Source organism: Euprymna scolopes, chromosome 30 (assembly GCF_053919585.1).
Source record: "Euprymna scolopes isolate OS-2025 chromosome 30, ASM5391958v1, whole genome shotgun sequence".
Classification (NCBI taxonomy): domain Eukaryota; kingdom Metazoa; phylum Mollusca; class Cephalopoda; order Sepiida; family Sepiolidae; genus Euprymna; species Euprymna scolopes.
Window position 1 is genome coordinate 53826335 of NC_136511.1, and position 72089 is coordinate 53898423.

A 72089-nucleotide genomic window follows, 5' to 3' on the forward strand; every position below is an offset into this window, starting at 1 on the left:
TGATACTAGACTTTGAGCCCGTTAAAAATGGACAAAAGTTATAGTCTTAGAATGAGTGCTTTATGCCAAATAAAAGGTCTACTATAGTTAATTTTGTGCTAATTTTTGCATTAAATACTAATCCCCATTGATCCTTATTATTCCCTTCTTCCGCGGTGAACAGATACCATAATACTTAGTTCGCTGCACTTTCTCATAACAAAAGTCTATACAACATTTCAGTCAGATCAGCTCAATAGTTTCCACGAAAACTTATAGAGTAAATGTGGTATTGTGGTGACTAGTCCTTATTAATCTCTACCAGTCACTAACTGTGCATCGAACGGATACCATAATACTTAGTTCGCTGAACTTTATTCTAAAAAAAAAGGTCTATATAGAATTTTAGCCAGATCGGCTTAGTAGTTTCCAAGAAAAAGTGGAACGGACAGACGGATAGACAAACAGGCAAACTAAGAGAAATATAAATAGTTATTATTATTATTATTATTATTATTATTATTATTATTATTGTTATTGTTATTATTATTTGGACTAATATTCTCATCTTTGTCGTTAGATTCACAGTTTCCCCAGATGTAACCTCCGACTTTCGATTTAGAATTGTTTACGTGGATACATGTCCTTATGGTTACAACGTTGGTTAGTGACAGTTATCTGAAGGTTTGTGGTAAAAGTTTCATTATAGGCGATAATAATAAAAAAAACTCTATGAATTAACACTAATACACTGTTGTGGACGATAGGGAAGAGAAAAATCTACCTCTGAGGATTCAGTTCGAAATTCGTTTCGGGTTCCTGTGTTCGATATAAACATTTCCAAGTTTGACTAGATGCACCAGAAGAAGATTGGAGGTTATATCGGCCGAGACGTTAGAAATATAATAACAAAGCTGGAAATATATATTATTTAATTGCAATTCATTATTGAGATGAGTATTAATTTATTTATTGTGCACTATTATCGTCATCTTTTTTAGTTGTTGCCTCACGAGGTTTCGGCCAACTATTCCTCTGGCCTTCGTCAAGTGGTAATCACGACGGGATATAGGAACTATGTGTCAGATGGTATCCTGTCGCGGTTACCACCTGACGAAGGCCAGAGGAATAGTTGACCGAAACCTCGTGAGGCAACAACTAAAAAAGATGAGGATAATAGTCCGCAATAAATAAATTAATAAATAAATTAATAAAGCTGGAAATATTAGAATGATAAAAACACTCTCTGAGAAATTATTATATCTGACTTTTAGTGAACTCCGAAATAGAATGCGTTAACCGTTCACATTTAGAAGTGCGACGGCTTTAAAATGTAAACATCTCTACATTTTGTTACAGTAGAGGAATTTTTTGACCCAATCACAACATTGTATTATTAAATTCGCGTTTCTAAACATATCAAATCAATTATCAAAACTGAAAATATAAAATATGAAAGTTACCTGTTGAACTTTTACTAGTAAGCCCCCCCCCCCCGGCGAGGCCCGGTCGTCAATTACGCTTAAATATGGTTCTTTCATTTATGCAGATTTTGGATTTTTTTTTTTACTTGGGAGTCACTACTCATCAAGGTCCGAATGCCATCCGAGGATAAGGATTAATGATTGTAAGGTGGTAAATTAGTGTAAATTGGGGAATGGTGTAAATTGAGAAGGATTTGATTATTTTTGAGGACGGCTCAACAAGATCTTGTTTGCACTGGATTTGAAAGCTACAATGCTGTATTCATCTGGGAAGCAGGTCAGGGGAACAGTGTTCCACAGGCGGGCAATTCTGGGAAAAACTTTGTTCGTGGAATTAACGTTTAGATTTAGGCACAGATAGAAAGTGGGGGAAATCGTATATAGTGGTTGTAGCTAGTCGAGTGTTTTTATGAAAAAGGGATAAAGGACACGCTTCTGTTCAGGACCCTGTTTGTTATTCACTAAAACGGGTGGGAACCAAGCCGCTGCTCAGTTGCTTTAAACTTGATGTACTGAGCATACGAATCTCTTGCATTCTTTATTACCTTTTTTTTACAATGGTTCCTGGCAGACCTAAAGGTGGCTTTGGTTTCACAACATCTATTACGTTGGAAGCAATGGGAATAGTGATTTCTGAGAGCAATGGCAGCGGCACATTCTGGGGTGAACCGCGGCTAACTGTTGAGCTTTTGCTAGAATTTCTGGAAGGGTATGAAGCGACCTATCTATTTATTATTATAGAGCCAATATTCTATTATTATATTGTACCCAATATATATAGTAGTGATTTCAAAAGTTAAAAACTATGACTTTGGTGCAATCACTAAGAATCGAACCCAAAATATTTAGCGCTCAATCCTTAGTCGGAAGCGTTTAAGCTATTATCATGTGGATAAGAAAACATTAAAATTTACCCGATTTCAACGTATAAATGTATATTTGCGTTTGCATACAAGAGCATTTTAAGTTGACTTATGTTTGCTAAGTTTCTTTTTTTTAATTTTAACCTCTAAGCAGTTATTTTTACTGGCTAAAGACCGAATCGAATTTGTTCTACAGGTCTATATCGTTTTAAGTCTGAAGACCAGAAATTGACAGAAGTGAAATAAAATTGTAAAATCATTTTACCAAAACATATATATATAATAGGAACTTGATGAGGGGCACTGATTCGTAACCTTGTGGGTAGAGCTGCCGATTGTCAACTCGATGGTTTAGGTTCGATCCACGGCTGTTGGATGTTACATCGGACGAAACGTTGTGAGAATAACATATAAGATGAGAATACTAATCCCAATAATCCAAATATAAATGATTGTCATGGATTGGGCTTTAGTTTTTTGTAACTTTACATTAAGGTCTTTGTCGTCCAGTTATAAGTTTCAGTTTTAAATATCATTTTCCTTGGTTCGTCACGTTTGAGATAACATATTCATCAGTTCGTCACGCTTAAGTCTAAAATTACATTTTCTATAGTCCGTCAAGCAGCACTTGGAAAGAGAGCTTACGTTGGTCTGTAACGCATCGGTTTGAAATAGCATGTTTGTTAGTTCGTCACGCTTCAGTATGAAATAACATTTTGCTTGACGCATCACACTTCAGTTTGAAATAGCATTTTCGTCGGTTTGGCATGCTTCAGTTTGGAATAGCATTTTCGTCGGTTTGGCATGCTTCAGTTTTAAATAGCATTTTCGTCGGTTTGGCATGCTTCAGTTTGGAATAGCATTTTCGTCGGTTTGGCATGCTTCAGTTTGGAATAGCATTTTCGTCGGTTTGGCATGCTTCAGTTTTAAATAGCATTTTCGTCGGTTTGGCATGCTTCAGTTTGGAATAGCATTTTCGTCGGTTTGGCATGCTTCAGTTTGGAATAGCATTTTCGTCGGTTTGGCATGCTTCAGTTTGGAATAGCATTTTCGTCGGTTTGGCATGCTTCAGTTTGGAATAGCATTTTCGTCGGTTTGGCATGCTTAAGTTTTAAATAGCATTTTCGTCGGTTTGGCATGCTTCAGTTTGGAATAGCATTTTTGTCGGTTTGGCATGCTTCAGTTTGAAATAGTATTTTCGTCGATTTTGAATGCTTCAGTTTGGAATAGCATTTTCGTCGGTTTTGAATGCTTCAGTTTGAAACAGCATTTTCGTCGGTTTTGAATGCTTCAGTTTTAAATAGCATTTTCGTCGGTTTGGCATGCTTCAGTTTGAAATAGCATTTTCGTCGGTTTGGCATGCTTCAGTTTTAAATAGCATTTTCGTCGGTTTTGAATGCTTCAGTTTGGAACAGCATTTTCATCGGTTTGGCATGCTTCAGTTTGAAATAGCATTTTCGTCGGTTTGGCATGCTTCAGTTTGGAATAGCATTTTCGTCGGTTTTGAATGCTTCAGTTTGGAACAGCATTTTCATCGGTTTGGCATGCTTCAGTTTGAAATAGCATTTTCGTCGGTTTGGCATGCTTAAGTTTTAAATAGCATTTTCGTCGGTTTGGCATGCTTCAGTTTGGAATAGCATTTTCGTCGGTTTGGCATGCTTCAGTTTGAAATAGCATTTTCGTCGGTTTGGCATGCTTCAGTTTGGAATAGCATTTTCGTCGGTTTTGAATGCTTCAGTTTGGAACAGCATTTTCATCGGTTTGGCATGCTTCAGTTTGAAATAGCATTTTCGTCGGTTTGGCATGCTTCAGTTTGGAATAGCATTTTCGTCGGTTTTGAATGCTTCAGTTTGGAACAGCATTTTCATCGGTTTGGCATGCTTCAGTTTGAAATAGCATTTTCATCGGTTTGGCATGCTTCAGTTTGAAACAGCATTTTCGTCGGTTTGGCATGCTTCAGTTTGGAATAGCATTTTCGTCGGTTTTGAATGCTTCAGTTTGAAATAGCATTTTCGTCGGTTTGGCATGCTTCAGTTTGGAATAGCATTTTCGTCGGTTTGGCATGCTTCAGTTTGAAACAGCATTTTCGTCGGTTTGGCATGCTTCAGTTTTAAATAGCATTTTCGTCGGTTTGGCATGCTTCAGTTTGAAATAGCATTTCGTCCGTTTGGCATGCTTCAGTTTTAAATAGCATTTTCGTCGGTTTGGCATGCTTCAGTTTGAAACAGCATTTTCGTCGGTTTGGCATGCTTCAGTTTTAAATAGCATTTTCGTCGGTTTGGCATGCTTCAGTTTGAAATAGCATTTCGACGGTTTGGCATGCTTCAGTTTTAAATAGCATTTTCGTCGGTTTGGCATGCTTCAGTTTGAAACAGCATTTTCGTCGGTTTGGCATGCTTCAGTTTGAAATAGCATTTTCGTCGGTTTGGCATGCTTCAGTTTGAAATAGGATTTTCGTCCGTTTGGCATGCTTCAGTTTGGAGTAGCATTTTCGTCGGTTTGTCATGCTTCAGTTTGGAATAGCATTTTCGTCGGTTTTGAATGCTTCAGTTTGAAACAGCATTTTCGTCGGTTTGGCATGCTTCAGTTTTAAAAAGCATTTTCGTCGGTTTGGCATGCTTCAGTTTGAAATAGCATTTTCGTCGGTTTTGAATGCTTCAGTTTGAAATAGCATTTTCATCGGTTTGGCATGCTTCAGTTTGAAACAGCATTTTCGTCGGTTTGGCATGCTTCAGTTTGGAATAGAATTTTCGTCGGTTTGGCATGCTTCAGTTTTAAATAGCATTTTCGTCGGTTTGGCATGCTTCAGTTTGAAATATCATTTTCGTCGGTTTGGCATGCTTCAGTTTGGAATAGCATTTTCGTCGGTTTTGAATGCTTCAGTTTGGAACAGCATTTTCGTCGGTTTGGCATGCTTCAGTTTGGAATAGCATTTTCGTCGGTTTTGAATGCTTCAGTTTGAAACAGCATTTTCGTCGGTTTGGCATGCTTCAGTTTTAAATAGCATTTTCGTCGGTTTGGCATGCTTCAGTTTGAAATAGCATTTTCGTCGGTTTTGAATGCTTCAGTTTGAAATAGCCTTTTCGTCGGTTTGGCATGTTTCAGTTTGAAATAGCATTTTCGTCGGTTTTGAATGCTTCAGTTTGAAATAGCATTTTCATCGGTTTGGCATGCTTCAGTTTGAAACAGCATTTTCGTCGGTTTGGCATGCTTCAGTTTGGAATAGCATTTTCGTCGGTTTGGCATGCTTCAGTTTTAAATAGCATTTTCGTCGGTTTGGCATGCTTCAGTTTTAAATAGCATTTTCGTCGGTTTGGCATGCTTCAGTTTGGAATAGCATTTTCGTCGGTTTTGAATGCTTCAGTTTTAAATAGCATTTTCGTCGGTTTGGCATGCTTCAGTTTGGAATAGCATTTTCGTCGGTTTGGCATGCTTCAGTTTGGAATAGCATTTTCGTCGGTTTTGAATGCTTCAGTTTGAAACAGCATTTTCGTCGGTTTGGCATGCTTCAGTTTGGAATAGCATTTTCGTCGGTTTTGAATGCTTCAGTTTTAAATCGCATTTTCGTCGGTTTGGCATGCTTCAGTTTGAAATAGCATTTTCGTCGGTTTGGCATGCTTCAGTTTGGAATAGCATTTTCGTCGGTTTTGAATGCTTCAGTTTGGAACAGCATTTTCATCGGTTTGGCATGCTTCAGTTTTAAATAGCATTTTCATCGGTTTGGCATGCTTCAGTTTGAAACAGCATTTTCGTCGGTTTAGCATGCTTCAGTTTGGAATAGCATTTTCGTCGGTTTTGAATGCTTCAGTTTGAAATAGCATTTTCGTCGGTTTGGCATGCTTCAGTTTGGAATAGCATTTTCATCGGTTTGGCATGCTTCAGTTTGAAACAGCATTTTCGTCGGTTTGGCATGCTTCAGTTTGAAATAGCATTTTCGTCGGTTTGGCATGCTTCAGTTTGGAATAGCATTTCAGACGTTAAAATTTTCCAAAAAGCTAAAAAAAAAAGAAGAAAATCAAAGATGCTAAAACATTCAGAGATAAACTAAACACATGTGATTCATTAATCCATGAATAGACAATCTTACATTGCGAACATTTATTTCCCATGAGGAATTCTCGTTGAATTCAAATTGATTCAACTTAATTCATTCAATAGCAACGCATCCATGACGAAAGCCAAAGTCTAACAAGAACAAATATTTACGAGTCCATTCAATGCGCGAGTCTAATGAGAAAAATGCTATTCAAAGTAAAGCGTGGCAAACCAACGCGAATGCTTTTCAAACATAATCATGACAGACCAACGAAATTAAACATAATCTTTACAGACGAACTGAAACATAATCTTGACATTAATTTATTTATTGCGGACTATTATCCTCATCTTTTAGTTCTTGTTTCACGACGTTTCGGACAACTATTCGTCTAGCCTTCGTCAGCTGGTTACCACGACAAATAGGAACTCCGAATCTCCTAACTGCATTCTCAGCAATTATTGCCATCCATAGTTGTTTGTCGACTCACCACGTTTTTGGCCAAACTAAGCCTATGGCCGTCTTTGTGTAGGATAGAGATGTTGAATCTCGACGGTTTCAGGTGAGCATTGTCTAAAGATCGCGGTTTCAATCCTAGATGAGAATAATAGTCCGCAATAAATAAATGAATAAATAATACACATCTCAATGCGATTTCAAACATTATCTTGACAGACGAATGAAAATGCAATTTCAAACATAATCATGGCAGACCAACGAAAATGCTATTTACAACATAATCTTAACAGACAAATGAAAATGCTATTTCAAACATTATCTTGACAGACGAATGAAAATGCAATTTCAAACATTATCTTGACAGACGAATGAAATGCAATTTCAAACATTATCTTGACAGACGAATGAAAATGCAATTTCAAGCATTATCTTGACAAACGAATGAAAATCCTATTTCAAACATAATCCTGACAGACGAATGAAAATGCTATTTCAAACATAATCTTGACAGACGAATGAAAATGCTATTTCAAACATAATCTTGACAGACGAATGAAAATGCTATTTCAAACATAATCTTGGCAGACGAATGAAAATTCTATTTCAAACATAATCATGGCATACCAACGAAAATGCTATTTATAATATGGTCATGGCAGACCAAAGAAAATTCTATTTGCAGCATAATCTTGACTGAGTAATAAAAATGCTATTTCAAATATAAAAAAAATAAAAATGCTATTCCAAACTGACGAACGAAAATGCTATTTCAGACATTATTTTGACAGACCAATGAAAATGCTATTTAAAACATAATCACGACAGACCAACGAAAATTATATTGCAAACGTAGGCGTAATAGATCAAAGGAAAAACACTAGCGAAAATCTTTTCACTGATATAGCTGAAGTCACCTTTTCTAAATGTACTCGTTTGAACTTCTCTTACATTTGGTTCACCTGATATATTTACAAGGTAGTTTTTGTGTGAGGAAAAGCACGTGTTTGGAGATCGCTATAAATAGGTTGTGCGGCAGATTTCGATGCCATCTTCATTCCAAATCATGCCCAGCCGTAGTTTGAAAATTTAAACAAATAAAACATCGATTACTATATGATAGGTGGGGGGGGGAGATAAAAATTTTGCCGAAAATTGATGTCAGTAAGTTCAAGATACTTTCGAATTAAATTGTTGTTTTACATGTTATTTTATCCATTGTGAAGGGGTGGAATCTTGCTGTTGAACTTGTTCGCGATATTTACGTTGAGGAGGTACACGTACAGGAAGTTCGCTGGAACACATTCTATTTTTCTTTACATGGTAGTCACCACCTATCAAGGCTCGGAGGTCACTTGGAGATAAGGATTATTGCTTGTACAGTAATCTATGGGATATTATCGTAGTAATTGTTAGTAATGGAGATTTGATAAAGTGTCTTACTTAAGGGGGCGGTTTATCAGGAATTTGTTTATGCTGGACTTGAAGTCATCCAAGTTGTAGTCAGATGAGAAACAAGCAAACGGAAGAGAGTTCCACAGGCCTGCATTTCTAAGAAAGAGGCTTTGTCCATGGAACCTACGCTTTGATTTAGGCACGGATAAAGAGTGGAGAAAATTATTGACAGTGGTTTCAGCTAGACAAGTGTTTTTCGTGAAAGATTGGCGAGGGGGCAGAGATTGGAGCTCAGACGAGCACTTGTCATGGAAATAACGATAAAACAAAGACAGGCTCGCACCGACTATTCTGTGGGAGAGAGTTTGCAGGGAAGAGAAAAGTGGTTGTAAAATAAGCACGACGATAGAACAGAGGCTGGGGCATGGGAAATAGTGTGTGGTCTATTATCTTGGAGCTTCTTTATCGACCTTGTCTAACATGGAACGTGTTGGGATCAAACAAAAAGATAATGCAAAGGGGAGTAACTCTATACTTCTTTGAGAAAAGTCGCCTCCCTTTGTCCGGAGTCATAAACTTTAATTTCTCGCGATTTCTCGCAGATGAACGACCGGAAGTGGACAGTGGAGGGAAAACAGAGTGACTTTGAAAATGGCGAGATGAACATCATTCCCCGTTCATCCATTTATCATATTTGGACTTCTAACTTTCATCTATTATGTTTGAATTGTAGTTACGTGTGTGTGCATGTCTCTTAATAAACGTATATCGTTATGTAACAGTGAAATGTTTCCTTAATTTGTTCATAAGTGCTACGTTTCCTTCCTTGTGAGCTGCTACAAACCAACTTAAGGTAAGATATTTTATGTTATATTGATCTGACGCATCCCACGATATAACAGAGGGACTAGTGGTTGGTACATAAAACCAGGTATGGCAAAATATCCTATGCATGGACAAGTAGTAGCTTTGTAGAAATATAAGCTAATTTATTCGGCATTATATTATTTGAAAGAGCACATGCAAAGATGTGAGAGGAATATTCTAGAGCGATCTACAAAACGTTCCATTGTGTCGCTGATTCAAATGCTGGATGTTTCCAAACAGTTACACATGAACGGATGGAGCCTCGAATTCAAAACTCGTTTATTTCAGTAGGAACATTTCCGGCTGTTTAATAGTTTGCAATCGGGAGAGGAAGAGGATGGATAGAGAATTAGCAGGACCAACAGTAAGAAGGACGACGAAGAGGAGTATCTAAAACGAGGGAAATTAGATAGGAAATATGAAATGAAGAAATACAACATTGATTTTGAATGAAAGGAATGCACACACAACTCAAGTTATTGATGTTGAAATTGAAGAAAAAAGATGCATATGATGGTGAAGAAGAGAAAAATTATAAAAATTATGATGCTGATAAAAAGAAAGAAGAAAACCATGAACAAAAACCAGGAGAAGAACAAATATGTATATATATATATATATATATATATATATATATATATATATATATATATATATATATATATATGTATGTATACACATAGTGTCGTCAAAAAGAATGTCCGCAGTTGTCAGTTTTTCAAAAACCGCAAATTTAAGCTAAATTGAATCCAATTGTTTAAACAACCTATACCTCATTTAATTCGCCTTTTATTTCTCTGTAATTTTATCAGTTCATATTTGACTATTAATTGAAGTATGCTACTGTTCATGTCAAACTTCTAATCGAGAAGGAAAACGAAACTCCGCACAATGAAAAATTGTTATCTAAATGTAATTTTACCCCCCCCCCCCACAGAAACTGCATATATATATATGCAGTTTATATATATATATATATATATATATATATATATATATATACATATATATATATATATATATATATATTTAGGGGATTAGAACAAGAGTCTAAAGAGCAAGGTATATTAACTACATTTACCATCCCAATGAATGCATTGACGATGATACGTATGACTTTTAGAAAGCGAACCATTAAAAGATACATCTGCCTTACTTAAAAAATGATAGGTTTATTTTTGGTGTCTTTAGAAAAAAACCCCACCCAATAGTTTTGCTGATGAGAAGACTTTGTTTCAAAAAACTATATGTTAAAATTATTGTCCAAGACTCATTGTCTATCACAATAAAAACATCGTTTCCGAAACGATCGTACAATTTATTGATTTGTTTGTTAACGATTTTTAATTTTTAATTTTAATTATAAATTATCAATCATCTTAATATATATATATATATATATATATATATATATATATATATATATATATATATATATATATATGGTTGTCTCTAATATTATTTGCAGTAACAAGTAGTGAATTTATAGTCATCAATAGTATGATTATACACGAACAAACAATAGGTTCAGGTCATTATTTCTTACATATATTAGTTATAGCCGTGAAAGAGTTAAAAAGAAAAACAGGAGCTAAAATAAAGCAAAAACATGTATTGCAAACCATACAAGAGGTGGGTAATAATAAAATAAATATTTATTAATTTTGAACTATCAGTAAAGCTAAAATCTAAATATTCTCCCCCACATTTTATGTTTGCGATAATATATGCACATTTTACATGCGTTTCTTACGGGACAAAATAGCAACTTCATGGTTAAATATTTTGAGATTTATAAAGAATTGAAGAATTGGAATCGGTATTTGTATCGGAATCGGGAATTTTGTACGGAATCGGTAATTGTATCGGAATCCGGAAAAATATTGGAATCGTTCGATCAATAACATATATATATATATATATATATATATATATATATATATATATATATATATATATGTGTGTGTGTGTGTGTGTGTGTGTGTGTGTGTGTGTGTGTGTGTGTGTGAAAACATAATAATACTGTAATTAAAATTTTCTTGTTTTCTATTGTATTCAGCATCATATTAAATCAAATTCTTTGATGTGGTGTTTCGGCTTTGCTTTAATGGCATTTTGATATGCAATATTAATTACGAATTCTTCGTATCTAAATAACAGGAATCGCTTGATTTAATTTCTAATTATCTGTTCGATTCAAAATTTTTCAAACAATAATTCAAAATCATGATTTTGTCCCACGAAAATATTGCAATTTTCATAAATGCGCAATTCGTACTCACTATCTTATTATGCAACATCTACACACAATAGGTTCGCGAGTCCTGGGTATTTGGTTTGATTTTATGAAATGCCTATGTTGAAACTTGGTCCACCAAATTATTAAATGCACCAAACAGTGATGCTATTGTTTTTCCTTTTCCTATACAAAACCCAATCATGTTCTGCGAAGCAAACAAAAAAACAACAACAACAACAACAAGAAAACAAACAAAATAAGAAACAGTTTTATATACGAAACAACCAAACCAAACACCATTAATAAATATTTAAAGATATAAATAACTTGAAGCATAAACATTTTGACCAAAATGATTGAACCTGCAGAAAGAAATGTGGAAGGTCTCCAGTGAGATAGAGATGGAACTTTCGAGAGGGGAAATGTTCTTACTTATATTAGCCAGTTATGACAGACCGAATAATCATTAATTGTATGGACTAAACATATAAGAACTTAATAGTGTAATAAGTCCGAACAGTTACAGGAAGTGCTAGGGAGGATAAGGCGAAAACTGCCTTTCCGTTTTCAACTGTCCATAGGTCTAGAAGAAAAACTTTGGGAGTACTATAACACCTTCGGGTGTAGCGCGCTGTTAGAAAATAAGAAACTACTAGTGTTTGTTTCTATACCCTTCTGGGACCGGAAAAGCCGATACGAAGTTTATTAGGCTATCACCTTACCTGTCCCCTACCAGCTGGGCACATCCAAGTCGGGTTTAGGAGCCAGATATCAGGTAAAATCGAAATATATATCCTTCAACGTGGCTAGGGATAGATTTATGCTATTGAGCGGGCAAAAGGCTAAGAAATATCAGACCTGTTGTCTGGGGACCTGTCGATCCGAAAACCTTATATATGTGGCAAAAGATCACGATTTGTGCGTGCTGGCGCTATACCAACAGGACGAAGAAATAGTAGAAAAAGTGTGTCGAGTCGAGGTCACAAGAGGGAAGTTACTACCTCCGGCTGTAACGTGTGGTAGAAGTTACATGGATTAATGGTCCAAAGTGTGCGGTGATACTGCCGCCTGTACGATCAAAGTGACGCCACCCGTGACTATGGTAGAATAGGACAAAGGTTGCGGAGTCTACGGAACGAGTGTAGGTTTGCCCGCATATTACCAGTCTGAGGAGAGCTATCTAATGAAAGTGCCTGATTTGGAACAAGTAACCTCACCAAATTGTGGACTCAACTGTCCGACAAAATTCTCCACAAGCTAAACTCGAATTGTCAAAAATCTTAAAGAAAATAGATAGTGTAAATTCGGGGGAAGTTGCAGAATCGTATGGAAGACCTAGCTGTTAAAGAATCAAAGATCAACTCCCATACAGTAATAATGGTGGGAAGTATGATAAGCATGATAATGGTCTTGATTGTGATGTTGCTAGCGGCAATGTGGTAAGTTAGAAGCGAGTGAAAGGGCTGAACAGTAAGAAACGTCTAAAGGTTGCCTGCACCGGCGGCGAAGGTGGCCCTCGTCAAAACTCACTTGAAGCCAAGATTACCCCACCTAGAGCAGATGCAGACTTCGATGCCACCCAAGTGGAAGAAATATTCTGAACACGAAGATCCAGAAGATGAACAAATGAAACAAATAATATTGACTTTGATTTTTTTTTTATGTGGCTTCTTTTTTTTACGGGAAAATGAACCGATAGACTGCACTATATGAACTTTGACCTCACAAAAGGCAATTGTCTAAGGTGAGATAATTGAAAAAAATAAATAAAAAGCAAATGATCGTCCGTAGACTGAGTACATGCTCTTTTTGCAGGGAAATGAACTGGACGAACTGTATCGTAAAAACACTTTGACCTCAGAAAAGACAACGGGCTAAGGGGAGATAATCGAAAAAAATAATTGATAGACTGATTGCCTGTTTTTTTTTTTTTTGCATTGAGAGGTAAAGACATTTTAAAGGAGAGACAGGGTACATGTAATAAAAACGAGAGAGGGATAGATAGAAGAAGATAGATTGAGAGATAGAGAGAGGTTGACATTTATACTGTTTGACAGTTCTGGGAGTGTTTCTATAACATTGAAACATATATTTCTTAACACATATTTTTGAGATGAGAATTTTCAGTCTTTTATCATGATGAAAGAACAGTCATTACTTATAATAGCTGAGGGGGAGACGCATTCTTAAGATGATAGGGACACATTCTTAGATGAGTTTATACACAAGTTCTTATAACTACAGATGAGTGGAACACAAGTCTTATAATACAAATTCACAATACCTTTGTCTGTTAAATAACATAACAGGGTGACGACAATTACAAAAATATGATGTTCGTTTATTCCATTCGACTGGTAAATGGCTCCCATCAAGGAATTCAAAGCTCTACGTGATTTCTTTCTTCCAACCCTCGCTTCCAAGGTGGATGTCAGCTCTGTCTGTCCGACCCTGTCTGACCTCTGACGTCTGTCTTCTCTCCTGACTTACTGACTTCTTTCTCTCTGCCAAGCTCAAACTATGCCGTCATTGCAACAACGGGCATATCGATCCCGTGGCCTGACATGCCTCACATGTCTAAGTATGCATTGTTCCTTACATGCTTACAAAGACAGATTTCTCTAACCTAATTTTCGATTAACCCACTTCACAAATATGTTTAACATTTTCTATTGTTCGGATTTAGATAACCTCAATTTTAATTTAATTTCATTAACAGAAAAAAATATTGCATCATCACATTCCTTTTTTCAATAACATTACTAACAATGCATTCCTTTCCAATAACATTCTGTATTATTTATTTTAACTTATGATCGGAATTCTCAATTCCAAATCTAGCTTCCCAAGTTCGAATTCTCGGCTATTCTATCTCATATTTACTCACTTACAAGAACAGGCGACTGTTCCTTAACACAATTCCGGGCAATTCTCGATTGCCTTGCTGATTCCATTTGTTTGATTTATGTCTCAAACCAAAATAAGGAAAAATAGCTTCTACTTAACGGATTTGGGGATTGATTATAATATTTGATAATAATATTTTTTTGTGAAAGAACTCATTGAATTGGGGAAGACAGAATTAACGTTGTTTTGTCTAAACTTGGAAACCAGTATTGACCCGAAGGTCAATCTCCAAGGGTTGCACAGCATGAGAAGCTTTCGATGGAAAGTTACTTAATTAATATTTACAAATTGTTTGACCAAATTGGCCAATCAGGGTAAATTCAATTTTGATAATGCAGAGGCTGATTGGAGACTTCAGACCCTGTCAGGCCTTCCCCGCTTCTTCACGATAAGAATACAAGTGAGAGTGAATTTTGGCAGTTGAACGGTCGACTTGAGTTGAATTGGGGTGTAAACAGAGTTTGAATTAGCTCCTCCATCCACGCCGCCCGCTACTCCTCACTCTCACTAATCACAGGCGACAGAAGAGAGAGAAAGAGAGAGAGAGAGAGAGAGAGAGAATTGCTCTTGACATATCAAAGGACTTTGATAGAGTATGGCCTAAAGGTTTATTTCACAAGATCTCCAGCTACGGTATAGCTGGAAGTGTCTTCCCAATTACTAAATCATTTCTCTCTGATAGGTTCATAAGAATATTGGTTGATGGGCAGAAATCAGAATCTCTTAGTATTAATGCTGGAGTCCCTCAGGGGTCCATCCTAGGCCCAAATCTCTTCCTGATCTACATTAATGATCTTCCAAATCACATCCTTACATCATTTGTAGACATTTATGCTGATAACACTACTATCTATGGTATCACATCTAAGACCGTAAACGACCAAGTTCTCTCTGATTATCTCTCTGATCTTGAGCAAGTGGTACAATGGGGAAAGAGGTGACTTGTTACTTTCAATGCATCTAAAACCAAGCTTTTATCTTTACATAATAAATGCTCTGATCTCCATCTGGCATCAATTGAAATAAATGGCTCTCGTCTTGGGGAGACGTCATTTTTTGAAAAGTTTCTGGGTTTGACCTTTACTCCTGATCTTAAATGGAACACATATATTAAATCCGTTGTCAAGGCCGCTGGATAAATCGTGGGATCTTTCTATCGATCCAGTAGATATCTCACTGATGATGCAATTCTCTATCTATATAAAAGCCAGGCATGTTCAAGAATGGAGTACTGTTGCCACATCTGGGCGGGAGCTGATAGAAAGGACTTATTCTGCCTTGATAGAGTTAAAAAAACACTTCGTAGCCTCGTAGGAGATGTCCTTTTCTCTTCCCTGCAAACTCTATGTCACAGAAAAGATGTTGCGAGTTTGTCTCTGCGGTATCGTTATTTGCATGGAAAGTGTTCGACTGGGCTTCAGTCTATGGCCCCCCTCGCCAAACTTTCACAAGAAATACTCGTTTAGCTGAAAACACTATTAATAATTCTCCTCACTCTTTATCTGTGCCTAAACCTAAACGTAGATTCCATGAACGAAGATTCTTTCTTAGAACTGCACGCCTGTGGAATTGTCTTCCGTTTTCCTGCTTTCCGGCTGACTACAATATGGTTGTCTTCAAGTCTAACCGTAAACAACTTTTTGACAAACCGTTCAAACAAGTTTTTGGTGAACCGTTTCATATAAGTTAACAAATTTACCAAATTTCCATTATTAACGATTACTATATTGTCCAATTTCTACTGTACACTCTTTAACCTTTATCATCGAGTGGTCTCTGGCCTTGATAAGTGGTGATGCCTACGCAAAAAAAGAAAAATAAGAAACAATCGTGCATCGCAATAGATTATTTTGTTTTCTGAACGAACTTTTACTCGCGACTGTAAATATGTTGCGTTGTACAAAAATGCGTAATTTTTCCATTTAATTTCACTGTATAATCAACAAAACATTATACTCCTGAGTTTTTTTTTTTTAATAATTAATACTTGTAAAAACAAGAACTGTCTACGGAATTTGTGACTTAACTACCAAACGAAACTGTCTACTTGAATTAATTTTTTTCAGGAGACATCAAGCGGAAAGGGGGCTCACCTAAATCAATGCCGGATACAGACTGCAGCACACGTCACAGCTTTTTCCCCGAAAAAGATATAAAGAAGTTTACGATTAAAAAGCTTTTTTTCCATAATTTATAGGATTCGGCACTAAATAACCTGAAAAAAGTTAATATGCCGTAAAATAAAATAACCAACATCCAAGTCATAAAAGCAATATTACTCCGATAAATCACATTTTGCTCTAACTGAAACATACTGTGATTACTATACGGTATAATCACGTCTACACAATGGTTCAGGTTAGATTACCAAATTAAGTAAATAGGAACGTGGTCAGTATTAGATGGATGAAGATTTAGGAATACAAGACGCTGTATGTGGGAGGACGGTGACATTTCTGCGAAAAAACGTTGTCAAACAGATGGGCAAACACTTTACACAACATGCAGTGCATAGCGTTGTGATAATGACCCAAACCCTAGATGACAGACATCAATTCGAAGGAAGGATACCAGAGAGGTGTTCCTTTCCCACGGGTCATGAAATACCCTAATAATGATAAAAATAATTTTATTATCCCCGGAAAGACTTACTGCCGGATTTTATGATTTTCTCCAAAAAAGAGAATTTTGTTAAATAACTAATATTAACATATTTAACGCTTGGTGCAATACATAAATTTTAACGCTCCTCAACTAAGTAATCCTTTCATCCTTTAAAATATAATGCTGTAAATATTATGATGGATATATATATATATATATATATATATATATATATATATATATATATATATATATATATATATATATACTAGCCGTGACCCGTTGGGTCAGTATGTTATATTAGCTATGGAATTAATGTATGAGCGTGACACTTGTGACGTAAAGAAGAAAAGGTTTTTGTGTCATAACAGAAACATTTCTATGAAAGTATATTAAAATGAAAAAAGAATATAGATAAATTTCTCTGAGTCGTTCTGTTTATAATTGTTTATTTTTGAAAAAAAAACTTACATCCATTGAATTATAAGTGCTTTGCCATACTTACAGGTACTGAACAGATACCATAATACTTTAAGTTAAATTCAAGTTTTGATATTTCTTTTAATTTAAACGTGAAAAGAAAAAAAAATTGGGACGCTAAAAACGTACACAGTAAAACAATACGTTTTATTGTCGCGTTGTTTATTTTTAATGCAAATTAAAACAATATATTTTTGTGATTATTCATTTATGTTGGGAGTGTATAAGAAAATGTATGAAAGTGTTTTTAAGAAATGTTATTAAAAAATGGAGAATAAATTTAACAAAAAATTAAGAAGGTGGGTAAATCGCTGTTATGGTTGTCAACGGGTTAAAGCAGATTTATTTGTAAGAAAATTACGTTAAAATAATTTAAACGTAATACGGAAATGAACAATGTGAAAATAAAATGCAGAAAGTATTAACAATTATTTATTTTGCTAATTTAAACGATAAAAAATAATTGGTGCGCTGAAAAGGTACACAGTAAAACAATACCTTTTATTGTCGCGTTGATTATTTAAGTACGCATGCATAACCGGAAGTGGTAAACCGCATATTGGGTTACAACACCCGTTACAAGGTCATTTAAGTTTTATAATTATATAGATTTATGTATATATATATATATATATATATATATATATATATATGTAAAGTAAAAGATAGTCACACGTTTCGAAGACACTTTTTAAAAGTAAAATTTAATTGAGAAATTTTTGAAAACTTTGAAGTGTCGAATACAATGATAAAATCATTGTTTATTGCTTTTTTTTTTTTTTTTTTTGTAAGTCCTATATTTCGCTAATACATAGCCTCATCAGAGTCGAAAGTCCGGTTCGTGAATTTCTTTTTCATTTTCTTCGCCATAACACCAAAAGCAATAAACAATGATTTTATCATTGTACCTATTTACTACGCCTCCCCACGGGACAGAGTTAGACACCATGGTCGTTTTTTAACGTGGAGAAAAGGTACAAAAATAAAAATTGTCTCAGTCGTGAAGGATTTCTCCTCCACTGAAAGAGAACGAGAAATGGTGCTGCATCTGAAGAACAGATACTACACTTTGATCTTGGCCAAAAGGCCAAGTAATCATTGTATTCGACACTTCAAAGTTTCCAAAATTTCTCAATTAAATATATATATATATTTCGTATATACATATTATATATATTATACGTATACATATTTATATATAGATTTATGTATATATATATATATATATATATATATTTCGTATATACATATTATATATATTATACGTATATATATTTATATATGCATTTATGTATATAAATATATATTATACGTATTTATATATATTTTTATATATATGTTAATGTAGAAGAAATTTAGAAGGCTATCATAATGCGAGGAATGGAATGTAGCCAGTGTTGAGGAAGAAAGACGAAAACAAGTGACAATTTACAAATTAATAAGTGTATACATATATGGCTACATATACATATAGTCATTCAATTGTGTTAAGTCTCATTATCTTACTTGTAAGGTCTATTGTATGTGAAAAGTATTCACGTATATATTATATACGTATATTTATTATATACATATATATTATATACATGTATATATTATGTACATATTTATTATATACATGTGTATATTATATATGTATATATTATATATATTAGATATCTTATATATGTAGAAAACGCGGTTCATCTTTCGTAGAGACGTGATGTCCCTCAACAAATAGTTTGTTCCGAAATCGTGTCGGGGGAGTCGGCTAATTTCAGTTAATGTTCGTAGATGTGATATCTCTCGCCTGCATACCAGCAGTAACTATCTTAGTTGTATAGGACGCGTTACTTGTCACATAGTAGAATGTAGAATTAGATAAAAATATAAAAATTAAAATCGAGGTATAGCCAATAGATTGCACCGTGGCCCATATGATTAGGTCGTCAGTATTGCACACTTCATGCGTGCGACGACCTGGGTTCGCGCCTATGTCGGAGCATGTCACTAATGAGATGCAGTGCATCGAAACCCACTTGGGGTCTGGCGTTGTTCGTTGTCGATGCAATTGCTCGGTTCCGTCTAATTCTGGGTTCTAGCTTTATCATGAAAAAGTGTATGTGAACAGGTATTTATGTATATATTATGTACATACATATATATTATACCTATTTATATATATTTATGCATATCGACTATTATATAAAAGACACTCTATGTGTATGTATGTATATCGAAAAAATCTCATCTTAAAAATAGTTTTTCTATATTATAAATAAAAACATAATTTTTACAGGTGAATATTTTAAGTTACACCGACAAAGGGTGATAATAACATCTTAGTAAATCATTTCTCCTTAAAAAAAAACAGATTTTTTTTTAAACATGGGTGTCACCACTTATCAAGGCCCAGAGGCCACTCGAGAATAAGGGTTAATAGGTATACACTAGTCATTGTGATTTTAGCATAGTAAACAGTGGGAATTTTGTAACTTGGATTAGTTAGGGGGACGATTCAATTAGAACTTGTTCACATTGGACTTTTTCTTTTTTTTTTCATAGGAATCAACACATTATCAAGGCCAAGAGGCCACTCAAGGATAAGGGTTAAAGAGTGTACAGTAGAAATTGGACAATATAATAATCATTAGTAATGAAAATTTGTTAAATTTGATAACTTATATGGAACGGCTCATCAAGAACTTATTTACGTTAGACTTGAAGACAACCATATTGTAGTCAGCCGGAAAGCAGGAAAACGGAAGACAATTCCACAGGCGTGCAGTTCTAATAAAAAAAGCTTTGTTCATGGAATCTACGTTTAGGTTTAGGCACAGATAAAGAGTGGGGGGAATTATTGATAGTGTTTACAGCTAGACGAGTGTTTCTTGTGAAAGTTTTGCGAGGAGGGGACCATAGATTGAAGCTCAGTCGAACACTTTCCATGAAAATAACGATACATCAGAGACAAAGTCGCAACATCTCTTCTGTGAGATAGAGGTTGCAAGGAAGAGAAAAGGACATCTACGAGGCTACGAAGTCTATTTTGAACTCTATCAAGGCAGGACAAGTCCTTTCTAGCAGCTCCTGCCCAGATTTATTTTTATTTGGAAATCTAGTGTAGTTGTAGAGCATTCGACTACAGATCGAATGATCCCCTGTTCATTTTTTTTATTAATGATTTCGATTTGCGATAAAAGTAGAAATACCATTTAAAATCGTCGTAAATCATTTCTCCGTTGGAATATTTTAAAACTAAATATTAATCAGAAGTGAATTTTTAGGGCATTCATCGTCAAGCCCAAATATCAGCTGACGTGATATTGTAAACAAACACAGATGGAATTTGACGAACGAAATTATCATTATCATTTTTTTAAATATTTTTGCGAATTAGTCCATCGGGTAACTTATTACTCGTAATATATAATAATCAACAGAGTATTGATTCGATAATAATTTATACACAATCAGCATAAATTAGAAGATCATGTTTAAAGGTACTGGACGATCAAACAACGCCGGGCTGCCAGCTACTATATATATATATATATATATATATATATATATATATATATATATATATATATATATGTATATATATAGTAATGTGATAGATAATTTAAAATTCAAATTAGAATTAAACATTAAAAATCTGTTTCATAATAAGGAACAGCAACAAAGTCAATAACTTGTACGATCGTTTCGGAAACGATGTTTTTATTGTGATAGACATTAAGCCACGAACAACAATTTTGACATATAGTTTTTTTTTAAAACAAAGTCTCCTCATCAGCAAAAGTATATGGTGTTTTTTTTATATGTATACGTATGTATATTATATACATACATATATATTATATACATACATTTATATGCATACATATATATATTATATATACATGTATATATACATATATATATATATATATATATATATATATATATATATATATATATATATATATATTATGTAAATATGTGTATTAGGTTGGTGTAAAAAATGTGTTTTTTTGATATGAAATTTAACGTCAAAAAACTATATTATTCTAGCACCAACTTAATATATTATTAACACATATATCACGTATATATATATATATATATATATATATATATATATATATATATTATTTGCACACACATAAACACATACCCATATATATATATATATATATATATATATATATATATATATATATATATATACAATATAATAATCAAGAAAATAAGCTCCAATCGCTAAATACGAAATTTGCATACATTAAAATATCATATTCAATCGTATTTTACGATCGGGTAACGCCGGGTGGCGTGCTAGTATTTGAAAAAGTATGAGGTGTGGATATTAATAAACAATTTAAAGAAGTTTTCTTAGCTTCACATAACTTTCTATTGATACAAATAATGTGGAAAGAATTCAGGAAGGGGATCTCTTCCAGAAACCAAAAACCGTTTTGAACGTTACTCTTCAAAGGCACGTTTTTTAAATACTAGCACGCCACCCGGCGTTACCCGATCGTAAAATACGATTGAATATGATATTTTAATGTATGCAAATTTCGTATTTATCAATTGGAGCTTATTTTCTATTGATGATTATATTGTACCTAATATATATAATAGTGATTTCAAAAGTTAACAAAAAATATGATTTGGGTTCTATCCACCGGAATCTACACCAACACACTCAGCCCTCGAATGGTATTTAATACTATATGACCTAAAGTAACATGAATATCAAAACTTTTAAAAAAATACGCAGTTAAACGTATAAATGTATATTTGCGCATGCATGTGGGAATACACATAAAAGCAACGTACGCCTGCTAAGTTTTAATGTTTCTAATTTTGTTACCTTAGCAGCTACTTTTTCCGGATAAAAACTAAATCAACTTAAAGTCCTCTAAAACAACCCATATACATTGATCCACCCACTTTAAAAACCAACGATATTTTACGGATATTTTTTTTTATAATTAAATCAGTCTTTTATATTCCATCTCGGCAACGTCGGAGATTACTTCTGCTAGTATATATTTATAAAAAGAGAAAGAGAGAGAGAGACAGACAGACAGAAAGAAAAAGGGAGGGAAGGAGGAAGGAAAGAGGAGATTGACGTACCAAGAGTTGCATGATGAACAAGTGTATTCTTCGATTTGGAAACCTTTTTCATCTTTTGCAGTCATTGAATCTATCTTATTTCAGGTTACCAAAATACTTAAGACTCTTCCAATCTTTTAATGCCTAAATCGCACGCAGAACAGCGTCCAACCGAAGACGACGCTTCCAAGGCGTATGTCACTGCAAAGCGTTCGGAAGATTTGGAGAAAATAGCCACGATTTGATAAATGTATTTCATGGCTTACTCGTGAAAGGGGATAAAAAGGGGAAGACATTCAAGCGATACATCATACGTTTACTAACCGATCGATAGGGAATACACTACCAGTAAAGAAATATCCGTTTCCTTAGATTATAATCTTTTTGATATATTTCCGAGGGGGGGGGGCACCCGGCTTTGCCCGGTCGTAAAATACGCTTAAATATGGTATTTTAATTTGTCCAGATTTCGTAAATATTGCTATAGCGTCGTGATTTCAAAATAAAAAAAAATATTTGGGTGCCATCAGCTAGAATCGAAACTGAAAGCAAAACTGTAGCATTCAAAGCTGGTGACGTTACCACTGTATCAAGGTAACGCGTATATGAACGGATTTAAAATAAACTAAGGTGAATATACAAAATGTATAACAATTTTTTTTTTTCCAATTTTGACTCCCTTTTGACCCCCTAAAAACTATTTTAACCGGCTAAAAACCTATAAAAGAACAGCCCATAAAAATCTAATTATTTGAGGGCCCTAGCGCCGCTCTATGACTTTTAATTTCGGAAGAGATAGAGTTTGAAAATATGGAGACAGACAGATGGAGTGAGTTTCATAAATTAGATTTTTCTATATCAGCTGAGCTTAATTTTGAGTAAAAAAAAAAGTGCTGATGTCTTTGGATTAAAAACACTCTTTACAAGTATTTTAATGGTAAATGTTCTGATGAACTCAAAGTACTAGTATCCCCTCGTCGTAAATACTCCCGACAAACCCGAAAAACAACAAAATCGCACCCCTACACGGGAGAGATCCCTAAATGTCGTAAAGCTTTCTACTCAAACATCTTCCCTCGAACGGCTAGACTTTGGAATTTCCCCCTGGATCCCTTCTTCCCTGACTGTACTGACATGCAGAAGTTCAACTGTAATATGAACATACATCTTGCTGCCCAATTCCCAACATAGTATCCCTGTAAATATGGTCCCAAATATTAGCTCGTACGACATAGTGGCACTGTACTTTGTTTCGGGGAAAATAACAGTAAAAAATCTACTTATATATCAAAGGCAACTTTTCTGTGTGTGTGTGTGTGTGTGTGTGTCTGTGTGTGTGTGTGTGCGTGCGCGCGCGTGTGTGAGCGTTCGTTCCCCATGTACTCCACAATGGCTTTTTATTTTAAATTTCATACAAATGTACTTGGAAGTGTTCTTATATAAGTGTAGTATCGTAAATCAATAATCGAAAATCGAAAATCCCATTAAAGAAGCTACAGTCCGATTTTGATCAAAGTTAACATTTTTATACAGTCTAACATCACAAATGCATTTCAGAAGTTTTATCACTCCACAAGCGGTATAAAATCAAAAATAGGTTCTTTATTATGACAGGGACGCATTCGAAATGGTTGTTTTTGTTTAGAACACAATTAATACTTGAGTTTTGCATTTTAAACTGTAATTCAAGTTATTACATGAAATAATTTTATAAAATAAACAGTAAGTTCTTTACAGTGCAATGTAGACAACAGTGTATTGTAGACTAAGTCATTGTAGAAAGGTATATAGATTTTCTCTCGATGCACCGCAATGGGTTTCTGATTAAAGCATGCAATCAATCGATTTGATTGGCGAATTGGAGATTTCACCGATTTCGATGACACTAAAAGTATTGGAAGTGTGAAACAATCGTTGATCCTCATTAAATTCCGAGCAACGTTGGGTCTCCCTGCTAGTAAATGTGTAAAGGTCGCCATCGAATTACAATCGCAATCGATTACGACTAATTACGATGTGCTCATAAAACAAAGATAGGGATGCAACTCTGAAGCTAAGAGATAGGTACTGGAGTTTGATGCTCAGTGCGGTACCTATTACGTTAGAGGCTCTTTTTTTAGCAGCCCAGATGTGGAAAACATACTCCATGCATAGGCGAATGGAGGATCTATCTATCTATCTATCTATCTATCTATCTATCTATACATCATTATATTAAAGAAACTTAGTTTTTGTTTTTGTATGTGTGCGTGAGTTCGTTCTCCATGGACCCCGAAACGGCTGGGCCGATTTAAAAAGAAATTTACGTAAATGTACTTTTTGTGCCTGGCAGTGTTCTTAAATAGGATTTGTATCGGAAAAACTCCGATAGATATCGATAATCGATAATCGAAAAAATCACATGAAAGAAAGAACAAGCTATTTGACCAAAAGTCAACACCTTATACAGCCTAAGTGCGTTTGAGAAGTTTTATTACCGCAGAAGCAAAAAGGCTAGGCATACAAAATCAACAGTAGGTTCTTTGATAGAACACGGGCGTGTTCGATATAATTGTTTCTACTTAGAGCATAACTGAACCATGATAATTGACTTTTGCATTTTAAACTTTAATTCAAACCATTATATAAAATTTTTTTTATAAAATCAACAGTAGGTTCTGTACAGTGCAATATAGACTACAATGTATCGTGGAATAAGTCACTGCGGGGAGGCATGTGAAGCTTCCTTCCGGTGCACCGTGGTGGGTCCCCAATTAGAGTAGGCAATTAATCGATTTGATTAAAAAATGGGTGATTTAACCGATGTCGATGATAATAAAATATGGGATGTGAAACATACTCTGATCTTCATTCGATCCCGGGCAACGTAGGGCCTCCTTGCTAATATAATTCTAAGATATTAACATTTTTATAATAAGATTTTATTAATATGTTATTACTATTTCTTCCGTATAACTTTTAAACCATTGCATAATGTTGTTTTATGTTAGCTCATACGACAATTAGGACTCATACGACAATTAGGACTCAAACGAAATGAGTGATTATGAGCAAATCTAAACGAACGAATGCAAACGTTTTTCTTCTCACCTATCCTAACTATATTAACATCAAAACGACATGCTCATTTAAATTTGGCAATGAGGGAAGAATTTTTTCTGGACCGGAATTTATCTATCATCTGGCACTTATAGTTGTTTTTGACCTTGCAGTAGTATTTTCTAATTTCCTTACATCAATTGGCTTCATACTTTGTCTAGAGTGACTTATATATACCATTTGCCAGGAGGTTAAAACACAACAATGTTATTATCAGCATTTTTTCTCTCTCATAATTCTATGACATTTTATTTACCTCCTTGTTAGGAGATTAGACACAAGATTAGGTGTAGTATTGAAAAGTCGGCATACTAAGAAAAGTGCCTTTTTGCCTCCCAAAAAAAGGCCTGAGCAATCCGGTCGGCATACTCCGGTAGGAACACTTCAGATAGTTAGCTTACGGGAAGGAACAGAACTATACCTCAGGTTTGTATCATCATAATATACAGCATAGCTGTTATGGGGTTAAATTGTAATAAACGAAGGAACACAGGATTTGTAGGAAACGAAACATGTATTGAAGGTTACGTTTAATACCAGGCAACGCCGGGTACATCTTCTAGTTAATATCTATTCCTATTTTATTAGATTTTTGAAACGAAGAAAACATCCGGGGTCACAGAAGGGGTGTATTTATGTGGCCAAGATGAAAATAATCGCGTGAGTAAGTGTGTTAGACTCATTGATTTGACGTTTATTGACGGTGGGAAAAGCTGAAGCCATCCATCACACTTGACAATAAAATGAGGCAGCTTTTGTTTTTGCTGTTTTGCTTTTTCTTTCGTATCTGTAGACGTAACGCCGTTGGAAATTAATTTTCTCTATATTTTTAGAAATCTAATTAAATCTTACTGGATTTAATTTCGCATGAAGAGAGCGGGGAAAATAAGAAAGTTAAGTGGAGTAAATGAAGAAAGAAAGAAAGAAAGAAAGAAAAAAGAGACGGAAAGAGAAAGGCAAACTGTAGGAAGAAAAAAAGAAAGAAAGAAGAAAAAAAAGAGAAACTTTGATTTGGCTGTTTTGTTTTATGGCAAATCGACCATTTTTTGTTGTTGTTGTTGTTGTTGTTGTTGTTGTTGTTGTTATTTAATGCCGAATCCAGTAATTTTGGAAAAGATTTTAGGCTTCAAGTTCTTTATATCGTGAAATATATATCTAGTGTTTGTAGTTTGCCTGTAATGTTTAACGGCACATCAACCATTTGCCCGTTATTTAATGCAAACTCCAGTAATCTTGGAAAAAAAATCAAGATTCAAGCAAGGGCGCACGGTCTACAGAGCTTTTTTTTTTTACACAGGCATCACCACTTATCAAGACCAAGAGGTCACTCGCGGATAAGGGTTAAAGAGTGTAAAGTAGAAATTGGACAATATAGTAATCGTTAATAATGGAAATTCGGTAAATTTGATAACTTATATGGAACGGTTCATCAAAAACTTATTTACGTTAGACTTGAAGACAACCATATTGTAGTCAGCTGGAAAGCAGGAAAACGGAAGATAATTCCACAGGCGTGCAGTTCTGAGAAAAAAGCTTTGTTCATGGAATCTACGTTTAGGTTTAGGCACAGATAAAGAGTGGGGGAAATTAGTAATAATATTTTCTGCTAGACGGGTATTTCTTGTGAAAGTCTGGCAAGGGGGAACCATAGATTGATGCTCAGCCGAGCACTTTCCATGAAAATAACGATACATCAGAGACAAACTCGCAACATCTCTTCTGTGAAAAAAGTTTGCAGGGAAGAGAAAAGGACATCCCCTACGAGGCTATGAAATCTATTTTGAACTCTATTAAGGCAGGATAAGTCCTTTCTAGCAGCTCCTGCCCAGATGTGACAACAGTACTCCATCCTTGGACGTACCTGGCTCTTATATAGATAGAGAATTGCATCAGCAGTGAGATATCTACTGGATCGATAGAAGGATCCCACCATTTTTCCAGCGGCCTTGGCAACGGATTTTATGTATATGTTCCATTTAAGATTAGATAACATAGAGTAACTATTTTAGCTCCAATCACACGCCCAATGTCTGTTAAACTAAATAACTTAATTTGTTCTTATATATGTATCTGAGACACGAATCGTGCATTCCAATTCCACAGCCTGTGTGAAACGAAGGGGCAGACCTATGATTGCCAGAATAAACCCATCAATAGAAGAGTCGTATGTCGTCGACGCGGAGGAAATTATCCGAAGTAGAATAGAAGAGTAAATTGGTTCGGCCATGCGCCAAGCATGTCTTCAGAGGATCCAAGTAGATTTATTATAACGGAGATAGATGGTCCACAAAATGTGGGTAGATCTAGAAGGAATTTTAAACAGTTGGTGGTCGAACACATTAGACAATTAGAGGAAACAAATGGAGACACTAAAATTATGGAAACAAATGATGAAGTAGTCGGACTTGTCTAAAGAAAATGAAAGTATAAACAAAAAGAAAAAAGAAAGAAGTATTAGTATGTTATTTTTAATGGGATCCATAACTTTGGGATGGACCATGCAGATTAAGTATCGGGTTATGGGCAGGTTATTTGAAGATGCCGAAAACTCTGGCCACTTTATAAGATGTCTAATGAAAACTTTTTGTTTACTGTAAACAATTGCATATGTTTCTAAACAGTTTACTTCTTCTAAAAAAAATCTCGAGCTGTGATCGAAACTAAAACCTAAAGACAGTGAGTCAAGTACGATAACCATTAGACCAGCTTGCCACCATCTTTAAAAAGTGTTTTCAAACCTCGTCAAACGCTAGCAAACAACAACAACAATAATAATAATAATAACAATAATAATAATAACAATAATAAAAATAATAATAATAAAATAATAAAAATAATAAAATAAAATAATACTAATAAAATAATGATAATAAAAACAATGATAATAAAAATAAAATAATAACATTAATAATAATAAAATAGTAATAACAATAATGATAGTAATAATATTAATAATAACAATAATAATAAAATAATAATAACAATAATAATAAAATAATAATAGCAAAAATAATAATAAAATAACAATAATAATAACAATAATAATAATAACAGCAACAACAAAATAATAATAATAACAATAATAATAATAATAATAATAATAATAATAATACCAATAATAAAATAATAATAATAATAATAATAATAAAATAGAATAGTAACAACAATAACATTAATAATAATAATAACAATAATAATAATGATAAAATAATAATAATAATAATAATAATAATAACAATAACAACAACAACAATAATAATAACAACAACAACAATAATAATAATAATAATAATGATGATAATAATAAAATAACAATATTAATATTATGAAAAAGTAGACTGCGATTTCATTGACTAAGCGCTTCGGCACTTTTCGCCGGTTTACATAACCTTTCCGGACTTTACCGACGGTGACAACGTTAGGAGACGTGTGCTTTTGATGATGACGTAACGTAACTGACAGGTCAAGAGGTCAGTCAACAGTTTGAGTTTGGTCACGAAAGTGAGTAGACGTGCTTCAAAGCCAGGAAGCGGGGCTGGAAGTAACAAACATGTAGACACGTAATGCAGACTCTTTGTGAAGACCACTGAGACAACTGAAATAAATTTATATATTCAAAATATAAAGTGTTGTTTTTTGGTTTCACAAAAGAAGAAAATTCAGGTGTCTATAATCGGTTATGGTGTTGGTCGTTACATATTTATCATAGAACCCAGCAGTGAAGACAGAAGAACTGCTGGATAAAGGAAAGGCATGAAGCATCTATATTCTTCTTCTTCTCATAAAATATACCTTTATGTAAATCCGGACTGTAATATATGTCTAGACGTCGCTTTGATACTTGGCTTTATAACAATGGTAATGTGCAGAAGACTAAGCATTATGGTATCCAATCGATACATTGTTAGAGATTAAGATAGACAAGTCATTACAATTCTCCATTTAATCTAAAATTTTTCACAGAAACTAATGATCCGATCTAGCTGAAATTTTGTATGGATCTTTGTTCTGATAAAGTGCAGCAGACAAAGTATATTGTGTAATCTTTAGAGGCGGCGAACTTTAAATTGACAACTCTATTTTCTTTAGTTGCAGATTTGGTAACTATCGATTATTTTGAGTTCAACTTGGTTTGGCAATTCATCATGAAATATCGACCAGCGTTTGCAAATTGTGCAAATTTATTTTGAAAAGCATTTTGAAACATCCGAGGAACGAGTAATTTCACGAAATGAATCTGTTAACTAGCCACCTCGTTCGTGCGATTTAACCCCATTAGAATATTTGCTTTAAGTAATGTCCCATATCTACATGGATGGAACAGACACAATAGACCATATGGAAGACAATATTCGACGCGTTATTGCCGAAATACAGCCTAATTTAATGTGTAAAATTTGTAAAAATTGAACCTCTAGACTACACAATACATGCGCGAGACGCATTTAAATTATAAATGTCAAAAATTAATCTTTGACATAAATCACATATTTCTTCTAGCTTCTAGTAAAACCGTGACACGGGGAGATGTCGAAAAGTTAGGACTAGCTAATCACATATGGAAAGAAAAAAGAACACACTTCGCTTTGTGGAACGAGGTCAAAATAATTGACAGGGATGCAAGGTGGAGGCTTAGGAGACTAAAATAAGAAAAATTACTAATCAGACTAAGCTTAGAGATTAATAGCAATTAATTGTAGAAAGATTAATTGTAGAAAGATTAATTGTAGAAAAATTAATTGTAGAAAAATTTAATTGTAGAAAAATTAATTGTAGAAAGATTAATAGCCTCTAATTGTAAGAAAAAACAAAAATTGTACTCCCTTAAAATTTCGGCGATGGAAGGGAGATAATCCCCTGTCGATCTTTATTAGAGTTACCCCCACTCCTTTGTCAACCAATTTTTTTTCACACATACAAAACCATAGGCATAAAACAGAAACTAACTCAAAGAATACGAAAATTCTTACGGAACCAGTAACTTTTCTCTTTTCTTTTCCAAACAACAAGCAACATGCCTGAAGACGGTCGAAGGACAATCCGACTGGAGCGTTGTACAAATGACACTCAAGATGAGAACTATAGTCTGATCAATACAAGTTATATAAACAATTGCTCCTCATCTAAAAAAAAATCAGAATTTTAAACGACATACTTGTATGATAAAATATTCTTATGTGTTGGGCGCTTATAAAAACACTTTGTATTATAGAATCCGTTCGATGGTGAGTTAGAGATTAATAAGAATTAGTATTGCAACGTGGCCGTTATGCTCGAATCGTAAATTGAACTCTTAATCAGGAAAAAAATCAAATAAAATGGTAAAATACATCCGGGCTTGAGCAGGTGATTATTCGATTTGCAGTCGAATGCTCTACCACTTAGCTATATTTCCAAACGCCAATAATTCTATTTTTAAAGAAGAAATGATTTGTTAACATTTTATTATCTCCCTTACCGGTCTAACGCAAAATATTTCCCTGTAAAAAAATATTTTTTATCCATAAGAAAAAAAAATGTTTTTAGAATCGGATTTTTTCGATTGTTGATACTAATCGGATGAATTTTTGTACAAAACGTATTTAAGAACACTGCCAGACGTATAAATTAGTTTTGTGTGAAATTTGCAAACGGTAGACTTAGCCGTTTCAGAACCTATGAGGAACTCTCACAAACACACACACACACACATACACACACACAAATACACACACACAAACACACAAACACACACACACACATACACACACATACACACACACATACACACACACGCAAACACACATACAAACACCCCACACACACAAACACAAAAACACACACACACACACATACACACACACAAATACACACACACAAACACACAAACACACACACACACATACACACACATACACACACACATACACACACACGCAAACACACATACAAACACCCCACACACACAAACACAAAAACCCACCACACACACACAAACACACAAACATACACACACACACAAACACACAAACATACACACACACACACACACACAAAGAGACTTTAATATAACAGTAGAGATCTATGAACTAATACTGAAAAAGACGATATGAACAAACAATTTTGACTTTGCTATAAAATAGAATTGCAACGTGTGTTTAATTAATCGTTCACAAAAATATTGTTTTGCAATTAAAAAAGTTTTAAAAGAATAGATACACCGTTCAACGTACACACCAAACCAAACCATCATCCCTATTTACTTGCCTTCTCACGATCTCAGAATTAGACGCAAGTTTTATTTTTAATTTTTTTTTTTTTAGTGTTGGTAAAATCCCAAAAAGAGAACTCTGAACTGGTGCCCAAAATACAAAAATTGTCTCAGTCTAGAAGGATTATACTTCTTTGATCGAAAACATAAAGATATCAGAAGAAACCGTAGTCTTCCATGACCAAATGATGAAATAAACTCCCAACACAATTGTAAATCGATGCTTAGAACAATATGCCAATTAATATAAGGTATTCACACGCAGAAACGCCTATTTGTATTAATATAAGGTATTCACACTATATACGCCTATTTTATTGAGATTTATTCCCCGTTTGACCGGAGGCAAATAATCAAGCCAATCGACGAAATTAACAACAGACGTGTGTAGTGACTATTGCTACTAAATATTTTTTACTTTCCCATAGTGACTTATTGATCAGCCATTGAAACACTGGCAAGGTTCGATGTTGTTTAATTCTGCCGCCTCTTAATGGTCTTCAACTCCCAGAACGTGATTCTTCCAACTAATTCGCACTATTCTGTGTATTGACCGAGAGTTCAATTCTGCTTCATCTAAAGTCAACAAACAGGTCCCGTTGCGTCGGGCGTGATTGGCTCAGACGTTTTAAATGAAGAATCGTGAATAAGGCAATTAAAAGAAAAAAAAAAAAAAAAAGAAAATTAAACTAGAAAAGCAACGATGGAAGTGAATAAAAGGAAGTAGGAGGACGAGGGGGGAAGAAAGAGGGGGAAGAGAGATATAAAAAAATAGTAGGAGGACGGAAAAAGGAAGAATAAGAATGAGGAGAAGGGAAAGTAGGAGGAGGGTGGAGATGCACAAGGAAGCAGAAAAGAAGATTAGTAAAAAAAGGGATACGAAGAAGGAAGAAGAGGGAAAGAAGGAAGAGGAGAAGAGGAGCAAAAGAAACGGAAGAAGCAGAAGGGAGAGGAGGAGAAGAGATGAAGAAGAATGACAAGGTACAAAGAACTAGACGATGGAAATGCTGATAATGATGATGCTGATGATGATGCGGATGATGATGATAATAATAATAATAATAATAATAATAATAATAATAATAAAAATCTGTCAAATCGTAGACTTTGCTGTTCAAGCTGAACACAAGGTGAATATAAAAGAAAATGAGAAACGGAGCAAATACACAGAGCTAGCCATAGAACTGAAAGGGATATGGAAGATGAAGAAAATCAAAATAATACCTATGATAGTAGGAGCACTAGGAACAATCCCGAAAAACTTTGAAAAAAGAATGGCAGAAATTGGAATCAAAAGAAATAACTGGAAAAAATACAACGAACAACAATTATAAAAACAGCTGAAATATTAAGAAAGAACCCTTGAATGTGGAAACTAATACACAGGAGTGGGGGCTGGACAAACTGTTGCAAAGACAAAACATGAAACACTACATGGAACCAAGAACACTGAAACCGCATATCTATAAGTTCTCTAACCAAACCCTACCCCCATTGCCACATCACTGCCCCCCCAAAGAGAGAGAGACCAAATAACGAAGTGGAGTCAAGGTGGAAGGAAAGACCGATGAACTGACCAGACCTCAGCCGAATTAGTGCGAAGAGAACTGGGACCTTGGGGAGGCTTATTGCCACTCAAATCCCAGCAAAGACCAATAGCTGCTGCCAACGAGAAATCAATGGCAAGCAGCTGTTGCGATAATGCAAATTTATTTGCAAATGTTATCGAAAGAGGCGGAGAGTACTGAAAACCTGGGGAGACTTGTTGTCACTCAGCTTCCAGGGAACACCACAGGCTGGAAATAGACACGAGCAGTACACTAGGAATCGTGCAGACAACTGCACCTTGAAAACACTGGCAAATGGTACAAGCACAAACTGGCAGCAGTGCTTGAAACCGAAAATCGCAAAACATGGATATACAAACGCATAAGCCCATCCAAACAAGAAGATTGGATGTTATAAGAAGGAACAGTCCTGACAGAGTGTAGATTTTGCCCTCCTAGCTGACCACAGAGTGTATATCAAGGGGAAAGACAAGGGTAGCAAATACACAGAACTGGTCAGGGAGCTCAAAGGTGATGAAAGTTATGATAACTCTAATAATAGTAGAACTAGGAACAATACCGAAAAACTTAAAAAAAAAAAAAAACGAATAGGCGAGATTGGAATCATAGGGATGGCTGAGAAGATACAACGAATAACAATAATGAAAACAGCTGAAATATTAAGTGCAGAAACCAATACACCCTTGAGTGCGGAGACCAATACACCGTTGAGTGCGGGGACTAGTCGGGTACTAATCAACACCACTTGGGATCATGAAAACTGAAACTATATAATTGCAAGTTAGTCCTAGCCCCCACCCTTTTTGGTCACTAAACTGTTGCCGTACCAAATAAAAAAGGAAGGTCAAGAGAATGAAAAGGCCGAGCAGAGAAAGCACTAACCAGACCTCTGCTGGATGAGTGCGAGGAGGACTAGGATGTTGGGGAGGCTTATTACCACCCATATCCCAGTGAAGACCAATGGTCGCTATCAATGAGAAATCAATGGCAGACTATTGTGATAAGTCAAATGAATTTGCAAATCGTTGTCGAAAGAGGTGGAGAGTATTGGAAATCTGCCGAGACTTGTTGTCACTCAGACTCCAGGGAACACCGCAGGCTATTTTCAAAGAGAATTCTCAGATGATGACCTGTGTGAGAACTTTGAAGAGGTTCTTTCCAAAACTTGTCTTGGAAACAAGCTATGATCAAGTAAATATTATTTGTCGTCGTAAGAACGTTATTTTTCAATGCCTTTTTTTTTTTTTTTTTTTTTAAATTGACTGTTTTTGCAGATTTTTGTATGGAAAATATTTCTTAATTTCAAGGATATTCACACTGTTTTTGTTTTTCTTTTTTTTCCCCCTTTTTTAATAATATTTGCTTGTTTTTACCCTCGCCATGAATCTAAGAAATGTTCCGTATATTACCAGGCTGCACCCCCCCCAAAAAAAATGGTGCCATTTTTTTCTTATATTATTGTTTCGCGATCGCTCTGTCAACTCGAACAAGGTAAGAGAAATTCTTTACACCACGTGACATCAATCTCAAGTAGTCACTCCGTATGCTTACTTTCTCTCTCTCTCTCTCTCTCTCTCTCTCTCTCTCTCGCTTTCTTTTTCTCTCGTGCACGCATTCCACTACACAGGGCCGGTGTAACTGTCTAATTTAATGCATTGAAAAGGTTCTTTCCAAAAAATTGTGCCCTGGAAACAAACTATGATCAAGTAAATATTATTTGTCGTCGTGAGAACGTTATTTTTCAATGAGGTTTGTTTTAAATTGACTTTTTTTTTGCAGATTCTTGTACGAAAAATATTTCTTAATTTCATGGACATTCTCATTGTTTTTGTTTTTGTTTTCTTTCCTTTTTAATAATAGTTGCTTCTTTTTACTCTCGCCATTAATCTAGGAAATACTCCGTATATAAGACAATAAAAGAAAAATGGCAAGCGAGACAGGTACAAGGACGATTCATGAAGATAACAAAAGACTAGACTAACAAAAAACACTTGGACATGTCTACAACAAGAAAACCTAAACATAGAACCTAAATCCCTATAAACAGCCGCACAAGATAACACTATCAGAACAAACCACATCAAAGCAAGGCATAAGAAAACAGTAAATGTAAACTCTGTGGACAAAGAGACGAAACAATAAACCACATAATAATCGAATGTAGCAAACTTACCCAAAAGGAATATAAGGCTAGACACGATCAAGTGGAAAAGGTGGTACACTGGGAATTATGCAGACAACTACATCTTGAACATACTGACAAATGGTACAAGCCCAATGCGGCAGCAGTAAGTTAAGATAACATCAATAATAGTAGGAGCATTCGGAACAATACAACACACTTCGAAAAAAGAATAGGCGAGATTCGAATCAGAGGGATGACTGAGAAGATACAACGGATAGCAATAATGGAAATGGCTGAAATATTAAGGAAGACCCTTGAGTACGGAGACTAATACATATTGGGCGCATGCCTAGCATATAGAAACTACTGCAGATGTAAAACACACACACGCATATGTAAAACGCACACACACACACACACACACACACACACAAACACGGCATGGAATCATGAAAACTGAAACTGTATAATTCTAATTTAAACCCATGCGCCCTCGCCTCCCTCTTTTTGCGTCACCATAAACTGTGCCACACCAAATAAATAAGGAGCGTCAAGAAGGCCGGAAAGGCATAGAAGAGAAAGCACTAACCAGACCTCCACTAGATGAGTACGAAGAGGACTGAGACCTTGGGGAAGCTTATTACCATCCAAATTCCAATGAAGACCAACGATGGCTACCAATGAAAGATCACTGGTAGACGGCTATTGCGATAACGCAAATTAATTTGCAAAGGTTCTTTAAAGAGGTGGAGAGTACTGGAAATCTGGAGATACTTGTTATCATCTAGACCCCAAGGAATAGCATAGGCTGTTTTCAAACAGAACTGTTAGATAATGACCTGTGTGAAAACTCCCAGTGAATAAGAAGAAGAAGAAGAAAAAAGAAGAAGAAGGAGGAGGAGAATAAGAAGAACCAAAACAACAACAACAAAAGAAAAAAACAAGAAAAAGAACAAATGGAAGGAGGGGCGCAGTGGAGAAGAAGAAAGAGAAAGAGAAGAATAAAAAGGAAGAGGCATGAGGAATGGATTAAAAAAAAGAGAATGAGGACGGAAGGAGAAGGAGGGAAAAATAAACGACAATTATAGCCACACAATAATTTTTGTATAATAATAAAACTTTCGTGATTATAATATATAATAAGCTATATTTTCTCCATCTCTCCGGAATAAGATTCCAGTCTATTAATACTTATATACATGTAGTTAAAAAAAAAAAACAGACTTTTATAATTAATCGAACTAGCCTTTAATCTTACGCTTCGCTTTGTTTCAAAGCCAGTGTTGTCTTTTTACCTGTACATTTGTATAATGCCGGCTTTTTCGCCTCTTCTGACGAGAAGTATTTAGCTTCGAAATGCAATGGTCTAAAAAGTTTTCTCCCTTATACCTCTCTCCGTAACCCTTAACTTGATAATGTAATAAAGTTTATATGTGACTTTACTCATAAACTCCTTAACTTATTCTGTTTGTTTGCTCCTCTTAACAGAATAGAGCTTTCTTTATAAAGATAAGTTTATCTTATCATTGAAAAATTATTTTCCGCTTTATTTTATTACGACACACACACACACACAATATATATATATATATATATATATATATATATATATATATATATATATATATATATATATGAGCCGTATATACCATACTATTTAGAATATCCTAACTTGTTACAAAAGTGACCACATGTTACATTTAGGGAAGCATAACACATATCTATCTTGGTCTGTGAAAAACGAACACTCAGTAACTCTAATAGCTTAAAGGGGGAAATAACTCCCATAGTTTAAATAAACAAACTGACTTTAAATTTTAAGCGCAAAAGTTGTCAGCTATTAATAATTAAAACTATATTAAATTAAATATCAGTTAAATTAAAAATAAATTAAATAAATCAGATTTAAATATTTCTAAATAGAACAACTAAAACGTTTCTATTACAACAAACAATGTATAACAACGAGCTACTTATTAAAATAGATTAGGGAGGTGGGGATCGCCCGGCTTTGCCCGGGCGTAAAATACGCTTAAATATGATATTTTAATTTGTCCAGATTTCGCATATATTATTATAGTATCGTAATTTGATAAGTAAAATAAAAAAAAGTTTTTAAGGGGGCACTATAGCTAGAGTCAAACCGTAGCAACTAAAGCTGGTGACGTTACCACGGTACCAACATAACATGCATACGAAGTGATTAAAAATTAAAAATAAACTAAGATGAATCCACAAAATGTAAACCGATTTTTTTTCAATTTTGACTAATTTTTGACCCCTTAAAATTTATTCTCACCGACTAAAGACCAATAAAAGAACAGTCCGTTAAAAAAATTTAAAAATCAATCATTTGTGGCGCTAGCGCCTCTCTGAAACTTTTACTTTCGGCGGAGGTAGAATTTTAAAATATGGAGACAGACAGACAAGCATATAGCCTTTTATATATTAGATCTTCTTGAATGTAGATTTTTGATGGATGCATAGTATATGTACATGCTGGAATAAAAGTGCGTACAAGACCGTTTTATGCATAAAAATAAATATGTTAAACTGTACCTTTTGTTAATCTAAGAAATGGCACGTCCAACCGATAGAAATTGCTTTTAGAACATACTAGCAGGCTGTCCGGCATAGTACGGTCCTAAGATACGCTGAAATATATTTTAATTTATGCAGATTTCGTATTTATTGTTATAGATCTAATACTCTATTGACCATTTAGAGCAGTGGTTTCAAAAGTTTTAAAAAAATCTGACTTTGGTGCCACCAACTAGAATTGAAACCAAACCGTATAGCGTTCCAAGCTTGTTAAGTTTAAAACATTTGCCAGAAATTACGTAATGACATTAAAATTGAGACGGTGACAAACAAATTCAGACCATTTAGTATAATAACAGATTGTAAAAAAAAAAAAAAAAATGATATGGACGAGAAAGATCAAGATTCTGCTCCCCCACCCCACTTCTATTCTGGAAATGATAAATGATTCATATTTTGTTATAGATGACCCGAAGTTCCTTTGTTATTAGATTACTGCAGAGATTTTTCAAAATCAATATCAGACTTTAGACGTTGCTGATAAATTAAATCATTATTACATTAAATCATAAGGAATTGCGAAAAACGTTTCAAAAGTAATACCGCCTACATTTTTTTTATTCCGCCCGAATAGGTCAACATTTAACGACGCCTTTTAACTGTTCATGAAACCGATGCAAATGATACTAGCACAGGAAATGGGTTCATCGATTCCAGAGTGGCGACAGAGATGTGAGTGACAAAGCGCGCTCCAGACGCCTATGCGTAGCCACCACACCATAACTGACAAAAGTGCATATTTTCTTGCATTTAAAACCATGTTTTATTTCAGAAAAGTTTACGATGGGTAGCTATTCTGTTCAAGTCCTGGAGATGAAGAATTTTCGGTGCGTAGCTGTTCTGTACAAGTCTCGGACTTTATTATTTTGCAGGCAAAAAACAAGAAATATTCCTCGTGTTGACACAAAAATTATGTGCAGGAATGCTAAAAGATTCAGTGTTTTTATGGAGAAGTTATGGTTTCTGATTCTATGCTTCCGTTCACTCTTGAAAGACAAAGGATACCCCTTAGGGGCAGTATCGCGTGTAATTGTGAGGCAAGGGTTGCGCAATCACCAACCTCACCTCTCCTGAATCGGCACTGTTTGAGTCCAGTGGCAAGGAGAAGACCAGGATGCCTGGAAACAATGCTGAGATAAGCGGAGAGCACATACAGCACCTGAAAGTCCCGAATGGTCACCCATTTAGTACTGACTAGGTTCAATGTTACTTAACTTCGGTGATCCAGCGGGAACCGGTGAGTCAACGTGATTATGCCGTATATATGGTTTCTGATTGGTTGCTAGCAGAACGTTGCTCCATTTGATTGGTTAGTTCCTATCGCCAGTGTCTATAAATACAATCTTCCAACTTTCGGTGATCATACCCTCTAAATATATAAAAAATATATCGCAACAGACAATGGCGGTGACTATGTAGAAAAAATAAATTTTGAACTACAAAATGTCGCTCGTTTTAATGTTACCAATGTCGTCTTTGAAACACTTCAACTTTTTAATTAAAAAATAGGAGGCATTAATCTGAATGACCGTCGTAAGATGATTAAAGAAACAGAGACACTGTGAAGGAAGACCTCGATCATCTGATATTGTTCTTGGTTCCGTTTGCTGCTAGAGATAATTGAACTCCCCTGAAGGATGCATGCGCTATGGCGATTTTATACCGACAGAGAGTAGGGCAGGGAATGATAAAGGACGAAATTCGACTAAAATAATATTGACATGGAAGTTAAGCAACATTGAGTCTGGTCAGTACTTGATAGATTATTGTTTGGGACGACCAGATACTTTATGTAACAAGAACTTTTCAAACTAAAATTAATATAAACCGTGTACAAAATCATTATTTTCGGCATTAAATGACCTGACAGTGAGTACAACAACCCAGCAACAGCAACACATCCTCACCATAATAAAGGTAGTGTCAGAGATACGCGACTAACAGGACTCTAGTAAAAATCCAAGAAGTGTCGGAATCGGGATCCGTAGCCTTCTGGTAGTCTCTGCTTCAGAGGCGTGTTAGGAGCAGAACCGCAAATTAATGGAGCGAAAGTGGTAACGTAGCTTCCGCCCCATTTCTTTAGCGTGTTCTGAACCAAACCTTCTCCGACTTCGCATGGAACCGTCGAGCCTTGCCATTCTCAGTATCGGTGGTAAACACCAGCAATCCTGCATGGCAATGAATAAAAGCAATCAACGAAAAGGACTTCATGCAGACAGGACAATCCTAAGGCATGAGCTTCGTGGGCTATATGCATTAAGTCTCAATCACGAATCATCCTCATCATCAGCTACTACTACTACTACTACTACTACTACTGCTACTACTACTACTACTACTACTACTACTACTACTACTACTGCTACTACCGCTGCTGCTGCTGTTGCAAACAAAAAATCAACACTCTTCGCAGCCCCCAACATAATACAAAAGGCTATGCCCTTTTTGCAACCTATAAAAGTAAGGAAAACTAGGCATGGTAGTTCTAGAAGCTTCCAAGACCGGGGTGATTGGCATATATTATATCAAATTATATAATTGACACATTTTTTATGCAAAGTACATTTTAAATTAATTTTTTTTTTGCGTACCGTATTTTATTTTCAAGGTGTGCTCGCATCATTCTTAAACATCTTTATACTGTAACGCATGAGTTATATAAAAGAAACAGAGAAAAAGAAGAAAAAAAAACTCGACTAACTTTCTTCTTTAACAAAAGCCTTTAAAACTGGTATTTCCAACAATGCCTTTTTTTCTAAATATTTAAACAAGTTAATTTCCCCTTTTTCCGGCCACGTGTGACTTTACGCCTCTTCCGTGACGTCACCCACGTGTTCTGAACACGTGCTTCTCTCGTCACGTCTCGTCCCTCTTCTCCGAACATGTGTGTCCTTTTATCTATGGTGTGACGTCACTCTGCGCTGCCGGTTTCGTTATTTGTGGAATTAAGTCATATAGAGAGAAATTCATAAGACCTAGTAGATAATTCAAAGTAAAATTCGTGATAGAATATGAAATTGACCTCGAAAGATCAAATTTTATTAATACATGGATGATAATGATGATGATGATGATGATGATGATGATGATGATGATGGATGGATGGATGGATGAGTTTCTTAACCCTCCCGGGTCATGGGGGTGCTGCATTATTTCATGCAGAATGTCGTGGGCAACAATAGTCCGGCGGTGTCCATCCCTTTCCAGGTTTCAAAGCACATACAGCTCTTAGTATTACCAGATGGTCACCCATTTTAGCAATGACCACGTTCAGCGTCGCTTAACTTCAGTGATCTAATGATTTTAACGAGTTAAAAAGTGAACGGTTGCCATCAGGACAACAGCGTAATAATCGGTAGTGGTGTAATTTGATTATTTTAGGAGACGGCGCAACAAGAACTTGTTTACATTGGACTTGTAGACGAATATGCTGTAATCAGTCGGAAAGCAGGCCAACGAGACAGAGTTCTAAAAACTGGCAGCTCTAGAAAAGAAGCTATGTTCATAGAATCTGCGTTTAGATTTAGGCACAGTTAGAGAGCGAGGGAAATTGTTGATAGTAGTTTTAGCTAGTCGAGTGTTGTTTGTGAAAGTTTCGCAAGGGTGGACCATAGATTGGAGCCCAGACGAGCATTGCCATCAACGTGATTATGCCGTGTATATCGTGCATCATACAAAATAATTAATTCTTTAATAAACACTGAAAGTTCATTATATTCCGGTGATATTTTCGGGTTTTTTTTTTTTTTTTTTTTTTGATATTTTAAAACGGAGGGTTTTTTTTTTTTGTTATTTATATACAAAATTGTTATGGCGGAAAATTTGAGATATTTCCATATGGAAACCACTTACCTCTAAAAGATTATCTGCTTATAGAAAACACACTTACCTGAAAGATAAAAAAAAATAAGTAATTAGTCAAGAAATCAGATGTTAGGATCCAAATATTAACAGTAGACATAATTGTAGATAAATTAACAATGAAACCATAAATACAAGTATCGACTCTTATTTTTATTACACCGGGATAGATCAGAGGGGATTGTAAATTGCATTTTTATGATAATTGGACTTATGAATGCAATGCAACCCCTGTCATGGACGTCATTGAATTTCAGGCCAAAGTGCATTGAGAATAGTGATGACTATATAGGAAAAATTCTAGAACAAGAAAAGTCGCTCGTTTTAATGGTGCCACTTCCGCCTTTGTAGCTATTCAACTTTGGAGTAAAAAAAATAAAATGAATAAGAATATTTACTTTTGGAACAACCCTCGTATGACAAAACTCGCTCCGGACGTCCACGCACAGCCATCGTTCATCGCAAAACGATATGCAAGAAAATTCTGCTTTCAATTTAGAATAAAATGCCACAGAAGCGAATAGACTGCTTGCGATTGCTTTCGGACCATCTTGCATGAATCGAGCATCAGTTTTTACGTAGCATAAGAGATTCAAGGAAGGCAGGGAATCTGTAAGGGATGATGAAAGGTGTCGGAGGAGCAAGGAAGTGAAAACGATAGAGTTGATTGATCAAATAAAGGATTTCTTGGACATGGACCGTCGTGTATCCATAGAGGCAATAAGTGATATCAGTTTGGAACTGTATGCACAATTATTCGCGAGGAACTGAAGATTTGGAGTTGAAAAAGCAATGTTCCATGTTATTTTTATTCCGCCCGAAAAGATCAAAGCAGATTGCAAATTGCATTATTATGTTGTCTGAACTTATGCATTTATAGTCTGAAAGTTTAAGCTCTCTGTTACAGATACTGGCAGTGTGAGACTCTAAGAGACAACCACTGCCATTGACGGGCGCCAGGAGAAATGCGCCATTGAATTCCTGACAAAAGTGGCGTGTGGATGGCGAGGACTATGTAGAAAAAAAAACAAATCTTGGACCACAAGCGGTTGCTCGTTTTAATTGCACCACTCCCATCTTTGTAGCTCTTAAACTTTGTGAGTTAAAAAATAGGAGGCTTTATTCTTGGAGTGCCTCTCCTATGACAAAGCGCGCTCTGGACGCACACGCGCAATCATCGTTTATCGCTGCAAATGTGCATTGCGAATAATGGTGACTATGAAGAAAAACTTATTCTGGAACACAAAAAAGATCGCTCATTGTAATGGTACCACTCCTGTCTTCGTAGCGCTTTAACTAAAAAAGAGGAGGCTTTACTTTGTGACGATTCTAGTAGAGTGTATCTCTGACAATAGTAATGAAACTAATTGCTACATCGAGCTTATCACCACAATATTCTCAGGAAGGCTTACCATGTATCTCTCTAAAACTATTTCGGTATACCCCTACCTAAATAACAACTCCAAAACATGATTGCTCTATTTTCAATATAAACACAGCTGCGTTAATAATACAAAAATAATAAATCACGATACCAACGTCAAAAAATTATTTAAGCCCTTAAAAAAAACAAATTCTTGAAGCCCTTAAAAAAACAAATTCTTGAAGCTCTTAAAAAAAAAGCAATGTTAAATATGAAACTATATCCTTTTATGTATTATTTTCAACTTAAAGTTCAAAATAAAGCTTGGAGAAGAACAAGAAAAGAAATATGGTACGCATACAGTAATTAAGAAAACGAAAAGACGAGTATACTTTATAAAATGTTGATATTGTTTGCTTGACGCGTTACAAAAATATGCTGTGGATAAAAAAGTGAATATCACAAAGTTAATAAGATAGTCCTGTTCATAAGTCGTTAAAACTTTGGAAAATTGTATTATTCTGTGCGCTGGCGAGTTGTCTAGTTGAAAAAATTATAATTAATAAATACTTGTATATTTGTATGCTAACATTGGATCACAAAAATGGTATGTAATTGTTATCAATAAAAGCCTAACATTTAAAAATGAGCAAGCCTCAGTTCCTTGTAAAGCAGTAACTATTATATATATATATATATATATATATATATATATATATATATATATATATATATATATCAGGGTGACCTGACATTGCCCGGGATCGAATGATGATCAACGAATGTTTCACACCCCCATATTTTTATTGTCATTGGAATTGATGAAATAGCCCATTTTTCAATCAAATCGATGGGTTGTCTATTCTAATTCGGGGACCTATCGCAATACACCCGGAGGAAATTTCACATGGCTCTCGGAATGACTAAATTCACAATATATTGTAGTCTACATTTCACTGTAGAGAACCTACAAGGTGGTACAATAAAGTTGCCGCCCTAAAGAAAGCAACATAACAGCTGTATTTCAAAACTTTAATTTAAAAATCAATTCAGGTAACTTGACTATGTAGTAGAGCTGACGTCCATTTAATGTGGTCGCCTTCAGCCTCAATCACCGCCTGGATACGAGTCTGGAACTGGGAGCATGCCTTTTCTACATAGGTCGGCGGGAGGTCAGCGGGAGGTCGGCGGATAGCGGCGATCAGGCTGGATTTGATATTGTGAGAGGTCATGTTGGTGATGCTCTCGACACATGACCAAACGAAGTTGTCCAGCAGTTCCAAGTTAGGAGAGGAAGGCCAGTGAGAGAAGGATACAAAGTCGTAGCGCTCCTTCTGAAACCAAGCCTGCATCTCATTGAACATGTGGGCCGGCGCCAAGTCTTGCTGCAACACCCAAAGTCTGCCAGCGGTCACCTGATTTCATCAGGGTATCACCACACTCTTCATCACATCCAGGCAAATTTTGGGGTTGACTTTCGAACCGACTTCGAAGATGTGAGGTGGTATGATGCGGCCCTCACTTGAAACCACACCAAAGACCATAACCATGGCCGGAAACTTTATTTTCACCACCTTGGTACGTCCCTGTTATTCGCGGCAATCCGACGATGCATTTTGAGGGTGCTGGCAATGGTTCTTATACCATAACTTGGATCGGTAGAGAGCATGAGTTGTACAGCGGCGCATCTATCTCGCTCGTTGAACATTGTGTCACTTTAAGACATGATAGAAGGCTCCTATCGCTGTTGGAATTTGTACACAACTGGCCAACTAATAGATGATCAGCAACAATAAAAAAACGGTTTTCATCAAATGGAAATGGAATCATGTCGTCAATTTTATCGTTCACCCCTCTACTGTTGATTTTATAAAATTATTTTTATATATAATGGCTTTGATTAAAATTTAAAATGCAAAGTACTATGCTTCAATTGCGCTCTAAACAGATACAGTAATTTCGAACGCGTTCTTGTAATATCAAAGAACCTGATGTTGATTTTAAATGCCTGGCATTACTGGTTGAGTGCTGATAATGGCTTCAATTAAATTTAAAAAATGAAAAAGTCAAGTATCATTGTAAAATGGCGCATTAAACATAAATATTCACTTCAGAAGCGCGCCTGTCATATCAAAGAACTTACTGTTAATTTTATATGTCGTGTTTTTCGGCTTGTGTTGTAATCAAACTTCTGAAATGCACATGTGATGGTAGGCTGTGTAAAGATGTTAACTTTGGTCAAAAGCGTCTGCCCCTTCTTTCATCAGATTTTTTCGATTATAGATTATCGATACTTATCGGAGACATTTCGCCACAAAACATATCTAAGAACACTCCCAGGCCCATAAAGTTCAACTGTGTGAAATTTCATAAAAATCGCCCTAGGTGTTTTCGAATCCTTAGGAGACGAACTTACAGATACAAAGACACATAGACACACAGACACATTCCTTTATATATATATATATATATATATATATATATATATATATATATATATATATATATATATATATATATATATATATATATTTAAAGTTTGTTTTTGAAATGTCGTTTCTTTCAATGTATACCGTTTTCCTTTAACGGGTCTAGATTGTTATTTTAAAACATTCCTCGTTAATTTTGAGCTAAGCTCAATGTGTCTATTTAATAAGGACATAGCATATATAGTGCTAAATTTTGTTGAAAATTCAAAGACTCACGTTTTCTTTTTTATAACCTTCGTTTATTTCCTGGATTTTTCCATCACAGCTGTTTCATTAATGAGTTGGCAATTTTACGATTTATGTTTCCGTAAAAATATCCTGTCCCCACCAACTTCTTCAGATGTTTATCCATTAGATTTTTACAACAAATGGTATATTTTTAACATGCTGGACATCGTATTCGGGTAAAAAAAGATTTTCACGGCCATGCCTCCTCACTTCCTCCATTTTTTGGTGTTTGGATAAACATCTGAAGAAGTTGGTGGAGACAGGATATTTTTACGGAATCGTAAAATTGCCAACAATGAAAAAGCTGTAATGGAAAAATCCAGGAAATAAACGAAGGTTATAAAAAAGAAAACGTGAGTCTTTGAATTTTCAACAAACTTTTGCATATAAATTCCTTTAATATATATATATATATATATATATATATATATATATATATATATATATATATGCATGTGTGTGTGTTTGTGTGTAGTGCGTGTGTGTATGTGTGTGTGTATGTGCGTGTATGTGAAAATATTCTTGAATTCTAAACAAGAGATTAGGTTATTCAATTGTCCACTAATTAATTAAAAATCAAAAAGTTCATTTATTTAAATTGTCAAGTATTCGTATTTCTTTATCTTTTTAAATATTGTATATAGTGAAATGAAAATGTTCTAAATTGAAAATATGGAAATCCTTTACTTAATAGGAATTCATTATTGAAATGAGTATTATTTATGAATTTATTTATTGCGGATTATTATCCTCATCTTTTTTAGATGTTGTTTCACGACGTTTCGGCAAACTATTCTTCTGACCTTCGTCAGGTGATAACCGCGACGGGATAGGAACTCCGAATCTCCTAACTGCATTCTCAGCAATTACTGCCATCCATAGTTGCTGTCGTCTCAAACAAAAACGTGGTGAGATGACAGCAACTATGGATGGCAGTAATTGCTGAGAATACAGTTAGGAGATTCGGAGTTCCTATCCCGTCGCGGTTACCGTCTGACGAAGGCCAGAGGAATAGTTGGCCGAAACGTCGTGAAACAACATCATTAAAATGGGGAGGTAGTGGTGTCTATTCCAAAAGTCGTTCTTAACATGGGAAGGTTTGAGGAGGTTAATACCAAAGATTTACCAAATTGACATTTTTTTTTGTTTCGAATTTAAATTATTTCGTTTTCGTTAATAAAATTTTACATAAATAATCTTTATATATATATATATATATATATATATATATATATATATATATATATATATATATATCTTTCTTAGATAAGGATAATAGTTCGTAATAAAATAAATTAATGAAAATCCTTATACGGCCCATTTTTCATTACGTAAACAAATGTTTCGCTAGTTTTTACATTGTTGAATTTTACGGCATATCAACCATTTCCGGGTTATAAAATGCCGAATCTAGTAATTTTGGGGGAAAAATGTTTTAATGTAATCTAGTCGTTACATGTCAACACTTGGGACTCACACGTTGTATGCAGGCAGTCGCAAGTAAAACAAAGACAAGTAAATCATTTGATACACTTTTTTCAGTTGAGACAACAGATATTTATTTACAGGTACTTTGGTTTTATTCCATCATGTTTAGGACACGATTTTTCCTCTCGCTCTCGGGCCACGTGTGTAACCCGTCTATTTCTGTCCTCCTCGGGCCACGTTTTTTTCTTTCTCCTTCGCTGTGACGTCGCCTTGTACACGGCTCGGTCATTTGCATACGTTGGGTGTCGTACAGCTCTGTTACATTTATACTTTAAGTTCATTTATGTTGTGCATAATATTTGGTTTGATTGTTTTTTTACGACATATTAACATGCTTAATTCTATTTATAATGCTGAATCCGGTCATTTTGATAAAAGTTTTTTATGCTTCGAGTTTTTATAACTTTAAATATTAATTCAATACGTTTGGATTGGTTGTTTTGTTTTATGGCATATCAAGGCTTTTCAGCCGATTTAATGCTGAATCCGGTAATTTTGGTAAAAAAGGTTTATGCTTCTAGTTGTTTATATCTTTAAATATTTAATTATAAATATTTGAATATATAAAGCGATTGACTATATTTAAAATATTTTTATAACAAGGACCAATAAGTTTCTGAAAACAAAATCAGTCTAAGTATTGAAGTTGAAATGATATAAAAACGAAATCGGCAAATAGATAAAACGACCCAAAATATGAAAAATAGTTTGGAAAAAAAAAAAAGCATCGACTACTTATCTCTCCAAAACCAAATGGTTGTTCAAATAAACGTCTGAATTGGCAGACCAGAAAATGACTTCATTATAAGAACATAAACAGACTTCGCTCTTTCTGTTTTCAATTTCCATACCCATCACAGATTTTAAAACATCGATTATTTGCCTATTTGGTAAAACTGGAGGAGAGCGTTTTGGAGCTGTTTTGAAAATGGAACGGAAATTTAAATTTCGTTCCGTTTTAATTTTTTTTTTGTGCATGCGCCAATACAATCGAAAGTAATCGAAAGAATAAAATTCAACAACTGTACTTTATATATATATATATATATATATATATATATATATATATATATATATATATATATATATATATATATATAAAGATTATTTATGTAAAATTTTATTAACGAAAACGAAATAATTTAAATTCGTAAAAAAAAAAATGTCAATTTGGTAAAATGTTGGTATTAACCTCCCCAAACCTTCCCATGTTAAGAACGAATTTTGGAATAGACACCACCACCTCCCCATTTTAAGAACGGCTTTCGGAATAAACACACCCAACCTCCCCATGTCAAGAACGACTTTCGGAATAGATATCCCCAACTTTCCCATGTTTAGAACTGCTTTCAGAATAAACATCCCCAACCTTGTCAGCATATCTGAAAACCTATAAAAGTTGACATTTCTAATATGAATGGTGGGTTTTCCATTTCTGTTGGTGCATGCCACAATTAAAAAAAAAAGATTAAAATGAAACGAAATTTAAATGTCTGTCCAATTTTCAATATAACCCCATAACAGAACGCTCTCCTTCAGTTTTACGCCTAATTTTCTATGTTTCCTTCATTTTTAATTTTGTACAGCAAAATAAAATGACTTCTGTAGAATTTTGGTCCGAATATTTATATGTCAAAAACGATATTCTCGTATCTTACCTTTGGTATTAAGCCGGTATATACAGAAAGAACAGGCAGACTATTGTATGGATGTTATAATTTGTTGCAGACAATAAAATTGTTGGAATATATATATATATATATATATATATATATATATATATATATATATATAAATTTAAAATGGGAGGAGACATAGAGGGTCGACGTTTCGCCCGTCTTATGCAGGATTTCTCAAGAGGGATGGTTAATCATTGAACTTCATTTTAATTTTCATTTTATTTATTTTGATAATCATATATATATATATATATATATATATATATATATGTATATATATATTGTATTTTGTGTACATATATATTGTAGCTTGTGTACAGAAAGTTGTTAGATTAGAAAACGTTTTAATCAGTTTTCTATCCCAAAAATGGCTGCTAAAAGTTTAAAAATTGAAAAATTTGTGCGTAGGGGTCATCAGATTGCTTTTCCTATCTATTTGCTAACTGTTTCACGAATGCGCATACATGAATAGTTCACATTACAGATGACTTTTGTTATGAATAAGTAGGTGTGAAAACAACATTTAAAGATCATATCACGCTGGTCTAATGGTTTCGTACTTAACTCACTTTCTTAAAGTTTTAGTTTTCGATTAATTTTTTTTTTTACTTTATTTACAAGTGAACGGTTTAGAAAAATATATAATACTCGCATCCTTGTGTCTCACTTTCTGTATAAATTAAAATATAATATTTATGCGTATTTTACGACCGGGCAACGTCGGGCGGCTTGATAGTAAGATATATTACTTCATGAAATATTTATTGATTTATTTATAGATGTTTAAAGAAAAACAAAATTATATTTTATCTGACACTGTTTGCTGCGGACTTCGTGTAGTTTATTCTTCTGCATAACCCCCAAATCTTTCTCAACCACAGATGACCATGACAAATAATACCCTACCTAAGATACCATCTTTCAAACTGCTCGGCTTAACATTCATCGACAAGATAAACTGGAACAAATATATTGAGGACATTGTCTAGGCTGCTGCAAAAAGGTTAGCTGCATCATGTGCAAGATAATTACTCACACCAGAGAGTATCCTATATCTATCTATCTGGTTGAGCTCCTTGCCCAGACATATATGATCCTTTCTCCCTCTTTCTCCAGATTTTCCTGTCTTCCATCAGCTGCCTAAGATCCGCAAGATCACAGTTGGCGTCATGTGCAATTTGCTGGATATACGTGGATTTAGGTCGTGCTATGCTCATGTGTCGTTCTGTGGTGTCCACAGTAATACATTTCTCACCAGCTCTTGCTTGCTCCTCTAGCAGCGACCAGTCAGTCATAGACGTCACCCCCTGATGGTAGTATTATGGCAGGTAGGCTGCCATATAGTTGCTGCCTCGTGGGATGATCTTGCCAAGATATATTTAACACTGTTCGTAGCGTAGGGGCGTAGGTGCCGTCTAGCTTTCTTTGCAATCTTTTGGTGAAAAAAAGCTATATCTTTACAAAGCCACAATTCGTCCATGCATGGGATATTATTGCCACATTTGGGTTAGTGCATCTACTACTAATCTTTTACTCTGAGACAGGGTCCAAAAGAGAGTCTCAAATCTATTAGTTCCCGCAGTATCGGCTAAGAATCAGCCCCCGTCCTATCGTCACAGTGCCGTATTCCTGTGCTTATTTTACACATACTTTTATGGTATATACTCTGATGAACTCGAGCGTGTTTACACACTTCCAACTTATCCGACAAGCAGCAAAATTCCACCCCTATACTGTTGGTCTCTAGATGTCAGAAAGCCTACTATTCTAATAGTATATTTTCATGGACATTGGAATTCCCTCCCTGTTTCCCGCTTCCCTGATTGTAGAAGTCGAAATGTAAACATTTCACCGCTCAACTTTCCTCAGTTCGATTACGATCTGAAGTAGTAGTCCATTACGTCCAAGGGGGAATAAACCTTGTTTGAAGTGGAAATAAGTAAACAAATATATATATATATATATATATATATAATGCAATCATGAAGGGAAGGCGAAAATTCAAGATTAAAACGTTTAAAATAAATAAATATATATATATATATATATATATATATATATATATATATATATATATATATATATATATACTGAAACAGACAGTAAAATTGACCTACAAACATTCAATGTTTCTGATCTTTGATGAAGTATTTTCAGGTGAAAATTGAAAAAGAATATCGCGAAAACCGTCCATGCAAAAACACACAAAATAAACACGAACAAAAGCAATTTCTATTTTGCTTAAATATTCTTTCGACAAAAAAAATAATTTTTTTTATTCACGATTGATATTTGGTTCCAAACAGTCTCCAGTCATTCTAATTTTTTTGCGATACCAACATCGACTCTGGATTTTGCTTGTCAAACGGAAACGTATTATGAGCGGCTGATCTAATAAATCACTCGGCAGACCGATTCCGATTCTTCTTTTTTATTATTTTATTTACATGTTTTTGTTTGTTTTCTTTTTTGCTTTTTTTTTTGTTTTATTACTGTGTTGTTCAATAAATCTGACACTACACGAATCAGTCGACATGAATGGAAAACCGCGAAAGAAAACTCGCTTTATGAATCCTATTATAATTCCAAAAGCGTCCACGCGAGAATGATAGCGAACAAGACATTTAATGAATCCTTTTGCTATGGAAATTTATCAAGCTGCCCCCCTCCCCCCCTCTCTCTCTCTCTCTCTCTCTCTCTCTTTCTCTCTCTCTCTCTCTCTCTCTCTATATATATATATATATATAGTAATTTATAAAATATATATATGGCGATTAAGCTACACTGAATATTCGGCGTTTCATCCATTCTAGGATTAGTCAGGCTTATGCGCATAAGCCTGACGAATCCTAGAGTGGATGAAACGCCGAATATTCAGTGTAGCTTAATCGCCATATATATTTTATAACTTACTAACTAGCTCTACCTACGTATTGAGCACTTTTGAAGTAAATACTTAAAGTTTACGCATAAATCTCTACTTTCGTATATTAATTTTATGTGAGTAAATGAAGTAGTTATACATATATATATATATATATATATATATATATATATATATATAGTCTGTTTATTATATAAACATTATTGGTTACATATGTGAATACATGTTTCAGTGGTGACACAATTCAGGAACAATACTTCATTAGACTAAAAAATAATCAAAATTTCGATTTTTTTTTTGTCTAATAAAATGTTGCCTCTAAATTGGGACTCCACTGAAACATGTATGCACATATGGAACCAATAATGTTTATATAATAAACAGACTATATTTACCAGCTCTGTCCTGCATTGAGCATTTCTTTAATATTTACGCGAGTTTCACTGGATTTAGATATAGGAAATTGCAATCCTCCCTGTCATTCCAAAGACGGTCACGGAGTTTGCCAAATGCGCTAGACTGTTTGCAATTCTATTGACAATTTCTTCATCCAAAGTTCCACTTGAATTTACTACCAAGTTAGCTAAAACTCTTCACATACATGAGGTCAGTTCTGTCAACAATTATTTGTACCTCAGGGAACCTGTGTTCAGGGGAGTTTTGTTTCATGCCTCGTCCTTCTCTGGGTGCAGGCTGGTTAACAACTTCCGTTTTTGAGATACTGATTGTCAGGCCGAATGCTTTGCAAGCCTGTCTACTAGGCTCTGAGTTTCTTCCAAAGAAGTTTTTTTTTTACATGGAAGTCACCACTTATCAAGGCCCGGAAGTCACTCGGGGATAAAGGTTATTGCGTGTACAGTAATCAATGGGTTAGTATCGTAGTAATCGTTAGTATTGGAGATTTGATAAAGTGTCTTACTTAAGGGGACGGTTCATCAGGAATTTGTTTATGTTGGACTTGAAGGCGTACAACTTGTAGTCAGGTGGGAAACGGGCAGACGGAAGAGAGTTCCACTGGCGTGCATTTCTAAGAAAGAAGCTTTTTTCATGGAATCTACATTTTGGTTTTGGCACAGTTAAAGAGTGGGGAAAATTTTTGACAGTAGTTTCAGCTAGACGGGTGTTTATCGTGAAAGATTGGCGAGGGGGGGACCAGGGTTTGGAGCTCAGACGAACACTTGCTATGGAAGTAACGATAAAGCAAAGACAGGCTCGCAACTTCTCTTCTGTGGGAAAGAGGTTGCAGGGAAGAGAGAAGGGCATTCTCCATAAAGCCACGAAGTCTATTTTGTACTCTGTCAAGGCAGGATAAGCTGTTTTAAGCAGCTACTGTCCAGATAAATCTGACACCCAAGATCGCCATGGGCATGGAATATGTGCCTACATTAAGGATGGCTTCCCATGTGGCAGGGATATATCTAGAGAAGATCCTAATTTACCCTATATGTGCTTCAGGGTTGCACTTGCTAACACCACTGCATTTATATTTGCCCTCTATAGGCCCCACAACAGCGGAGTTACTATCTTTAAGAGCATATCTGAGAAAATAGACCACATACTGTCTTCACATCCCTCGGCTAACATCCACATCTGTGGTGACTTCAACGTCCATAACGTGGAATGGCTGACCCATTCAAATAAGACAGATGATGAGGGGAGGTTTTGTCATGATTTTGCCATTGCTTATGACCTCACTCAGATTGTTCGCGAACCCACCCGTGTGCCCGATACACCCAATCAATATGCAAGCCTCTTAGACCTTTTTCTCTCAACTTCCACTGAGCTATGTTCATGTACTGTTCATTCTCCTCTAGGATCCTCCGACCACTCCGTCGTATCAGTTAAGATAAAAACGAAATGTAAGAAGCCCCCAGACGTACCCCTCCACCGTACTGTATACCGATACTCTATGGCTGACTGGGATAGCTTCTGTACATTCATATCTGATTTACCTCTGCACTCCATGTTTAAAAAGGAAGTGTCCTCTATAGTATCAGATCTGACCGAATGGTTAATTGTAGGCATAGACCAATTCATACTATCTAAAAAAATTCCAACAAAAACCTAACAGCCAGCCATGGTTCTCCCCAGAATGTGCTGCGGCTATCGCGCACAGAAATCACTTTTTCCATAGCTACCAACGTAATAGATGCACTGAGACTAAAGCTGCCAGCAACCACTGTAAAAGAGTAATAAAAAATGCAAGAGAGCTATATGCCCAGTCTTTTAAATCCAAGGTAGCTGATCAGCGGCTTGGTTCCCACCAGTTTTGGCAAATAACACATAGGATCCTGAACAGAAGTGTGCGTTCTATCCCAACCATTATCAATGGACCAGAGGTCATCTCGTCAGCGTCAGACAAGGCCAAACTATTTGCAAAGAACTTTGCAGCTAATTCTACCCTATGCGACGAAGGCCATCAACTCCCCATATTTCCTCCTATAACACAGAAAAAGCTAGGTAACATACAAATATCCGTGCATGAGGTCGCCAAGCTTATAAAAAACCTAGATTCCAGTAAAGCAACTGGCCCTGATGGCATCCCAATTATAGTGTTAAAAAAGCTTCAACCAGAACTTGCTCCCATACTTACGAAACTATTTAAGCGCTGCCTTAAGGAGAAGTGCTTTCCGACCCCCTGGAAGACCTCATCAGTTTGCCCTGTATTTAAGAATTCAGGTGATAAGTCATCTCCTTCTCAGTACAGACCAATAAGTCTTCTCTGTGTTATGAGTAAGTTGCTGGAATCAATATTAAATAGAGAAATAGTCAACCACCTCAGCAGGAATAACCTTCTTAGTGACACACAATATGGTTTCCGCTCTGCAAGATTTACCGCAGATGTGCTGACGGTTATATCCCACAGGATTAGTGAATCTCTTGACAAAGGTTTCCTTTCTAGGGCAATTGCTCTTGACATATCAAAGGCCTTCGACAAGGTATGGCATAAGGGTCTACTTCACAAGATTTACAGCTACGGTATAACTGGAAAAGTTTTCTCAATCATTAAATCATTTCTCTCCGATAGGCTCATAAGAGTAGTGGTAGATGGACAAAAATCGGAGGCCTGCAATATAAATGCTGGAGTCCCTCAGGGGTCAATCCTGGGCCCAACTCTCTTCCTGATCTACATCAATGACCTCCCTAAACACATACTTAAATCATTCGTTGACATCTATGCTGATGACACGACCATCTACGGCAACACATCAAAGGCTGTAAATGACGAAGTTCTCTCTGATTCTCTCTCCTCTGATCTCGAGCGCGTGGTTCAGTGGGGAAAGATGTGGCTAGTTACCTTTAATGCATCCAAAACCAAACTCCTATCCTTACATCATCAACGCTCTGATCCCCATCTGGCATCAATTGTGATGGATGGCTCTCGTCTGGGTGAGGCCCCGTGTTTTGACAAGCTTCTGGGTTTGACCTTTACTCCTGATCTGAAATGGAACACGTACATCAAGTCTGTTGCCAAGGTCGCTGGAAAGATGGTGGGATCCTTCTACCGCTCCAGAAGATATCTCACTACTGATGCAATTCTCTATCTATATAAAAGCCAAGTACGTCCAAGGATGGAATACTGTTGCCATATCTGGGCAGGAGCTGCCAAAAACAGCCTATCATGCCTTGAAAGAGTACAAAATAGACTTCGTGGTTTAGTGGGGGACGCCCTTTTCTCTACCCTGCAACCCCTCTCCCACAGAAGAGACGTTGCGAGCCTATCCTTGTTTTATCGTTATTTTCATGGCAGGTGCTCGTCTGAACTCCAATCCCTGGTCCCCCCTCGCCAATCTTTCACGAAAAACACCCGTCTAGCTTAAGCCACTGTGAAAAATTTCCCCCACTCTATATCTGTGCCTAAATCAAAACACGGATTCCATGAACAAAGCTTCTTTCTTAGAACTGCACGCCTGTGGAACTCTGTTCCGTCTGCCTGCTTCCCTCCGGACTACAACTTGGATGTCTTGAAGTCTAATGTTAACAAATTCCTAATGAACCGCCCCGTTAAGTAAACACTTGATTAAATCTCCACACTAACGTAATGTACTTGCAATAACCCTTATCCATGAGTGGCTTCCGGGCCTTGATAAGTGGTGATCACTGTGTAAAAAAAAAACAAAAAAAAACAGTACTCCATCCTTGGACGTACTTGGCTTTTGGTTGTCAGCAAAAAATTTAACAACAGATCGCGGATTAAGCTATTCCTTGTCTGAGTTTTGGCTTTGAATCGTTGGTAGTTGAAAAGGGCCCCCACTTGTTCTGAATTGGAGTTTAACGCCATCTTCCACCTCTGCAAATGTTTCAGCATGACAGAAAAGTAGAGATCGAAAAGAACAAGAGCCATAGTTACAGGAAAGGAATCTGATGTTTCGGCCTTCATCCCACCATGGAAAAACATAATAACCTTCAACATATTCACCGTTTTCCCGATTTCCTCAAAACCTTCCATAAGGCAGCGCGGCTCACTCTATCAAATTCCTTCGTGAGGTACACGAACACCACATACAACTCACAAGCTTCTCGCAAGATTTTTCAGCAACATGTTGTAAGGAGAAAATCATTTTCAATCTGCGATCTGAACGAAAGCTACACTTTGTTTAACAGTAGATGTCATCAACTACGTGAGTTATTATTCAGTACAGAATCAGTCTGGCCAAGATCTCTCCAGTAATAGACAAAAGAGAAATTCCCCGGTGATTATCGCATATATTTTTGTTACCATTATTTTTGAAACAGATGGTGAATGGATGCATCTTTGAAATCTTGTGGGATCATTACTTGTCTGTAAATCTCAATAAACAAGAGTAAAAGTTTCTTAGCCAGTGTTGATCCTCCGTATTTGAACATTTCCTGTAAGATGGCATCTTTGCCCGGTGCTTTTTTTTCAGCCAAGATTTGCTTGATATCCCTTAAAACCTACTGCAATGTTGGTCTAAACGAGAACTTCGAGATTTCAGGTCGCTAAGATACTGAAGCAAGCACATCTTCATTGGTAGAGGAAGCAGATTAAGACGGAATCAAAATATTCTTTCCATCTTTTGAAGATATCGTTCTTATCCGTCAAAAGATCAACTTTAGTGGAGAAAATATGCTGAAGCTCCATTTTCTTGAGGACCAAACACTCTCCTCATGACGTCATAGAATATCTTTGAATCCTTTTTGTCAAAAGATTCTTGGATTTACAACTAGTGTATGCCTTCTTTTTTTCTTCTATCCAAACCTTATGAGAACTGTGCATCCTTCGATTAAGCTCCTGTACTTCACATTCTTGTCATCAAGCCATATCTGGTGCCTACGAATAGGTAGATCCAGTACCTCAAGAGATGTGACATATGTAGCCTCCCGCAAAGTTTTTCCAGGATGATTCAATCTCAAAAGTTATGCCCACTGAGTTAAGTGCTGCGTCCAGGCTTTCTTCAAGTCTTGACCCTTCTTCAATACATTTAAGGGGCACACGACACTCCATCACCCTCCTGTGCAATAGATGCAGTGTCACTTTGCTTCGAACTAGGGCATGATCCAAGAGGAAACAGGTGGTGTGAAAGTCATTCACGCCCCGGTTTTTTATCATCACATAATCTATCAAGTGCCAATCTCTTGATCGCGGATGCATCTATGATGGCTAGTTTTCTACTGGGACCAGATGTTTGTTATGCATAAACCATATTCTCCACAAAAAGAAAAAAAAGGCAGAGTCCATTTGCATTCACTGAGCCCATACCATGAGAACCGAAAACAGTTCCCTATTACTGACGATCATTTCCAACTCTAGCATTAAAATCGGCCATGAGGTTGATTTTATCCTTATACCGAATGCCAGATATTACATCGCGAAGTTGATTATAAAAGCCATCCTTGTCTTGCCAAAGACTGTTCAAAGTTGGGAGCATAGCAACTTACAAGAACTACACGTATATTATGCTCCAACTCCAAAGTCAGTGTCATAATTCTATCTTCTTCTTAAACAAAAAAACGTATCCACTTTTCACTTCAGTTATTTGTGACACACCTTCTAGTCAAGTTTTCCTACTATCCGCTATTCCATTATTATATATTTTTCAGTTCAAGAGAGATGGGGGCTATTTTTCGCTCCGACACTGAATCACTATCATGAAATGTGCGTATATTCCAAGACTCCAGATAAAAGTTGTTGTACATTATTTTGTTTCCACTGCAATTTTGGATACCCAAACAGCTGCAGTACGCTGCTAAAAGTTGATGGTGAGCATGCAATGCATTGGGAATCTTTTCTCGCCCCCTCCCCAACCTGGAAAAGTAGTGCTGATCCTAAAATATCCTGCTTTGTAACCGGAGGAGGACAGGAACAACACAATTGCTTACAGTTTTTGTGCTAAGCGGCCATCACACATCAGTTATCCAGTGTCATTTGCATGTCCCCCCCCTGCTTTATCACTGTCGCAAACGGACTTCTTTTTTTAGTAGACTCAATAATACTCAACCAAAAACAAAGTTTTCAAGTTAAGTTGTCAGAAACACACACACGGTTTGAATTTCAGTGGTGAAAGCTTGTGTAGAACAATCCACACTTTTTTTTGGAACCGCTGATAGCACGCAGTCGGTGCAAAAGTTTGCCACAGATAACGCGAACAACAGACCTATGCAGTTACATCCGAGTTCTCCTTCTCTTAGATGCATGCCTTACCAGTGGGTGAGGGCTGCATCTCGCCCAGTGATATGCAGATATGTGTGATATCTTAGGGAGATGAACGCCTCTACCGTGCATAGTTCCAGGTCACTCTTGGGCAAGGTGTACTACCTATTAGCCTCCCTCCGATATTTTGGAGGGTTACTATAAATGCACACACAGACACAGACACACGCACATATATATATATATATATATATATATATATATATATATATATATATATGTGTGTGTGTGAATACATATGCACATGTGCATATGTGTCCACATACACATATATATATATATATATATATATATATATATATATATTTGTAGTCATCGACATACAGTCCTGTTTCGTGGTATTACAACTCATCAGTGCCGCTAGACTAGCATCTCTTCCAAGCCAAGGATTGGACCTAGAACCGTCGTGTTGACAGTCGGCGGTTCTCCCACTCGACCATGGAATTGACGCCCGTAAATAACTCGTCGGAATGTCTATTTAAATAGACACCCGCCACCACTTTTTATAGTGCTCAAATCGCCTGTTCGTAAACAAACAAACAACGAGCTTCGCATTTTCAGCCAATTAAGTAGCGGGTGAGATTATTTACGACAGTGCTCTACCCAAAGAGGGGAGGCTTAAAATATATTTGTAGTCATATATATATATATATATATATATATATATATATATATATATATATATATAGAGAGAGAGAGAGAGAGAGAGAGAGAGGAAGGGGAGGAAGGGAGAGTCGTATTTCTGTTTGCTTGTTTGTTTGTTTGTTCGCAATATACGTCACATATGAAAAAAAAAATAGATAATGGGGTGGAGTCGACCGACTCTTCCCCATTATCTATTTTTTTTTCTTCATTAAATATTTTCCCTTCGTCTTACTTTTTATTATGGACACAAAAAAACTTTTATAGCTATAATATATATATATATATATATATATATATATATATATATATATATATATATTACAATAGAAAAATGCGAGCAAGAAAAGTAATATGGTTAAGCTTAAACATGGAAAAGAAAAGAACGAGATATTCGAGTAAAAGATATAACAAATTTATGAATTAAAATAATATTGCATTAAGAATTGATTATATAATGTTAAATTGAATTTTTTAAAAATTCTTAATACTGCAATAGTTTAAGTTATAAATTTATTATATTTTTTACTAGAATATCTTGTCCTTTTCTTTTCCATGTTTAAGCTTAACCATATTACTTTTCATGCTCGCATTTTTCTATTGTAATCCATGATCTTTCCAAGCTTTCATTAAATTCACTTGTTCTTTGTTCAATTCCAGTCTTATATTTTTGCCCCCATAATCATAGCATGCACATATGTAATAACCATGTACGGCACTCGTCTGCTTTCAATAAAATCCTCCAATCATCTTCATTTCATTTTTTTCATTCTCTCTGTTTGACATTTTATTTCTCGTTTCGCGTGAGCGGTGAATTAGTAGCAACAGTAGTCACTGAAGCGATGTGGTTGCTATAAAAACCAGTCAAAAAAAAAAAAACGTCACTCAGCTCCTTACGTTTTTTTTACGATTTTGAACACCAGTAAATTCATCATAACTTTTGTTTTACTGAACGAAAATTAAATTTTTTAACAATATAGCTGAGAAAGTGATCTATAAGCTGTAATAATTGTTTGAAATTTGGTCGAAAAATGAGTGAGTGGTGAAGTTTTAAAGCAGTTCTAAATGACTAAAACTGACACTTAACCATATACAATATATTCAAACACTACCGTATTTGAACGATATGTATGCCAATATTTGTGTGTCAATGTGATTCTAATATTTCACTATATAATGAAATGCGAAATGTCCATATATTTACGCGTTCATCTTAATCGCCATTTAATTAGTCGCACATATAAGGAACCGGAAATGTTACGAACCATCTACAAAATTGGCTAATAATTTTGCTGCATGGATTCACCTTGCGCAAAATTGAAGTTTTTTTTTCTTGCTTCCATGATGACGACATTATCTCAACTCCAATGTTAGATCAATGGATCCCACTAATGATTTCGTTATATAGTTAATTAAATTTATCAATCGATTGATGTATCGATAATTTGATAATCTTATAAAAGAAAGAACTAATAATTATATTAGTCTGCTCCGAAGATAGTCATATCCTCTATAGTGGCGAATGCGCTTCACTTAATCTCAAAAATAAAAGGAAATTTCATAATTATTATTTGATTAGTAGGGAATCTCAACGTTACCCGGGATTTAATAAATCTACACTTTCAATATTTCAATATAGTCACCGGGAGGGAGCTTCACATGCCTCACGCAGTAACATAATCCAATTAATTATTTTATATAATTGTTTGAATTAAAGTTTAAAATGCAAAAGCCAAGTATCATAGTTCATTTGGGCTCTAAACAGAAACAATTATTTCAACGCGGTCATGTCTTATACAAGAAACTAATGTTAGTTTTATACATCGGACCCTTCTACTTGTGCGGTGATAAATCTTTTCAAATTCGCTTGTGATATTAGGCCGTATAAAAGTGTTAACTTTAATCGAAATTGGATTGTTCCATTTTTTTAATGGGGTTTGTTCAATTGTTCTTTTATCAATACTCATCGGAGGCATTCCGATGCAAAACCTTTCTAGAGAACACCCCGAAACACATAAAACACATTGTGAAATTAAAAAAAAAAGTCGGCCCAGCTGTTTCAGAGTCCATAGGGAACACACTCAGTCACAGGCGCACACAGACACAACGTGCCTTTTATATATAAGTAAAAATAACGGCTTTGTTACAGATGCTATGGCTGTTTTCATGCCAGTAGTCAAATGAACAAGTTATTGTTACTCCTCCTCCTCCTCCTCCTCCTCCTCCTATTACTACTACTACTACTACTACTACTACTACTACGGCTGCTGCTCCTGCTGCTGCTTCCAGCGGAACATGTGGGAATTCCACAAGTGTATAATTTATCGTCTGTATATTGCTAGCGAGCACAAAAATCGTTTCAATTCTAGTGGCTTGTTATCAATGATTGCTCACTTTCTACGCATTCTGTCTCCAGCGGAAAACATAAGTTGATATGCCGTAAAGCAAAGCGAACAATAAAACGCTAAGCAAAAATAGTGGTTGGTAATTAAATCAGAGATCACTGCGTTAAATAATTCTGACCCATTTTAAAAATGATTTGTTCCAAAATAAAAAAAAATAAAAAAATTCAGTATTAATTATAAAAGTGTAAAATTTTTAATAAAATGCATGTAAAAAAAGTGAGACTCGTTTTATTGATTTGAAGGAACTCACAATCACAATTATTCTCATCGAAGAATAAAGAGTAATTTTGTCTTATTCGCATTGACGATAGCTGTTAAGTTTGCAGGTTGAAACAAGTAACGTAGAAAGCAATACAAATGACGACTCAACAAAGGTAGATCAAATAAGAAGTGTATTAGGAAAAGGTATATTTACATAATGGTGTCAAATAAGAGTGTCTTTGCTGGAGAAACATATCTGCTCTCGGCGGCCTTCGGCGGCTTTCGGCGGCCTTCGGCGGCCTTCGGTGGCTTCTGGTGAACACACACCCAGACTAACTAAGTCTTCCTATTTATGTGTAATTACTATCCACATATGCAAATGAATGTGTGCCACCCCAACAATAGCATTTTTAAAGGAAATATTATTTTTAACAAATTGATGTAAAAAGTATCGTTAATTTTTCACGGTCCCCTTTTCTTCTTTATCTTCTTCTTTATCTTCTTGTTCATCTTATGTAATTCTGTTGTTACTTTAAACACGAACCCGACGTCGTGTACAAAAATAGTCTCGCAAAGAAACAAAGAAAAAGAAATGCGACACGATTTGTTTTTGTTGAAATAAAAGATATTTATGGCCGGTCTTTTAAACACCAAATCGCTGACACGTATTTTCAAAGCCAACAGAATATGGCCGCATTCCTGTTTTTCCCTCTCCTGGGCCAATTAACAGTTTCTTAGTCTGCCGCTATAACCAGCTTTTATGTGTGTAATTCCTTTGAAGGTTTACAGCCATTCGAAATCTTCGCAAGATTAGGATAACTGTATCTTAAGAGTTCTTTTTAGTCTTTCTCTCCTTTGTTTAAATTTTTCCTTCAATTCTGATGTCCATTTATTTCTGTGATATTAGCTTGCGCATAGGATTGGTCATTTGGATACGTGTCAAATTACACTTTTTCTTATTATTATTTTATTATCATTTTATTATTATTATTATTTATTTTATTATTGTTATATTATTATTTTATTAGCATTATTATTTTGTTACTATTTGATTATTATTATTTTATTATTATTTTATTATTATTTAAATATCATCATTTTATTATTATTACTATTTTGTTATTATTTTATTACTATTTTATTATTATTTTATTATTATTATTTTATTATTTTTGTTTTATTATTACTATTTTATTATTTTATTATTATATGATTATTATATTATTATTATTTTATTATCATTATTAGTATTATTTATTATTATTATTATTTTATTATTATTTTATTATTTATATTTTATTATTATATTATTATTGTTTTATTATTATTTTATTATTATATTATTATTTATTAATAGTATTATTCTATTATTACTGTTATTATTAATTATTATTATGGTATTATTAACTTTGTAATATTATTTGTAATATTTTATTATGATCATTATTTTATTATTATAATTATTCCAATATTATCATTATCATTATTCTTATTTTATTAGCAAACGACACAAATAAGCGTTTTTAACCGAAATTTTAATTTGAACTTGAAATTCATGGATAAACAAGGAATTGTCTTACACATGTTCGGATGTTTTGTTTCTGTCTTTGTGTACATTTTTTCCGACCAAAAGCGACATCAGCGGCGGAGTTTTAAAAAAATAGCAAACGAAACAAATAAACGTTTGTAACCGAAATTTTTATTTGAACTTAAAATTCATGGTTAAAAAAGGAATTGTCTTACACATGTTCGGATGTTTTATGTTTCTGTCTTTGTGTACATTATTTCCGACCAAAAGCGACATCAGCTGCGAAGTTGAAAAAATAGCAAACGAAACAAATAAGCGTTTCTAACCGAAATTTCAATTTGAACTTGAAATTCATGGTTAAACAAGGAATTGTCTTACGCATGTTCGGATGTTTTATGTTTCTGTCCTAGTGTACATTTTTCCGGACAAAAGCGACATCAGCGGTAGAGTTTAAAAAATAGAAAACGAAGCAAGTAAGAGTTTCTAACCGAAATTTTAATTTGAACTCGAAATTCATGGTTAATTATCATTGTAGATTTTATTTCTATTGTTGTTGGTGGTGGTCATGGGAATAGTGGTGGTGATGGAGGAAAAGGGTCGGTAGGGGATCTTTGATCTTGGTGGGGAACCCTCCTAGAGATAATGTCTCGATAAAACTATCGGTGGTGGTGTAACCTTAAATTCACTAACCCCATTTATGGGAGAATGTCAAATCAAAATATTGAAAATATCGACGTGAATGAGGCTAGAACATCTTTTGATGGTCTCACATCAAGTGGTGTCCCACTGGTACTGTCGTCATCATACAACTGTTCGAAATTCTGAGGATGTGGCTGGATATAGGGGGAGTGAGAATTTCCAGAGAGGGTCCCAAGACACGAAGGGAGTTGGAACAGGAAATGTAAAAAAAACGTGGACGGATGAGGAATGAAGTGAAAGTACCAAATCTGGTGGATGAATCCGAAAAGTAAAGGAAGAATGGGAATCGAGAGGAGGAGGAGGAGCTAGAAGTGTCGCGAGTTTGGTATCCCAGTTAAAACAAATTAAAATTGACAACCTACTTTCAGTGATTGCAAAAGAAGAGCTTGAATGGATGGTTAGGAATGAAATGAATAACGAAAGTAAAATTGATGAAACTAGCTCTGATGAAAGAACTGAGAGTGGAAGTGCAGAAGGGAAATGTAAGCAATGATGGGAGGCGGACAACTGAGGAGGTATGGAATCTTATGGTTATGGGAAGTAATGAGAAAGAGTTTGAAGGATCTAAGGCAGATGAGATCATTGACTCTGAGACAATGGAGCCAGTGAAAGGAGCAGATGTATGGAGAAGTGGTGATGAAGTTCGAACTTTAATTTCTGTAGAAAAAGAAGTACTTCAGAAGTTAAGAGAGGTTCTTCTTAGAGACGATATCATAGAGATTCCAAGTATGAAGAGTAGTGATAGGCGGAAGGTGAAAAACGAGGTAAAAATAATTCAAGGAGTAATTCACAACATCATAAGAAAGAACATATCGATTACGGAGCTTAACAGGCTTCTGTATGCAGCGTCATACGTTATTGCGAATCATCTTGGCCTATTATAGAAGAAAAAAGGAGAAATGAAGGATAGAAGGCCACACTGGCAGAGCCGGCTTGAAGGAACTATTAAACGATGGCGGAAAGACATTGGCAGAATCGAAGAAATAAGAAAGGGAGTTAAACTAGGACAGAAAGCCAAGGACGAACTTAAAAGGAGGTATAGATTGCTGGAAAAAGGAACGATGAACGTTCTAACAATGTTGAAAGAGAAGGTCCACATTGGTGGTATGAAAATTAGGAACTTTGTTGGAAAAAGTGTTGCATTTCGGCAGAATAACTTTTTCGGGAACAATAAGTCTCAGCTGTATAAAGAATTAAATGGTAGTAAACAGGCGGGAAATAAACACACTCCAAATGCAAAAGATGCAAGGAAGTTCCGGAGTGGGATTTAGTTTGTCGAATGGCGATATAATGAGATGGCTAGCTGGTTGGGAGAGGTCAGGGAAAGGCTATCAGAAATGCAGCAGATGCAGAACGTTGAGATAACCATCGATGACGTTAAGGCTGGCATACGAAGGATGACAAATTGGAAGGCACCTAGCCAGATGGAGTGATGGGCTTCTGGTTTAAACAGTTTCTATGCCTTTATCGACCTATAGCTGCTGCTCTGCAAAGGGTTGTAGAGTCGGGAGATGTCCCTGATTGGCTTGTGAAGGGAAGAACAACACTGATTAGGAAAGATCCTGCAAAAGGAACATATGCCAATAATTATAGACCAATTACATGTCTGCCATTGATGTGGAAACAGTTGACTCGAATATTTGCGGAGAAAATTTATGAGCATCTAGAGAGTGATGGTATTTTTCCTGACGAACAAAAGGGGTGCCGGAAAGGCTCGAGAGGTACCAAAGAGCAACAACTTATTGATAAAGCAATAATGCAGGATGCGAAGAAGAAGAGGAATCTGAGCGTAGCATGGATCGATTACAGAAAGGCTTATGACATGGTTCCTCATTCATGGATACGTGAAACACTATTGATGATGAAGTTGCTGAGAATGTTGTATGGCTTTTGGAGACAAGTATGGCTCAATGGAAAACGGTGCTGACAGCAAACAGAGAGGAGATGGGGCAGGTTGGCATTAAACGTGGGACATTTCAAGGAGATTCGTCATCGCCACTTCTTTTTGTAATGATAATGATGCCATTGAGCATCCTCTTGAAGAGAGAAAAACTGGGGTATAACTTTGGATCTGGTGCCAGGCGCCTCAACCATCTACTGTTTATGGATGACTTGAAAATACTCGGTAGAAATGAAAAGGAAATGGAGAGACTGGTAGAACTTGGGACATACTCAGAAGACATTGAGATGGAGTTTGGGATTAGTAAATGTGCGGTGCTGGTGATGAAAAGAGGAGTAAAGGTTCATTCGAATGGAATAGTGCTGCCAAATGGAGAACTCATGAAAGAAATACAGGATATAAGTATTTGGGTGTGCTGAGAAAGGGCAGAGGAACTGGCTAGGAAGAAAATGCATGGAAGGTTCTTCCAGGATATAGCAGAAGTGGCTGATGAAAGATCATGGTAATAACTTAGAGCTGGGTATCTGGCTAAGAATACTGAAACTTTTGTTTGTGCAGCACAAGAGCAGGCATTAGGAACACGGTTGTTCAAAAAATTAGTTCTAGGAGAAGAAGTTGCTGCAGAATGCCGGATTTGTGGTAAGACCTCAGAGTCAATTGCGCAATTTGCAGCAGGGTGTAGTGGACTGGCCCAGACAGAGTACCGCAAAAGACACGATCGCATGGGACTCCGGATATATTGGGAGGTGTGTAAGAGGGTTGGGGTGAAGTGTGCTGGAAAATGGTTTGAGGAGGTGTCTGATGAAGTGAGAACAAGCGAGGATGGCAAGGTAGAGGTATGGTGGGACAAAAGTGTCATAACGACCAAGCAATTGGAACATAATCGTCCGGATTTGGTCGTCATTGACAAGGTCTAAAAAAAACTGGCAGATTGTAGACTTCTTAGTACCCTGGGACAGGAATGTGAGAGAGAAGGAGAATGAGAAGTGGAGCAATTATGCTCCATTGGCCTTGGCGATAAGGTGTATACACGGGGTAAAACACAAATAAATCCGGTCGTACTTGGTACACTAGGAGTAGTATCAAGTCGTCTGGAAGGACAATTGAAAAAACTACAAATCCCCGATGTTTTAGGCGGCCTTCAAACCTCTGCAATTATAGGTACCACCAACATCCTTAGGGAAACCCTTGGTCTTTGAAGCTCCTTGTTTGAAGCCGGGATTAAGGGAAATCCTCTGAAAATGAATCCCATCCCTTTCCAGAGAGACGTTCATAAACGAAATAAGAATTATTTTATTACCATTCTTCTTCTTCTTCTTCTTCTTCTTCTTATTATTATTATTATTATTATTATTATTATTATTATTATTATTATTATTATTTCTTCTATTTATTCTTATTATTCACTAGAAGATCTCACATAAGTTGTGTATAGCGGTCTCTCTTAGACAAAACCATTGGTGTTGTCTGGAATCTGAGTGACAAGAAGTCTATCTTGATGTTGTTTAACCTGTTTAGTCTTGTATTATTTGGATTATTCTGACAATGTTCTACTTTTGAATGTTATTTTCACAACGTTTCGGTCGATGTAATCTCCAACTTTCTGCAAATTTATCTTGTTGTACCCGAGAATGTTTTTATCGAACTCTGAAATCTGTGCGGAATTTCGAACGGAAAATTTTATTTTATTCACGGAGGTAGATGCTCTCGTTCCGTCAGCCATGACTTGGTAGAAGTCATAAGTAATTCGTAATTGTATTCTTAGTAGCTTCCGATCAGAGACTTGAACCTTTCACTTTCACAAGAATGACACTTGGAACTGAAATTTACGTAGTATTTCATCCTTTAGGTTACGGGTCCTCGTGAATCATATAAAGGGGCCCGTTCGAAAATCGTTACAGATTCCTGAGTTCGATAGAAAGATTCATGATTTCGATAATATACAAGTAAAGAAAGTCGGTTGTTACATTGACTGACACCGTGAGAATAGCATCTAATATGAATAATTCAAACTAGCGGGACCTGTGGAAATTACACAGCGACATCTTTCATATGTAATATAGTGCTGCTGGAAATTTTGTGGACGTTCAGCGTGAATCGAGGCACCGCTATATTATTGTAGCCATGTTGTTAAAACTTTAAAAAGTATTTTTCTAAGTAATCTGGTTAATGTAGTGTCGGAATATGTCTGGTTATTACGGTTTATCTCCAATATCCTTATAGAAATCTATGACATATTACCATTGTATGGAGCTCTGGCGCGAACGGAAACCTCACGATATCATTACACCATCTTTAAACAGAACAGATACTACCCTTGGATTCTAGCCAAAAGACCAAGAAGGTATATTTTAGTTTCATGTACAGTCCAAAAGCGACATCATTTTTTTTTTTAAATTTAATTTAATTTTATTTTTACATTGCGCTTTCGGTGATCGGGAGATCCTATTTAATGAAAAGGAGGATAGAAGACGATAACATAGTATTAAGATTAAATTATCGTATTTATGTACAAATTCAATGTTCAAAGTATGTCATCCCATTCTATCATCCTTTTTAATAAATAGGATCTCCCGATCATGTATATTCGGGGAAACAGTGACACATTTATGTACGCACGTTAAAGGTACTACGCTATTAATATGTGGATAATACAAATTATCGATCATTATCTCAGAATTTCAGAAACTGTTTAAGTCTCGTAATATTCTGTCGTTTTTATCTATTCATCTGATGTAGAATTTATCAACATTGGCCGAATGCGTGACAATTTCGCCTATCTATTTCAAACAGAGAAATATTAATAAAAATCAAAACCTTAGAATCATTTCCTTTGTTCCTCTGGGCCAACAAATCGTCTGAGTTTTCTTTTAGTTTGCTGACTCGTGGTAGAAAGATTATTCTGCGTGATCGATCGATGGATCGGCAAGGCGTAGTAAACTTAAATTATTGCCTTCTGCGTTATCGCCTCGCAGTAGACCTTCTTCGCTGTCAACCTGCATTTAGACACCTTCCCGAGTGGGTACAATGTGTTGGTTTAATGTCGGTGTCCGAAGATTTCAAATGCGATTGACAAATGTTGCCAAGACATCGTTAGTATTCAAAATACTTTGTCTCGTTATAGGCATTCTTTTAGACAATAAAATCTGAAAGGCTGAGAGAGGCTAGGATATAACAAAGACTCTGATTGGTCAAAAAAAAAAAAAAAGAAGAAAAAGAAAAGAAAAACGAAGACTGATTAGTTAGAGCAGATAACATGTCCGGACAGAAACTTATTGTGAAATAATCGACATTTAAGTTAGTCGGTGAGAGAAGCCTATTAACCTGACTGATGTCCATCATCAGAATTACGTTATTTTGACATGAGTAATTTAAAGTGAAATGGAACAGTACTTAGAATTTAAGACGTAACCTATTACGCGACCGGTCATGGTTTATTTGTGCTTAATCTCTCTGTCTATCTATATGTATATATACACCTTACTTTCTCTCTCTCTCTCTCTCTCTCTCTCTCATATATATATATATATATATATATATATATATATACTAGTAGGGGTGCCCGGCGTTGCTCGGGTGTTTGGAGGTGTATGCTGTGCAAAAAAAGCAAAAAAACAAAAAAAATGGTTAATTTTTTAAAACTTTGACTCCTATTATGACCCCTTAAAATTTATAGTTTCGGGCTCAAATCACTTTATTAAGTTAGATCCAGGTTCAAGGAACCTATATCTAAAGTTTCAAGTGTCTAGACCCAAAATTGTCGGAGGAGTTTGGTAGAGTTCTTAAAGGTCAAATCGTTGAAATTTGACCCTTAACAGCCAAATTTCTGGCTGACACCCGTCACATCGATTTTTCCAAATCTCAGTACCCGGTATTTAAAATTTCGAGTCTATAGACTAAAAATTGACAGAGTTATTGCGTAGGGAAATGTACACAGACACACAGACACACAGACAAGTTCACTTTTATATATATATATATATATATATATATATATATATATATATATATATATATATATATATATATACAGAGAGCGAGAGAGAGGGAGAGAGAGAGATTCAGCCATTCTGATGAGGCGTAGACGACGAAACACGTGTCAGTAGATAATCATATTTTAAAAATAATACATATGCCGCTCCCAATATGGGGGTACAAAACTGGTCAAAGGGAAAATTATTCCCAACTCGCATTTAGGTAAAAATGCACTTCCATATAAATAATTGAATTCATTCAACAAGTATCGCTAACAAAAACAATACAAAAAAAAACCCAACACACACACACGCACACACACACACACACACACACACACACACACACATATATATATATTATTTTTTATAATATAAAGCTGAATGTCTGTGTGTGTGTGTTTGTGTGTGTGTGTGCGTGTGTGTGTGTGTGCGCGTGTCTGGTCACGAATAGGCTCCTATATGGTTGACTATTTTAAAAAACTGATTACATATAATGATAGAAGATGTATTGAGACACAGGAATGGGTATGTTTGATCTGGCAGAACGGTGGTTCATTAAAATTTTGGGGTCTGCGTACGCGCCTGGTCCACAAAGTATGAAAAAAAAAATTTAAAAATTAAAAAAAAAAAACGTTTACAAGTGTTTTTGATATAGATGTACATAATAATAATTTGATAAGTATGTTTTAACTTAAATAGGGATGGTATAATAAAATTGTGGAGTTTGCCTTCGCGCCTGGCCTCCATAGAATGGAAATAGGCACAAACTTTAATAAAGACTTTTCATATCTATCTGCGTAAGTATACTTTGATAATTATGTTTCAGTTTGAAGAAATATGGTATAATAAAATTATGGGGTATTCGTTCGCGCCTGACCTCCATAGAATGGAAATATGCCACAAATTTTAACAAGTTTTTTTTTAAATATAGATCCACAGAATATTGTAATAAGTGTTTCCGTGTGAACAGGTATGCTATAATAAATTATGTGGTTTATCTATTTTATTTTTATTTCATCATATTTTGCTTTGGTTTTGATACCCCCAAATTCGAAGCTATTTCTTTACAACGCTTCCTTTTCATAACCTATCATACTTTCATAAATCAGAGTCGATTTTCTGTAGGCTGTTTTTGAACCCAATCAACAACGGGTACTTTTGCTATATATATATATATATATATATATATATATATATATATATATATATATATATATATATATATATATAAGCGGGGTTGCCTGGTCGTAAAATACGCTTAAATATGATATTTTTGTTCATGCAGATTACGTATTTATTATTATAGAGGTACGTATCTATCGATTATTATATTGAATCTAATATATATTAGTGAGATCAAAACTAATATACATATATATATATATATATATATATATATATATATATATATATATATATATATATATATATATATATGGCTTTGGTTCCATCAGCTAGAATCAAAACCTTAACATACAACTCTCCATCCTCATCCCTTAGTCTATGAGCCACACCCATACAAACATATATATACAATTCACATGTCACTTTTTAAAAAGAGTGAATCCCCTAAGCAAGCAAATAAGCCCGGACAAAGTCTTATATATAGACTTTATTTGCTACGGCGTCATATGTGACACAGTCTATTATTACTTCATATATGCAGTAATCTATTATGACGTCATATATGGCGCAAACTGCTGTGCCGTCATATGTGACGTATATTGCGAACAAACAAACAAGCAAACAGAAATGCGACTCTGTCTTTCCCCCCCCTTCCCCCTCTCTCTCTCTCTCTCTCTCTCTCTCTCTCTCTCTCTCTATATATATATATATATATATATATATATATATATATATATATATATATATATGAATGGAAATGTATAAAAAAGAATATGAAAAGTATAAAAGCTTATAACTTTTCTTTATTTGTTTTCAATTGGTGACGTGCAGGAATACAAAATAATATTGTGTAAAAAATTAAAAAAACTTTTTTTACAGGTACATAATTTTCGACCGATCCTTCAATCT

At 35.3% G+C, this 72089-nt stretch overlaps 1 pseudogene; it reads right to left on the bottom strand.

Moving 5' to 3' along the window:
* Positions 1-18279: 18279 nt before the first annotated feature.
* On the bottom strand, positions 18280-18409 carry LOC145255054 (U2 spliceosomal RNA; annotated as a pseudogene).
* Positions 18410-72089: the final 53680 nt, after the last annotated feature.